Source organism: Camellia sinensis, chromosome 2 (assembly GCF_055761805.1).
Source record: "Camellia sinensis isolate YWXY chromosome 2, ASM5576180v1, whole genome shotgun sequence".
Lineage (NCBI taxonomy): Eukaryota > Viridiplantae > Streptophyta > Magnoliopsida > Ericales > Theaceae > Camellia > Camellia sinensis.
In genome coordinates this window covers 56487389-56559477 of record NC_138962.1, presented here as the reverse complement: position 1 = coordinate 56559477, position 72089 = coordinate 56487389, and the positions used below count along the sequence as shown (strand labels likewise).

The following is a 72089-nucleotide window of genomic DNA, read 5'->3' as shown; positions in this document are numbered from 1 at the left end:
ACAAACACACTCAAAGAAATTCTAAGAGGATTCTGATGTGTTCAGAGAAATTCCAAACATGAACACACAAACACACTCAGCGAAATTTATCTGATTTGAAATTTCCCTTGATCGAAATTTCTCTGGAAAAATGTTGAGAAACCCCAACCACTATGAAAATATAACGTCCTATATCCTATAAAATCTTAATATCAGAGACCTTAAAAAAAAATCTCCTATCTTTTTAATTTGGTTGTGTTGCATATATTTTTTTTTTAACAGCAAGAGAGATCTTTATTGATGAAAACATACATAGTATGAGGAAAACATCAATAAAGAGGAGCTTGGAGCTAGCACAAGCTCCAAGCTCCGGTTGGTGAGAAACCAACAAAACAAAATAAAGCAAAAAAGAAGAGAACATGCCCAGAAATGCAGCACCAAGACAGATCAGAACAGGCCCAGAATTACAACACCAAGACAGAGCAAAACAGATCAGAACAAAGCATAACAGATCAGATTAGAGCAAGACAGATCAGGCCTAAAAGAATAGCACCAAGAGCAGAGCTAATAGATCAGCACCAGTAGATCAGCATCAGAACAGGAAGCAAAGGAAGTTGCTGCTGATCAGAGGAACAAAATAACATTGACTGCAACTAGACTTCATAATGCAAGATGACTACTAGGAGCTAGCACCAAGGCAATATTTGATTTGTGGGAAGCTAGAAAGGAAGTCATTAATTGAAAATGGACATCTCTTGGATGCAGCTTTATACCAGAAGGCTAATCTGGTGATAATGAGTTCATGAAGATCCTGAAGCTGTAATTGTGAGCCTTGGAAGAGACACTCATTTCTCTGTTTCCACAATGACCAGAAAGTCATCAGAGGAATTGCACTCCAAATCCTTCTTTCTTCAAATGTACAGCTATACCTAGCCCACCACTAAAACAGTCCTTGAATAGACCCAGGGACCACCCAAACAACCCCCCACCATTACAGTAACTCAGACCAAACTCTCCATACCATGGGGCAAAAAATCAGCACATGTTCAATTGATTCTTGCTGGGACTTGCCGAAAGTACATAGGGTAGAAGAATCTCTGTCCAAATTTCCAAGCTGTTGTAGGAAAACTAATGTTTTAACCTTATTTCTCCATGCAAGCCAGCCAAAGAATTGTACTTTGGGAGAAAGATAATTAATCCACACCCATCTACTGAAGATGGCATTAGGCCCAAGAGCAAGGTTGGTATGGTTGTAGAAAATAGAAACAAGGGTTTGACCGGGTTTAGCAGCAGACCAAAGAGCCAAATCATTAACCTGAAGATTAAATGCAGGTGCTCCTCTTAAAACTCCTCTTAAAACTCCATTAATTCTAAGTAGCTCCTCTTTTTCCCATTCAAATAGATGTCTCTTGAAGGTGAGTGGCCAATTGTAAGAGCTGCCTCTGATCTCCACAAGGTCCCTAATAGATCCCTCCTTATCATTAGATAATTGAAATAACCTTGGGAATTCATCTTTAAAAGAGATATCTCTACCCCATTTATCATGCCAGAATTTTATTCTACAACCATTGCCCACTCTTAAATGTAAGTTGGAAACATAAAAAGTGAGTAAAGATACTTTTTGCTCAACTACTGATACAATACCACTCCATAGTCTAGATAGGATAATGCTTGAGTTAAGATGAGGCAACCAATTTCCTCCAAGGAACCTGTATTTACTGCAGAGGACCCTCTTTCATAATGAGTCATGTTCCGAAGCAAATCTCCACCACCATTTGAGATGCAAGCACACATTCACATCTTTAATTCTTCTTATGCCTAGCTCATCTTGCTTGATACTCTTAGATGCTTCCGACCATTTCACCAGATGGATTTTCCTCTTCAATTCTGAGCCCCCCCATAAGAATGAAGCTTGAATTTTGTCTAACTCCTTAGCTATACCTTCAGGTAGTTTGAATAAAGACATGAAATACACTGGTAGACTAGATAGCACTGCCTTCACCAATGTTAATCTTCCTGTAAAAGAGAGGAATCTCTTTTTCCACCCAGCAAGTCGCATTTTGAATTTGTCAATAATAGGTTTCCAAGTCTTCTTTCTCCTAGGGCTTGCACCCAACGGCAGGCCTAAGTAGTTTAATGGCAATCTCTGAGCCTTGCAATTAAGTAAGAGGGCAAACTCATGAAGATCTAGATCAGAGAGTCCAATCCCACAAAACACACTTTTATGATAGTTGATTTTAAGCCCTAAAGCTATTTCAAAACATCTAAGAATCCGCTTCAAACAGAGAACTTCGGACATCTCTGCTTCACAAAATAGTAAAGAGTCATCTGCGAATTGAAGGTGAGAGATCACTACCCGATTGGATCTGATGACAACCCCTTGTAACAGATTCAGATTTCTAGCTCTCTGCAGAAGTATATTAAGTGCTTCTGCGATCAATGTTGCATATTTATTTATGAAATATGATTTTAAATAATATCATGCATTCCACTTTTGTAAATTTGTGTTGGGTTTTGAAATAAAGGATTAATTTTGATTTTGAAATTGTAAAAAATTAAGCTTATTAGATAATCATTAATGTTCTTTTTATTTTGCATTTTTAAATCACTTAATCTGCTTAAATCATTGGTTTGAATCCATCAAAATATTTAACTAAATCATTTTGAGAATAAATTGAGATATACGAATTAAGGAATTCTCAATACACCAAGAATGAACAAATTGATCATTTTTCTTAAAAAAGCAACTCAAACCGAAATGCTCACATGCCTAATCTCTTCCTATCATTACCATTCTCACAGTGAGATTCTAAGAAGATTAGAAGTGAACACTTGAAAAAAAGAAAATGTTTGTGATTCTAAAATGTATCTTTAATTTGATTCGTAATGACATATTGTGCATTAATTTTATTTTTTATTTTTCATAAACTCAGGGTAAGTTTGACATACAGTTAAAAAAATCATATATATATATATATTTTTTAATCTTTAGTAATTTTTTAAAAAAAATTATGTCAATTTTTTTTACTTTTCAAGTTCATCTTGTGTAGATGAATTTAAAAAGAAAAAAAAAATCAATAAAGACGGATAAAGAAAGACTTTTTTTAAAATTCTTTAATTTATCTGATCAGTCTAATTGAGTAAAATTTAAAAGTTTAAAAAAAATTAAAATTTTTTTAATAAAAAATTCATCAAATACGAAAAATAAAATAAAAAGCTATTAAAATTCAACCCCAAAGACCTACTCAATCTTATTAGTAAAAAAATTTATTATTTTGACTTTTATAATTGGTTTTTTAACTCTTTCTAAATACAGGTTTTTTTTTTTTTTTTTTTTTTGGGAGGGGGACTACACTATAGGTCAGGATAAAAATTACACAAACATTGGATCCCAACACAAGATAAATTTAACTGTTTCTAACTCAAGATAAGTTGTATCTTCCAGATTTATGTAATTTTTTTGGATCTTACGATTTAGCAAGATGGCGATGGGAGGGGGGGACTACACAATAGGTTAGGATAAAAATTACACAAATATTAAACCCCAACACAAAATAAGTTGTATCTTCCAGATTTATGTAATTTTGTTGGATCTCACAGTTCATCAAGATGGCAACCCGGGGGAGGGGGACTACACAATAGGTCAGGACAAAAATTACACAAACATTTTTATGTAATTTTTTTGGATCTCACGGTTTAGCAAGATGGCAACGCGGGAGGGGGGACTATGTTGAACAATCTTTACTGTATTTAAGTAGATTAAATTATATTGTGTACTGAACAACAACTAGAATATAAATAAATAAAGGAAATGAGAGAATTTGTTTGATTACAAAAATCAAACTAGAAATAAAACAAAATAAATAAAAACAGATTTTATTTTGTTACAAAAACAAAATTAAAATCTGATTTAAATAAATAAATAAAACAGAATAATAAATTAAACAACTTACTTGATTAATTTCTTTGAATAATTATCTGATCAAGTCCAGTGTTTGACACTATGTGCTTAAGACAGATTCGTCCTCTCCACGGTACTTTCAGAATTTGGGCGTCTATCTCCTAGGATAAAATGACCTACTACAAACAATAGTAGCACTACAAATTGTTTGTCTAACGAACACACTAAGTGTTTATACTCTCTCACAGAAGAAAATAATGCAGCAATATGAAAAGAATATTTGCAGAATTATGAAGGATGAAATTATTAGAGTTACAAAATCCAAATGAGGACTGTCCTATTTATAGATGGAATTATGGCTGTTAGGTTTGAATTAAACAGGTGTGAACCTGTTGATTTTGAATTCAAACAAATTTGAATTTGTTGGGTTCATAATTTAAACAGATAAAAAACGGTTTGGATGTACAGTAAAACCAGACCAGTTTATTTTCAGGAAAGGCCTTGTTTGCATGTACTGGATTTTATTTTACCAAAAAAATAAAATAAAATTCAAATATTTTTTGCCCAAAAAGATTAGTATTGGGCTGAACAAGCCCAACCTCACACCATGCACGGTTAGGCAGGCGGGCGAACGCGTGTGGTGATTTTTGGGTCCAATGAGTCTAGCTCATTTTGCCCATAACCTCTCCCTCTAAAACACTTGGGTACCCCTTGAGGCACATCCCAAGTACCAAACTCATGCCTTATAAACCCATTCAAAACTTCCCACCAAATCAATGTGGGACAAGCCATTTTACAACCTTAAGGAATTTCCACCAAAACTTGGAGCACACTTTGGCTTCAATTTCCCATTCACTCGGTAATAGTTTTGAGCAACTAAATATACCACGTGAATCACAACGCGACATAGAACGCGTTGCCACTTTGACCCGTGAAAATCGACGCACGGGATCTACCTAAAAAATAGACCAAACTTAAAAAAAATTCTAATTTTACCCAAAATTTTATAACTATTTCCAACAGACTACACAATAGGTCAGGATAAAAATTACACAAATATTGGACCCCAACACAAGATAAGTTGTATCCTCTAGATTTATGTAATTTTTTTGGATCTCACAATTTAGCAAGATGGCAACCGGGAAGGGGGGGCTACACAATAGGCCAAGACAAAAATTGCACAAATATTGGACCTCAACACAAGATAAGTTGTATTCTCCAAATTTATATAATTTTTTTGGATCTTACAGTTCAGCAAGATGGCAACGGGTCAGATATTTTTGAATTTTGTGCGTGAATTCATAATTTTAAAATCAACTAATTTAGTGATATAATTTTATATTTTATCTTAACTATGATAGTTTTGGCCTACCTACCTGTATATTTGGTTTTATCCTTTTAATGCTTGGAAAATGTTAGAGATCCCAAATGAATTATCAAATTTTTTATCAAATCTCTTACATGTGTGTGAGACTCACACACATGTGATTTGTGTGGTCTCACATTTATGTGAGAGGTTTGGTAATTCATTTAAGGTCTCTAGCATAACTCTTAATGCTTTTTCAAATATATATATTTTTTTAATGATTGAGCTTCTCTCATATTTACATATGAGAGAATTTGAAAGGTCCGTGACTCCCCTTTTGATTATCCGAACTTTTCATTTTGTAAGACATTCAATATATATTATTTATGAAAAAAAATTATTCTATCCAATAATCGTAGTATTTTCATTTTATTATATTTGTCTCGGAAAAATGAATAACAAATATATTTTAAAAAAAAGATCATCAATGTTTTTAAAGACAAATACGATAAAATAAAAATGTTACGATTATTAAATCGAATTAATTTTTTTCATAAATGATATACATTAAAACCTTACAACATTAACGATTTAGATTATCAAAATAAGATTCATGGTGAGCCTTACAATCTCTTGGTGAGCCTTTCGAAAATTAATTCCACCCTTATATTTGAATGCTATGTTTGGTTTGAGTTTTTAAATTATGATTCCAAATCAATTTAAAAATATATTTTGAAAACATGTTTGGTGACGCAGACAAATTTTGAATTTTTGGTCTACCTGGTCATCCGCCCGGACATTCTCCCGGACGTTCGGCCGGTCGTTCGGGCGGTTGACGGGAACAGTACAATTTTTTTATTTTTTTGCAATTGCCAATTGCGACCTGTTATTTGAAAAAAAAAAATTATATTTGTTTTTGATATTTTTCAAATATACAAATTATTTTTTTGAATTGAATTTTGAAAAGAGTTTGGTTATAAATTTTGAATAAAATTTTCAATAGAGTTTTGAATTGTGTGTTTGGTTATGAGTTATAAGTTTTTGAATTAAGTTTTGAAAATTCTTTTCAAAACTTATAACCAAACAATTTTTCTCATTTCATATGCCATCTCAAAAATTTAAAACTCAATTCAAAACTTTTTTCAAAACTCATAACTAAACAAATTTTCTCTTTTCAAATTATAATTCTGAAACTCATAAATTTAAAATACAATTATATTCTCAAATCATAATTCTAAAACTCTACTAAACACTATCTTAATATTTCTTTTAAAATTTGATTGGAACAAATACGATCAAATCAGATAATATTATCATTCCTACTATTTTTTTGGATAAATTACAAACACATCCTCTAAAATTTACTTAAATTACAAATTACCAATGAGATTTTAGAAATTATATTATGCCCCCTAAGGTTTCTAATTTCATAACAAATAGATCTTTTTATTAATAAATCACAATTAATAGTTTTTAATAATGTTAAAATTTTATTTCAATTAATAATTCAGATAATTTTATTATTGTATAGATGAACAGTTAGAAATTTCACTTTTTCAATTAATTCTGTTAAATGAAAAATTGTAATGTAATTTTTCAAACCACAGAAATAATTTATATTTTAAATAAATCTCAAAAAGTACATTTATAATTTATCTTTTTATTTTATTTATTTATTTATTTTTTATTTTAGGACCCCACAAGCTGTCAACATTAAACGTTATCCCTGTTTGGCCATGGCTAAAATTATGCTTTTTAAGTTGAAATTCACAAAAAGACAAAATAAACTAAAATAATTAACAAGATAAAATATTATATCAAATCAATAATTATTTTATTTTGTTTCTTACAAATATCACATCTTATTATAAAAAAATTCAACCATTTTCTTAAATATAAAAATTTTAACTTATTAAAATAATCAAAAATTAAAATAACTTGCTAAAATAATTAACTTTCCAAACAAATCCATTGAGACGTTGTAGGGCCATGTTGATGGGCGCCGTAACCACGGACATGGTGGTATTATTTGGCGGTATTAGATACACATAGGGCTATTTTGAAAAGTTGACTTTTAGTTATTTTTTTTAGTTTATAACAAAAGTTAAAAGATGATTTTTTTGTCTTTTTTTTCATTTGAAAAGTTGGTTTTTAGCCAACGGTGAAATTATAATTTTACCCTCATTACATAGTTGAAGTTGTAAATATTTTAAATAAATGGGGTAGTTTTGTCATTTTATTATGATTTGACATCATAAACAAACATTAATAAAAAAAGTCAAAAGTCACTTTTTACCAACTTTTCAAATCATTTGTCTGAAAAAATCAAAAACTTAATTAAAAGTTAAAAAATTATTTTTTACCATCTTCTCAAAATAAGACAGGGTAGCATTGGAGAGTGGTTATTTGTCCTTTATCCTTTATTATTTTTTTAAAAAGATAAACAAAATAAAAAAAAATTCTATCATTTTCATCAATAATCAAATTAGAATATTATATAAATTTCTTTAGACCACCACCGAATAGTTTTCCAGGTTTGGGACATGTTGGCCACTCCTCTCGGACTTTACTTGGGAGAAAGATGTATTATCGATTTGATCCGTTAAGTTAAAAGTGAGTTTTTTAGTTTTTTTTTTTTTTCAAAAAATAAAGAGATGATATGACTTAAAATAATTAAGGATAAATTACAAAACACCTCTTGAAATTTATTTAAATTATAAATTATTCTCTGTGATTTTAAAAATTATATTATGCCTCATAAGATTTCTAATTTCATAGCAAGTAGGTCCTTTATTAATAAATCATTAAATTAATTAACAGTTTTCAATAATGTTAAAATTTGATTTCGATTAATAATTCAGATAATTTTTTTATTGTATAAGTAAACAGTTAGAAATTTTACTTTTTCAATTAATTCTGTTAAATAAAAAATTCTGACAAAGAGATATTTATAATTTTTCAAACCATAAAGAGGTATGTATTTGTAATTTATCCAAAAATTAAAAAATTTAAAAGCCATTTTGAGTGAGATGATATTTTTTGAAATTAGTTTTTTTAATTAATAGGAAATAAAATTTAAATAATATGAAAAAGAAGTCCAACGCCTACAAATATATACAAAAAAATTCAATATATATGGAAAAGACCAAAACAATTAAAAAAAAGAAGAAATAAAGGGAGATTCTTTGGTTTGAACATCTTAGGCCTCGTTCAAGAATAATTTATTTTAATAATTTTTTAATATTTTCTGAAAAGATATACAAAAAAATAGAGCGAGTAATATAATAACTTATAGTGATTTTTTAATTTTTTAATTAAAATATATAATTAACAAACGAAATCTAAGTCAATTTTTATCAAAAAAATATATAAGATTTCAACTCGAAGGCAAAAGCACAGAGCTGTTTGGTTTAACTCACTTTTTAGGAAATTGAGTTATTTTTATTTTGAGTGAATTTTTTAAAAAAAATTATTTTATTTTTTATTTTTTATTTTTTATATACTTAATTTAGATACATTTAAAAAGTATAATATTTATGATAAAAAATAAAAAATTACCAAATATAATAATACAAAAAAAAACTACCAAAATTCAACATATTTTCATATTTTGTTCTATTTAATGAATTTTTTTAAAGATTTTTATATAGATTTTATATTTTTTAGGTATATCATGATAAGTAAATTTCAAAAGTAAAATAATTGATTAAAATATTTTTTAAAAATTATTAAAAAATAAAAATACGTATTAAAATTTAAAAAATTATTTTTAAAAACTCCGAGCGAGAGAATTATTCTCATTACCTCATATCACAAAACCAACGACAAGCAGCACAATATATCTTTTGAAAATGCAACATTACTTAAGGAAATTGTATAAATTTTCCAATCAAATTGATATAAAAACCAAAATTAGTATTTGAAATGGAATCAATTAAAATAACATGACAAGTAGCACGTCAGTTAAAAAAAATTTATTTAGCTGTATATCACAATGAGGAAAAAAATAAGATTTTTTTGGGTGAATAAAAAAAAAATGAGATTAGTTAAATGAAAAATTGATAAACATATAGCAAATTAATAGAGCGCAAATAAGACATGTGTTTACATATCTGTATAGGGTTCAACTTCTCTCAAAGTCAAATATGAATTTGATCGTCGTGTTTAGGCATGCAGGGTTAATTATAGGTCTTATTTCAATAATTTGAATCATTTTTTTTTTTTGTAAGACTCTTCGTATATATCATTTATGAAAAAAATTAGGTTAATTTTTAAATCACTTAATCTGCTTAAATCATTGGTTTGAATCCATCAAAATATTTAACTAAATCATTTTGAGAATAAGTTAGAGATATACGAATTAGAGAATTCTCAATACACCAAGAATGAACTAATTGATAATTTTTCTTAAAAAAGCAACCCAAACCGAAATGCTCACAAGACTAATCCCTTCCTATCATTACCATTGTCACAGTGAGATTCTAAGGAGATTAGAAGCGAACACTTGAAAAAAAGAAAATGTTTGTGATTCTAAAATGTCTCTTTAATTTGATTCGTAATGACATATTATGCATTAATTTTTTTTATTTTTCATATACTCAGCGTAAGTTTACAGGTAAAAAAATCTTTTTTTTTTTATCTTTAGTATTTTTTTTTTAAATGTTAATTTTTTTTTTTTACTTTTCAAGTTCGTCTTGTGTAAATGAATCTAAAAAGGAAAAAAAAATTCAATAAAGACAGATAAAGAAAAAAAATTCTTTTTATTTTTGGACTTTTTTTTAAATTCTTTTATTTATCTTATCAGTCTAATTGAGTAAAATTTAAAAGTTGTAAAAAAAATTAAAAAATTTATAAAAAAAAACTCATCAAATACAAAAAAAAAAAAAAAAAAAAAAGGCTATTAAAAATTCAACCCCAAAGACCTACTCAAATCTTATTAGTAAAAAAATTATTATTTTGACTTTTTATAATTGGTTTTTTTAACTCTTTCTAAATAGAGTTTTTTTTTGGGCACTACACAGTAGGACAGGATAAATAATACACAAACATTGGATCCCAACATAGACTAAGGCCTAGTTTGGGAAGACTAAGGCCAAGTTTGGGGACTTTAAAAAAAGTTAAAAAGTCAAAAAGTTAACACTATTCACCAAAAGTCAACAATTACGGCTGCACAACTCCTAATTCAAATTTTTCCCTACAAATCAATTTTTACAATTTTTTATTACACATTTTTCAATAAAAAGTCAAAAAGTTAACCCAAACATCCATATTTTCAACCTCAATTTTTTAGTCCAAAAAGACAAAAAGTGCACTTTTTTAGTCTTCCCAAACTTGGCCTAAATAAGTGTACTTTTTGATTTTTTATGAAATATGGGTTAGGTTTGGGTTAGGTTTGAAGTGATGTGTTAGAGAAGTAATGTGACTTAAATAAGATGATGTGACTTAAATAGGATAGTGACTTTTTAACTTTTTATCTTTTTTCAATCATGTCAAACTTGACCTTATGTAAATTTTTTTTCGATCTCACGGTTTGGCAAGATGGCCACCGGTCAGGTATTTTTGAATTTCATGCGCGAATTCATAATTTCAAAGCCAACTAATTTAGCCTCCGTTTGGGAAAGTGAGTTAGTTTTTTGATTTTTTGATTTTTTTAGTTATTTTAGTTTGGGGCTAAAAAGTCTGGTTTGAAAAGAATTTTTTGATTTTTTTGACTTTCTGACTTTTTGGCGAGGTATCTTTATGATAAATTACCACACTATCATTGACACATGATTCTCATGGCAACTCACACTCAAATGGTCCTCCACGTCAGCGCCATGTACAGAACCGAAGTTGTTTTAATTTTTTTTTTTTTTCGGTTTGGATTTGGCGTATTTTCTTTTAATTTTTTTTTATTTTTTTTATTTTGGGTTTGAATTTGGCGTATTTTGCTTAATTTTTTTATTTATTTTGGGTTTCGATTTCGCGTATTTTACTTAAATTTTTTATTTTTTTTATTTTGGGTTTGGATTTGGCATATTTTTTATCTTTTCTATTTTTATTGGTATACAATAACTTTTTTTATTTTTCAAAAATGAGTTTTCATGTGTTTTATTTATTTTTAAATTACGTCGCGAATAGTAATTTATGTTTTATGTTTTTTTTAAATATTTTTTAAATGAGGCGTATTTTTCTCGTTATTTTTTTTAATTTACGTTTTTGTCATTTTTTAATTCGTACACATTAATTTGTTTTTATATTTCAAAAATGGGTTTTCATGTGTTTTATTTATTTGTAAATTACATGGCAAATGGTAATTTCTGTTTTTTTTTTTTTATCTTTCTGGATGAGGCGTATTTTTGTCGTTCTTTTTTTTTTGAATTTATGTTTTTTTAAATTTTTAAATATTTTAAAATATTTTTGAATGAGGCGTATTTTTTTTAAATAATTTATGTATTTTAATTTTATTTTTTTTTTGCAAATGGTTTTTTCATGTGTTTTTTATTTTTATTTTTATTTTTTTTCTTTTTCTGTGAAATGATAAAAAGTGAGTTTTATTTTATTGTCCTGTGTATTTTAAATAATTTAATTTTTATTTTTATTTTATTTTAATTTTTATTTTATTTTATTTTAAATATTTAAATAATCTAAATAATCTAAATAATTTAATAAGCAAAAATTTAAAATAAATATTCCAAAAATTTAAATCGTAAAAATTTAAATAATTTAAAATGTTAATATTTTAAATTTAAAAACAACTCTACACTCAAATCGTAACCAAACACATAAAATAAAACTCAATTAATTAATTATTTTTAAAACTCATAACCAAACACGTAACTCGAAACTCCATACTACTTTCACAACTCTACACTCAAATCATAATCAAATACATAACAAAAAAATTAAAATATTTTAAAAATATTTTTATAAAATAGAGTTTGAATTTATTTTTATAAAATATTTCAACAAAAAACAAAAAACAAAAAAAAATGTTTTTAATTTTTTTTTTCAACTTTCTTTCTTTTTTCTGAGAAAAGATGTTTTTTGGAAAAAGTTTTTTTTTTTTTACTTTGAATATTTCTGACGCTGAGGCTAAATTAGCCCCTCTTTCATGTGGGGGTAGTTTCGTAAATTTACTTGTGAAATGATTGTTGCGAAGCTCCTGCCATGCTTTTGTCTCCATGTGGCTGAATTAGCCACTTTTGTCTGTACGTGGCTAATTTAGCCACAAACTGCCTTCCCAAACACAAGTTTAGTGATATAATTTTAAATTTTATCTTTATAGTTTTGATCTACTTACCTGTAAACTCGGTTTTACCCTTTTCATACTTTTCCAAACCTTTTCTTTTAATGGTTGGATTTCTTTCATATTCACATATCAATGTAAGAGAATTTGAAAGGCCTATGAGTCTTGTTTAATTATCCAAATTTTTTATTTTGTAAGACATTCAATGTATATTGCTTATGAAAAAAATTATTCTATCTAAAAATCGTAATATTTTCATTTTATTATATTTGTCTGTGAAAAAATAAACGACAAATATATTTTTAAAAAAAGATCATTATTTTCTTTAAAGGCAAACACAATAAAATAAAAATATTGTGATTATTGAATCAAATTATTTTTTTTATAAATGATATACATTAGGACCTTATAACATTAGTGATTTAAATTATCACAATGAGATTATTGTGAACCCTGTGATCTCTTAACTTGTCCCATATGAGATATAAACACGAAAGAAATTCCTTTAAATCCGATTGGAACAATTACGATCAAATTAGGTAATTTTATCATTCCTACTGGAGTATTTCTTTTCTTTTTCAGGACCCACAACTTAGCTGTCAGCATTAAATATTGACACGTTGTGGGGCCATGTTGATGGACGCCTTAACCCAAAAAACAAAAACAAAAAAAAACAAAATTAAAAATTGTATCAAATGTTTCACATTGTGATTATAATAGAGCGCATATAAGACGTGTTTATATATTTGTATAGGGTTCAACCTCTTTCAAATTTAAATATGAAAACCCTCATGTTCAGGTATTTAAGGTTTATTATAGGTCTTATTTTAATAATTTGAATTTTTTTTTGTAAGATTTTTCGTATATATCATTTATGAAAAAAATTAAATCAATTCAATAATTATTTATTTATTTTTATTTTATTATATTTGTCTCAAAAAAATAGACAATTAGTGTGTTTTCAAAAATAAATTATTTTTTTTTTTAAAAAACAAACACCATAATATAAAAATATTATAATTATCAAATTAATTTAATTTTTTCATAGATCATATAGACAAATAACGCTACAAAATAAACGAATTAAATCATCAAAACGGAATTTATAATGGGACTTCAAAGGTCTAAATATGACGGAGAAATTAAAATCTATATATATGAAGAAATTATTTAATAGATCAGGCACATCACATGACCGTGCTTATGTGATATGTCCAACTAATGGCCAAGTTTTAAACAATATGATAATTAACAAATTGACAAAGTTTATAAAATCACTTCATATATTGTGAGTTTTTTACTTTATGTATTATTCCTATTGGTCAAGCGTCGACAAGACATGCAATTTCAAACTCATGAAATAACTTCAATTTTATATGAGAGAGAGAGAGAGAGAGAGAGAGAGAGAGCGAGAGAGAGAGAGAGGGAGGGGTATGAAACACATGTTTGGCATTGGAGAACATTCAAAATTAGTTGAGATATTAATTGTAGACTCAACAAACCCTCACCAAGACTATTATTTTATAAGAGTAATGTTATGGATCATGAAAAATATATCATAAAATACATTATGAAAATTTTTTATTCATTGATTAGTCTTGATTAGTGTGTGGTGTTTTATTGTATGAGTAATTCAAAGGTTGAGAATCTTTCATAATAATATTCATGATATATTTTTCATGATCCCTAACATTACTGATTTTATAAAAAGATTCTCATTAATGTACACGGGGGACTGGAGTGCTACAACTTATAAGCATACCACGAGGTGTGGGGTGCTACAGATTATAAGCATACCACCTTATAAGTTATGACACAACCGACCATTTCGGAGCCCATTAATCATGTCTCCAAGACAATGATTTTTGCATTCTCTCTTGATTCTACTCCATCCTTTTCTACTTTTTTTTTTTTTTTTTGCAGTCTCCAAGTTTTGAATTCGATTGATTTGTTTACCCAGTTTGAAATTCTAACTTGAGCTTAGCTTGTTAATATTAATCAATTATAATTTTTTTGCTATTATTTAATACATAAATAATATATTTAATCTATTATATTCATCCAAAAAAATATTTAATCTATTATTTAAATGGAGATCAACAAGTCAAGTTTATTCGAATTCAAGTTTTGCTTATTTATTAAACGAGCTTAAAAATTTAGTGGATGTTTGGCATTCCTAAAAAAATTAAAAAATTAAAAAGTCACTTAAAAAGTAAAAAGTTAACACTATTCACAGGTTTGGACGGGAACAAAATACTTAATAGACAGAGGACAAAATTACGAATTTGTCCTTTTGAATTCAACACTTTTGAGTGTATGTCAGTGCTGATAAATGTACTTATCTTTACAAATTTTACCAAAGGCACTGACGTGGCTAATTGTAAGTCACGAATTCCCAAAGTTAACAAAATTTTGATATGCACTGATGCGCTGATGTACCTATCAGTATGTGTCTAGAAGGGTACAAGTCAAAATTTTAATATTTGATATAATATTTTATTATACATTTTTTTCGTAAAAAGTCAAAAAATTATCTAAAATATATATATATATAGATATAGATATATATTTCTCTACTTTTTTAGTTAAAATGTCAAAAAATGTACTCATATAGATCATTTCAAACAACCCCTTAATTTAAACTCATTTATTAACTTAAAGCTGAATTTGCGAACAAATTAATTCTTGTCTGCTGCCCTAACCTCAGTGCCTTAACTCTTGCCCTTACTAAAGACCTAAAAAATAATAAGAGTTATGCTAGAAATCCTAAATAGATTATCAAATAAATTACCAAACCTCTCACATGGGCGTGAGATCCACACAAATCACATGTGTGTAAGTCCCACACCCATATGAGAGGTTTGGTAATTTATTTAGTAATTTACTTGGAATTCGTAGCATTTTCCAAATAATAATAATACAAATCTGGCTTTTTTAACTTTACAATCTACCACCCTCTCGAAAACATGTGGACCACCTCATGTTAGAGGGCAATAAATTTTTCTGTAGAAGAATCAAGAGGTTGAAACCTACCACATTTTTCTTTTTCAGTTTTTTTTTTTTTTTTTTTCAAAAATTCATTGTGAATTTGTGACAATTATTAGTTCTACAAATGAGTTGATCCAAGCAAAATCTTGTTTTCTTCAAACTTGGATTTAAAAATGATGAGCTAGTTTGAAAATGTGTTCTAATTTAAGTCTGCTTATCTTTTAAGTCAATTTTGAACAAATAATTAATCAAATCACAAGTTCTAAATAACAAGTCAATCTCAATCGTCATTGGGGGAAGCCAAACAAAAATTAACCTTGAATAAAACTCAACTTGTCTAGTCCTTTTAGTCAAAACAGGATGCCATAGATTTAACAATACTAAAGAAGAAAAAAGGAAGAAAGAAGCAGACAAGAAAGTAAAAGAGTAGCGAAGGAATAAATCATTTACCCTAGTTCTTGTTTTGCAACATCATTTCCCTTTTTTTTCAACTAGACTATTACGTCTACGTATCCAAAAAAATTACTTAACACCATAAATTGAAATATGCAGAGCAAATTTATTCTAAATGTGATCCCATAACAAAAAGTTCAAATCTACACTCTAAATTTCAAATTCTAGACACTTTCATAGGTACATAACATTTTTGTTTCTTTTCATTTTTTGGGAACCACCTTTCCGAAATTTGAGTACTTATATTTGTACGAGATAGTAAGCAAATAAGATCAACATCAATCCTTTCCTCTTCTTTCCCCCTCCTTTTCTAAGATCATCCAAACAAGACTCCAGTTGCATCCTGATTAAAGAAACAAATCTCAGTCAATTTGCACCTTAGCAATAGCACCTGTTATTTCCATTGATAATTGTAGAAGATGACTGCAGCTTCGGTCGACTTGTTTGAACAACCATTCCCTTCATGCCACCGGAACACCAGGTCACAGTGCCAATATCGATCTATTAACTGCTGGAATTGGACTATGAGACTGAAGTTTGGATTATAGGCCCTCGCTGATTTGATAAGGTCCAATGAGCTTCTGCAAATCTGATTCCAAAACCACCTTCAGTAAACCAAGTTCCCAGGATAACAACCTCTTGTTTTGCCATTCTTTGGAGGTTGCCACTTGATCAATGACCTCTTGTTTTGTTTTCCAGAGTGGCGTGTTGGTTGTTACCACTGCCCCTTCCATCACCCTTTCCAGAAACTCTTGGGAAGGCGGTGCAAAGTCAGGACAATAGATTTGTTCATTACACTAGTTCCCGCCACTTCCCATCTTTCCCGCTGCCATCTTTGTTGGAAGTAGGCGACGGAGCTGATAGCCCTTTCAGGGTCAATTCTTTGTGACAGCCCACCATTTACAACATCCCTTGCTTCTCGTTGTGAATGGCTTTTTGGCCATCTCCATACTCTACCCTTATGTAGAGGCATCTGTAGATCAGTACCAAATCAAAAGGGTCTAAATACAATAGGGTGGAGGAGGACGTTTCCCCTGGAACTGAGGGAGCAACACCCAGGGCTGTGAGAAACCTAGTATTTCACCCTAGGAGTCTGGTAATAGATAGTTCCGATAGCAGGGCTTAAAAGTGCCTCCAATTTATTGCTAACCTAATGTGGAATCTCAAGAACCACCCAATCTAACTAATACAATATTCATTACGTACTGTTCCAATTGGTCTTCCATGTTCAATAGACAGATTTACCTCCGCACTGCACTAATTTCAACGGGTGAAGTTGCAGCACTCAAAACGTGGAATGCTTCCTCTCAGTGTTGAGAGGCCTGGGTAGAGGGGCAGTTTCCAGAGATGCTGGCGGGTCCCCATCCCTTTCAGTGGCACCAACTAATCCTTTCAGAATGTTAGATGTGTGACATCATAATCTGCAAGACAAACAAAATGAGTTAGATATTTGAAAATAGTGATATTCAAACCTAAATTGATCCACTTTGATTGGTAAAGTTCAATGTATTTACACCACACAACATTGTTTAACTTCCAGGATAAAAAAAAAAAAAACACCTTATAGCCAATATTAAGAATGAATACTCTTGAAGTCCAAAATATATATTCAGATTTTACGAAAATATGCAATAAAATCTATACAACTCATTGATACCACTATATCACTAATAACAGGATACATTAAAATAAAATTACCCAGTTTTATTCTAATAGCATTACATGCACAAATTTAAATTTAGAACAAGATTATAACAAACCAAAAAAAAAAGATATGAATAATGATTTATTTAGGTGACATAAAGCAAGTTGGGAGAAACATCCCATGATACCATATTATCATTCATGCAATTCAGATACATTAAAGGCTTGGAACGAGTGCTCTTGAATCCATTCATTACAGAAAACAAACTAGGATGAAGAATATATCACATTATGCATTTTCATATTGTGTGGTCATTTTATCTAAAGGATGTAAAGGAGTCTTCTAGTTATTCTAATAAGCAAGCTTAATATACGACACCCATGTCAAAGTTCATCCTGGTAAATAATCAGATTCATCTCTTAAACATATGAACATACCATTTCCAAAAAATCAAAAGGATTTTCAGACAAACAACTCATGGTAAATATTAGGAATCCATATCCATCTAAACTTTGTCTTAAACCTCGGATATTTTAATATTTATCCAGTTTTTTTCTTGCCATAACAACAGTAATGGAATGGCTTATGCACAAATTAATATGTTAAAAGAACAAAAATTTCCAATTAACAAACAGAAACTAGATAGTTCATACTGCAATTGCAAAGCAATGTGATCTATATATCCAACTACAAAACTACAAAACTATTTTCAAAATATACAACCAAACAAATTTTTAAATTTTGAAGACACTTTTCAAAAACTTGTCTTTCAAAATTGATTTCAGAACCGAACCAAACGGGCCCTGAGATTTTTTTAGTGCAAAAAGACATCAATTTTAATGCTAAAGATATGCTGCAATAGACAATTTCACCAAATTAGTGATAAACTATGAGACTCACCACCAAACAGCATCATGGAGATTTAGCCAGCCACGCACTCAGCTCAAACAATGACCCAACTTATCACATATCATAGTCCATCTTGTTTCATAGAAAAAGTTGCATCTATCTTCTCCTTCAGACTTGTTGATCCATTTTCAAGGTACATTTCTCAAATTGAATGTCCTGATACAAAGACATTGATTGTTGTTCAAGTAATTCCATTTCTCCCCAAGTCCCTCGAGATGCACATCATCAACACTATCATCCACCCATCATTACCAGGCACCAGAACACTCTGGATTCACCACACCTTTCTTTAATTTCAAAATCTCAAGCAATTGTGTAACTGTGCTATCTTTTTTTCTTTTTCTTTTTATTAGAAAAAATACAGCAGAAATCCTGTTTTTTGTCCAAATGAGACATCTTCCAACTGAGAGATGTGCAACAATCCTAACTTGTGGTGTCTCTACATATTCATACTAGAGGCATGAGATCGACTCCTACCTTCATCGGGATTAAAAACAGTTATGGGTAGGAAAGGGCCACTGTCGGACGTAAAGCACATTGTCCCCCACTGCTAAAAAACATGAGCATCTTCCAGTTGAGCTTTTTCAGTCAAAATTTTCAATTCCTTCTCATCTCAAGGTCATATTTTCAAACTGCTCTGTTGCTTCCAATGACTTTCATATTCCCAACCACATTCACATCCTAATTCCCATTTGCTCTTAGTAATTTGATTCTACTTCTTCTTCCCTGCTTTTATCATTGCCTTTCGTTTCTCCTCTTTCCTTGGCAATCAAACAATCTGCCTTCTACGCCCATCATTTCCGACACGAATTGGTCTTCTCCGTCTCACCGTCTTGTTCATGAGGTAAATATACCTATGCCGCATACCCATCAATGGATGCTTCTCAACCAAGAAGTCTTTCCTATAGGCCTCCCTAAGAACCACAGTCTGAGTCCTAATCTTATTGGATATGTAAAATATCCCGGGATGGTGCACCAAAGCTTTCTTAAGCCTCCTCCCAAACCCCAAATAATCCCCCAACCGATACAAATTCTCCCTCTCCGTCTTCTTCGACACCATAAGATGAAGCAATTCATGAAGAACTGCCACCGTCCACTTCTCCGCCTGATCGCTATTTGGAGATAGATGAAATGCATCTTCATAGGGTGAAATGTAAGGCAAATTTTGCCAATCATCAACCCAATCTCTCACTTTCTTCTCTAAATCAAACCCTCTTGGCAATTCTAAGGGAAATGAAATTCTCATACCCCTCCTAAACCCATAATTCAAATTCATTGCCCTAGTCTCCAATTTTGAAACTGCAAGATCATCTCTCCAAGAAATCAACTCTATCCCAAGAATTTCACTACCATTTGAGTCTTTACAATCCATACTACATACCTGAAAGTAATCAGGAAATTCAGGAAGAAGGGTGAGAATATAATTATGAGGCAAACCCAAATCAAATTTGAATCCATCAACGACATTCAACGGAAGCTTTCTCGCTCCGGCGATCATCAGCAGCTTAGCGAGTCGCTCCGCCGAGTCTTTCCGGTGAGTCACCGAGTTGAGAACTCGGGCCTCCTCGTTGTGAAGAATTAGGGCTTGTGAAGTGAGCTTGACGTGAGGGAGAGCTAGGTGTTTGTCGGGTCGGAACTGTTTGAAAACCGAGGGGTATTTTTGGATGAACTTTGCGGCAGCGGTGGGGAGGTTGAGGCGGCGCTTTTGGGCGGAGGCGGTGGAGATGGGCAGGGTTTTGGAGGGTTGAGAGAGGATTAGGGTTTTGAGGGAGAGGATTGGGTTGAGATTTTTCTCTTTTTCGACTGAGGTGTCGAGGTAGGGGTCTCGGACCCATTTGATCTTGGCGGCGACGAAGGTGCGGATGGTGGTGATGCTGTGGCGGAGGTGGCGGAGGTTGGTGGCGGATTGGGTGAACGCCGCCATGGGCTATTGGTTTATGTTCAGAGGGTGAAGTTTGAGCTGGACAAATGCCACGGATGATCCGACCCGGAAATACTGCGGATATTGGGCAATCTGGATTTGCTTGTTTGGTTGAGAAAAAAGAAAAATAAATAAATAAATACATTGGGTGTAAAATATATATATATATATATATTTCACAAAATTTTACATATTTTTTTTTAAAAAAATCTTTCTAAATCTCTTAATCAAGCACCGTCTAAACGGCGGGAGTCATTCAACCCAATTTCCGTCCTATACACTCCATGCAATTTCAAATCTTAAAACGTATTTTTTCCTCCATTTTAAAAATTGTATTTGCAGTATTTTGTATAATATTCTTTTATTTGTAATTACTTTAAAAAAAATTAATTTGATTTGATTTAATTTGATTTTTATTTTATTTTTATGTTTGATAGTGGTAATGGTGGGACGAGGGTAGTGGTGAGAGTGACAATAATAATATGATAACATTAGTAAAATTTTAATTTAAAAATATTTTTTATCTGTTAAAAAATAAAAATATTTTCAACTTAAATTAATTTATTTTTATTATATAATAGAAATTAATTTTCATTTTTCGTTTTATCAAATACCAAAAAACTTTTATAAAAAATATTTTCGCCAAATAATCGGAGTCTAAGATGCTTGTAACATAGTTAGAGGATGACAATTTGAACCCGACCCACCGACCCTGATTAGAACGATTTTTTTTCTGAAAAATATCCCTGACGGGCTGGGAATAGTATTTGAAAATAAATCCTCGACAATTTTCGAGGCAGGGATGATGATACTTTTCCCAACCCCGGCCTTGGCCTGTCCCTGTGTTTTCCGAACTGATATTACTATAATCCCCCCTCTCTCTCTCTTTCTATATATATATATATATATATAAATCAAACCCTAACACAATCTCACACAAGCCTTAGACAATCTCATCTCTCTCTCGGTCTCTCTCTCTCTCTTCTCGTCCCTTTTATCTCTGTTCTCGCCGACCACCACTCTCACAGTCGCCCAATCGCCACAACTACCACATTCGTAGCCGCAACCTCCTCTTTGTTTTTGCAATCTCATCTTCTCCGTTTCGAACTGAACACGCACAGTCGAAGTCGAGGACGGTGATATTTTCCCCAGCCCCCGCCTTGGCCCTAGCCCATCCCCGTTTTTCGAACTAAAATTACTATAATACCCCTCTCTCTATATATATCTATATAAATCAAACCCTAACACAACCTCACACAAGCCTCAGACAATCTCATCTCTCTCTTGGTTTCTCTTTTTTTCTCTCTCTCTCTCTCTCTCTCTTCATCCATTTTATCTCTCTTCTCGCCGACCACCATTCTCACAATCGCCCAATCGCCACAACTACCACATTCGTAGCGACAATCTCCTTTTTGCTTCCGCAACCTCACCTTCTCCACTTCGAACCGAACATGTACAGTCGCTCTGCCTTATTTTCATTGAATCTAATGATCTCTCTCACCACCAACCAAACCTTCATTGCCGGAGTTGCTCAGCCATAAGATCCAGGTCCACTACTACCACCAGGCGTGAGATCTGAAAATTTTGAATATTCGATCTAAAATTTCAACGATGATCTCTCTCTCTCTGATCTGATCTGTGAGAACAACTCAATTTTTTAAAGGTCTACTCAATTTTTGTTGTTGTTAGGGTTTTCTTAGATCTGATAGATAATATACATATACATATATATATATGTGTGTGTGTATGTGTATAATGAACAAAATCTTTAGTTGTTAATGAACAGATTTACCACATATAAATATATATATATGTATGCATAACAATTTCAAATCTTTTTTTTTTTTTTAAAGTTGTTGATGATTGTTGATGATGATTGACATGGATAGGCCCACAAGGCACACGGCCCACGGTAAACCACCCCGAACCCAGTGCTTGGGGCCAATGGCACAACCCGGTTGCTTGGATGACAAGGCCCAGAACAGCTGGAGGCCACCTAGACATGAAGGGCCAACGGCATTTAGGCACACGGCAGGTGGGACACGGGCCACATCAGCAGACAAAGATCTGCAGAGTTATTATCACAACACATCACCATTAATGCAACCCATCACAGCATTTATTACAACAGCACTCCCCGCCGGAACAGAGCCTCCATCACCCTAAACAAGATGAGCTATGGCACAGGCTTTCGGCGGAAAAAGCACGTCACAAGAGACAGGAAAAATGATGACCAAAGGATATAAGCAAGGATAAGAGGAAGAAAAAGGAGGTGAGGTTGCTCTCTCTCTTGATCTCTCGATATACAGTCTTTTCATACTCTGCTCTTCTAATTCTTGCACCGGAGGGTTCACTGGGGGACGACCCCGTTCCCCCCCTGAACTTGCTTGCAGGTCATCTGACGGAGCCAGCCTTCCTGAGCCGGATTCTGGAGAACCTGGGCCGGTCCGACCCATCCACCCGGGAATCGATACATCATCAGTTGGCGCCGTCTGTGGGAAGTTACTGGTTTATTCGCGCGGTAGTTGTGTTCACTACCGCCGGAGCCCTCCCTTCTCACTATCACCTCTCCTTTTTGCCCATCTAGGTGCATGGTCACGACTAGGTCCATGGCTTCTCACCACAATGCCTCCGGCCACCAAACAGACCCCTCCCACCCAATCAATCCACCACAATACATCATCGAGCTCACCAACAGCATTAACCGCATGGCCGAGCAAAACCAGGCCCTGATCAATGCGTTACTCCAAAGAAACCCCCCCGTTCCACCTCCAAACGTTCCCCCCAACCAAGGAACAGCCCCAGACCATCCCGCTCCACAGCCCCCTCCACCTAACCCAGAAGGTTCGCAGCACCTTCCTCCCCAACATGAAAACATACCACCTCCACGCCCGCCGGTTGCAGTACTGACCCCTGAGGGGGAAGCTAGCAGCGTCCAGCCTCCATTGGCCGACCATGGCGACACCACCCCCCTCTGGGACGCTGAAATCCGAGCTATGAAACTCCAACTACAAGGGGTCATGCAGAACATCCAGCACAAGCCCTCGGCCACCGCCAACTCACCTTTTGTTGCCTCCATCCGCGACAAACCATTGCCTGCCAAATTCAAGATGCCTACCATTGACTCCTTCGATGGCACGACGGACCCAGTCGACCATCTGGAAACCTACCGCACCCTCATGGTCCTCCATGCCTTTCCTGATGAGATCATGTGCCGAGCTTTTCCAGTGACACTAAAGGGATCAGCTCGGCTGTGGTTTAGCCAGCTACCGGCGGAGTCCGTCTCCGCCTTTCAACACCTCAGTGACTCCTTCCTGAGCCATTTTATTGGAGCCCAGCGTCAGAGGCGCCCGGCCACCCAGCTCCTTAACATTCGTCAGACAGAGGGGGAGTCGCTCCGCAGCTTTGTCACCCGTTTCAATACCGAAGCCCTTCAAGTAGCAGAAAATGACGACAAGGTCATCCTCACCGCCTTTATGGCCGGCCTGCGGTCGTCTGACTTCCTCTTCTCCCTCTCCAAAAACCCCCCAACCACCATGGCAACCCTACTATCCAAAGCTCAGAAATACATGAATGCTGAAGACTCCCTGGCCGCTCGACAAGAGCCAACCCCTAAAAATCCGACTCCCAGAGAGAAGAGGAAAGACTCCGAGCCCAGAACCGCCCAGTATAATGACCACCCCCCCCGAACTGACCGATCGATTCCGACCCGACCGCCCGGTCGGTTCGAGCGGTACACCCCTCTCAACTCCCCTATGGATCACGTCCTAAACCAGATCCAGCGGGATTACCCCCTCAAATGGCCCCTACCGTCCCGAAGCCCTTCCACCCGGAAAGATCAGTCCAAATACTGCCGTTTCCACCAAGACCATGGCCATACCACCGACGAGTGCATTAACCTCAAAGACCAGATCGAGACCTTCATCCGCCAGGGCCGTCTCAGCCGATTCACAGACCCCCGACCCCCACAGCGACAAAGAACTGACCATCCCAGGAACAATCGCCGACGCACACCGCCCCGCAATCCAGACCCACCAAACGAAGGCCGCGATCGCCCCCCACCACGGCCTCGACCTCCGGGCAATCCCCCCCCACCAGTCGGCGAAATTAGAGTCATTTCAGGAGGCCTTGCTTGCGGGGGGCCATCCCGCTCCGCCCAGAAGGCAGAACTCAGAAAAATCAGACAAGGCTCAGACAAAGCAGTAATGACGGTGGACCGACCTCCCAAACAGTCAAAACAATGGATCGAACCCATCACCTTCACTGATACCGACTGTGCCGGAGTCCGTTACCCACACGATGACCCCCTTGTCATTTCCGCCATCCTCTCCAACTACAAAATCAGACGAGTCCTCATAGACAACGGCAGCTCTTCGGACATCATCTTCCTCAATTGCTTCCGCCAACTCAAGGTTGGGGAAGAGAGCCTGTCCCCTCTCCAAACCCCTCTGGTCGGCTTCACCGGAGACCGAGTGACCTCCATCGGCTCCATCGATCTGCCTATCACCATCGGTGAGCACCCGCGGCAGACCACTAAGCTGCTCACCTTCCTCGTGGTCGACTGCCCCTCCGCTTACAACATCATCCTTGGCCGCACAGCCCTAAATACCTTCCAAGCCATCACTTCCACATACCATCTGGCCATGAAATTTCCCACCGACCTCGGCGTCGGAACCGTCAAAGGCGAACAGACCACAGCCAGGGAGTGTTATGTCGCCTCACTCAAAGAAGTCAAGCTAAAAGAGGCCATGATCATCGAAGGGCTTGACGTCCGAGACGAGGACGAGCTGGTCAGAGGTGAACCTGTAGAGGAACTTGTTGAAGTCAACATTGATCCCACCAATTCAATCAGAACCGCCAAGATCGGCAGCCAATTACCCGCTCAAGCCAAGGCCGACCTTACTGCCCTCTTAACCGAGCACAGAGATGTATTCGCCTGGACTCATTCTGACATGCCAGGCATCGACCCCTCCTTCATAACCCATCGCCTTAGCATCGAACCCCATTTTCGACCCCACCGCCAGAAACAGCGCATCTTCCATCCGGAGCGCAACACCCTTATAGCCGCCGAAGTTAACAAGCTCCTCGAGGCCCAATTCATCAGAAATGTGGACTATCCTAGGTGGTTGTCCAATGTGGTCCTCGTCCGAAAACACAATGGCAAATGGCGGCTTTGTGTCGACTACTCGGACTTGAACCGAGCATGTCCTAAAGATAGTTACCCCCTCCCTCGCATAGATCTGTTGGTCGACGCCACCGCCGGTCATCAAATGCTCAGCTTCATGGATGCCTTCTCTGGGTACAACCAAATCCTAATGCACACATCCGACCAGGAGCACACATCATTTATTACCGACCGCGGTACTTACCATTATCGGGTAATGCCGTTCGGATTGAAGAATGCTGGGGCCACTTATCAGCGGCTGGTTAACACCATCTTCCATCACCAAATAGGCCGGAATATGGAAGTCTACGTCGACGACATGCTAGTCAAAAGCAAATACTCCTCCGACCACCTCACTGATTTACGAGAAACCTTTACCACCCTGCGTAAGTACCAGATGAAGCTCAACCCAGAGAAGTGCGCGTTCGGTGTAGGATCTGGCAAATTTTTGGGCTTTATGGTCAGCCAACGCGGCATCGAAGCTAACCCTGAGAAGATCAAAGCCTTGGTCGAGATGCAGTCACCTCGGACGGTCAAAGAAGTTCAGAGGCTCACCGGCCGAGTGGCAGCCCTTAACCGCTTCATATCCCGCGCGACAGATAAGTGCTTGCCCTTCTTCAAAGTCCTTCGGCAGACCTTTGAATGGACAACTGAGTCCGAAGAGGCCTTCCAACAGTTAAAGCAATGCATGGCTAACCCCCCCCTTCTCTCTCAAGCAATCACGGGAGAGCCTCTCTTTCTCTACCTAACAGTATCAGAAACCGCAGTCAGTGCGGCTCTCCTCCGAGAAGATGGCTCAGTCCAACGACCGGTCTATTACATTAGCCGAGCTCTCAGGGGCGCGGAACAGAACTACCCCTTGCTGGAAAAACTATCCCTGGCCTTGGTCATTGCCTCTAGACGACTCCGCCCATACTTCCAAGCCCACTCCATAGTGGTCCTCACCGACCAGCCCCTGAAGAAGGTCATGCAGCAACCGGAACTCTCAGGCAGATTGATGCAGTGGTCAGTAGAACTCAGCCAGTTTGACATCTCTTACCGACCTCGGACAGCAATCAAAGGGCAAGCTATAGCTGATTTCATCATGGAATTCACTAAACCGACCCCGACCACCACACCCCCGCCCTTACCAACTCTAACAGAGCCAGAAGACCCTCATTCCTGGACCCTCAATGTCGATGGGTCGTCCCGAAGAGAAGGAAGCGGTGCCGGCATCATCCTCACCTCTCCTGAAGGCGGTCACTTCAAATGTGCCCTCCGTTTCCTGTTTGAAGCAAGCAACAATGAAGCCGAATATGAGGCATTATTAGCAGGACTCCGCCTCGCCAAGGACATAGGGGTCAGCCACCTCCGAGTCTTCAGCGACTCCCAACTCGTCGTCGGTCAAATGACGGGGGATTTTGACGCCAAGGACGATACGATGCGAGCCTACAGAGACCTGGCACTCCCTCTTGCTCGCCTCTTCAATACCTTCCACATCAAACATATTCCTCGGGCAGACAACTCCAAAGCAGACGAAATGGCTCAGCTGGCTTCAGCTGACCATCCTACTCTCAGCCATGACGTCCGCATAGAATACCTACACCACCCGGCCGTTTCACCGAGTCTACAAGCTATACAACACATTCAAAATGAACCTATCCCATGGGCATCCGACATCCTCCTATTCCTGACCACAGGAGCACTCCCAGAGGACCAGCAGCAGGCTTCCAAAGTCCGATCCCGAGCGTCCAATTACGTCATCATCGACGACATATTGTACAAACGCGGTTTCTCCCGGCCATACCTACGCTGCCTCAATCCAGCGCAAGCAACTTACGTAATGCAGGAAATCCATGAGGGGATTTGTGGCAATCACTCAGGAGGCAGGTCCCTTGCCCAGAAGGTACTCCGTACTGGGTATTTTTGGCCAACGCTCAGTCAGGATACGACTGATTTCGTGCTCAAATGCGACAAATGCCAACGCTTCGCCAACATCCCTCATGCTCCTCCTACAGAGTTAATCACACTCTGCAGTCCTTACCCGTTTGCCAAATGGGGGATTGACCTGGTCGGTCCCTTTCCCACCGGTCGAGGTCAGACCAAATTCGCAATCGTTGCCATCGATTACTTCACCAAGTGGGTCGAAGCTGAACCCCTTGCCACAATCACCGAGCGGAACACAACCAGGTTTATCTGGCAATCGATCATTTGCCGATTTGGCATCCCTCAAGCCATCATCTCTGACAATGGCAAACAATTCGATAACGCGAAGTACAGAAAATTTTGTGCAGATCTCCAGATCCAACCGTGCTTCTCCTCCCCCGGTCACCCCCAGGCAAACGGCCAAGTTGAAGTCACCAACCGTTCCCTTCTCAAAATCATCAAAACCAAGCTCGAAGCTGCTAAAGGCCTTTGGGCCGAGGAACTGCCCAATGTACTCTGGGCTTACCGAACCACTGCTCGCACCCCCACCGGCGAAACCCCTTTTCGTTTAACATATGGCGCTGAGGCGGTTATCCCGGTAGAGGTCGGCCTCCCCACTCCTAGGGTTTTACACCCGGATCTGGCCTCAGCCGAAGAGCTCCATCGAACACACCTCGATCTAATCGAAGAACTCAGAGAAACCGCTGCTGTCAGATTGGCTTCTTACCAGCAGAAAATGAGAACACACTACAACCGCCGAGTCCGACCTCGGGAATTCTCCGTCGGGGATCTTGTCTTACGAGAAGTGACTCTCGCCACAAAGAATCCAGCCGAGGGCAAACTGGCAGCCAAATGGGAGGGCCCCTACATCGTCAAAGCCCGACCACGACCAGGCACTTACCGACTCCAAGACATGGAAGGCCGAGACCTGCCCCATCCCTGGAATGCAGAACATCTGAAGCGTTACTATCAATAAGTTCATATTTTTATATTACCAATATTGTTGTATTCCCCTTTTCTTTATATATAAAGCAAATTCCGATTGCAGATCTACACTGTCATAATTCAAATGTGGATCCGTGGAATACGGGCAAAACCGTAGGTTTTAGGTATAATGCGTTTTACCTACCGTGGGACAAGAACTCAAAATATCCAACTCTTGCACGGTGTGCGACATATCTGTGTAGCATTCTCTCAACTTTCTTGTGGTTGCGTCAGAAGTGTTTTGTGAGCAAGCCCTAGAAATGGCACAAGAAGGAGTAGTTAACGTGAGGGTAGACCCGTTGGGGGACGATGATGGGGAGGAGTTAGCAGCGCAGTACAGGGCAGAGGCATCGGACTTGATATTGGCCCCAAAGCCATTAAACCAGGTGGAGTCGGGGCAGTGGCACACTAAGGCGGACAGATCCACGCTCACGGTGGCGGATTTGGAGGCGATTAGGGGGCGATACCAGATTCCGGCGGAGGTAGATTTACGGTTGCCGACGTCAGAGGAAAGGCCGTCTATGGTGAAGCCAGGGGAGTTTTCCCTGTACGAGGAGGCGCTGAAAGGGGGGCTGAGGCTGCCATTGCCTCAAGTGGTGGTTGATGTGCTAAATCGCCTGGAGGTAGCGCCGGGGCAGTTGATGCCCAATGCGTGGAAGATTCTGATGGCTTGTGCGAGTGCGTGGCCTAAGGCGAATGGAGGAGAGGCCATGACGATCGACGAGTTCTTCTCATGTTACAAAGCGTCGGGGCAGCAAGAAACGTGGGTCACCCTACAAGCAGTGATGGGCAGGGGGTTGGTGGCGGGGCTGCCTACGTCGATCAAGGGGTGGCGGCCACGGTGGTTTTTCGTGTCAGTTAATGGGGGGATGGGGGTGCGCACCATGTGGAAGGTGCCAAATCGGTCGATGGAGTCTAGGCTAGGGGTGGTGGCGGAAGAGAGGGTGAAGAAAGTGAGGGAGTGGAGAGAGAGAGAGAAAGCCAGATGGGACGATCTTGTCCAGCCGTCAGCACTGTTTGAGGCGGGGTTGGGACCGCAGCCGAAAGGTGGAGACCTCGACCGGGGGGAGTTGGAAGAGAGGAGAAGAGCACAGGAGATGGAGGATCGAGCCATTATGGCCAAGGCCGCGAAGTTGATAGAGGCGCAGAGGGGCCGACCGGCTGAACCGCTCTCGCGGGAGAGGATCCGACCGCGCCCTAGGCCTTTGGGGGAAAAAGACTTGGGTAGCTTTGAGCCGCTTCCGCCGCCTGTAGACCCTATAAAGGAAAAGGCCAGAGGGGTTGTGACGGTCATGAAGAAAAAGAAGGAGAAGAAGAAGAGGGGGGCTCCAGAGGAGGCTGCAGAGGAGTCTGGGGCCAAGAGGGCGAAGGTGGCCCCAACGGATGCAGAGGAGTCTGCGGCAAAGGACGCCCCAGAGGAAGTGGAGATCATCCCAACGGTGGAGGTTGTGGAGGTGGGTCCACCAGTACAAGCGGAGGCTGGGGTGGGGGAGGCGGCGCCGAGCGGGAGGGAACAGGTTCAGGGGAGGCCCGACCCCCAGGAAGGGGGGGTTCGTGTGGCCACGGCTATTTATCATGCGCGCGCGGTAGCTGGGAGGATGGAGGGAGAAGAAGGCCCAGCCAGGGCGGGAGCCGACCGCCTGGTGAGGATTGTGGACGAAGGAGCTCTGCGCGCGGCATCTGGGTACAGTGAGGCCGACCTGCTGAGGGGGTTATGCTCCGCCCAAATGGAGGTGACTACCTTAGCGGGGGCTCTTCTCAGGAAAGCTGGGGCCGCCAAGTTGAAGGCTGAGGAGGTCAGGGTCCAGCTGGCCAAGTTGAGGGAGGATAGTGCCGACTGGGAGACTGCCTATGCCGACCTGCCAGCAGTCAAGTTGGAACTGGAGGACACACGCCGTAAGGTTGTGTCACTGGAGTTCCAACTGGCTGGTGAGCACAAAAAATTGGAAGAGTCCGAGAAGGCCTGCGCGGTGGCGGTCGAGAGGCATGAGGAGGCTATGGCCAGCAATGAAGAGCTGGTCAGGCAGAAGGATGAAGCGGACTCCAGAATTGGAGACCTGCTGAAGGAGCTGGTGGAGGAGCGCACCAGAGCAGAGGAGGACAAGGGGAGGCTTCTGAGGGAATGGGAGATGGAGAAGGTGAAGATGGCGGCGGAGCTAGAGGGTCTGAGGAAGGGGATGGAAGAGGAGAGGATGACGGCAGCCGCTGGAAGGGTGGCTCTGCAAAGGGAGCTGGACGAGGAGAGGGCGAAGGCGGCGTCTGAAAAGGCGGCCTACCCTGATCTATGCGTCGCAGCAGTGGAGCAGTATAAAGGGTCCTCCGAATTTCAAATGGAGGTGGATGCTGCTGTCGCCAGGAGTCTGGCTGGTCAAGAGCCTGGGGGGTTGGGCCTGTCAAGGAAGACTGCTGGAGGTAGGACAGAATCAGAGGTGATTGAAAGCTTCCAGCAGTCCGACTGCTATAAGCATGAAATGGCCGAGTACTGGGACAGTGGTTGGAAAATGTTCAAGCGTAGAGCTGAGGAGCTGTTTCCAGACTTGGACCTGAGTAGCGTGACAATCGGCGAAGATGATGTGGCCCAGACCCCCCTGGACGAAGGCGTTGAAGAAGAGGATTTAGCATCCAGCGAGGAAGAGTAGCCAAGAAGAAGAAGAGCTGGGCGTGTTCTGTGGGGTTTGGTTAAGTGTATACATTGTAATTTTTGTGCATTGTTTTTTTTTTTTTTTTTTTTTTTTTTTTTTTTTTTTTTTTTTTACATTGTAATTCTATGAGTGAATGAATAAATACGTGAAGAGTTTGTTTAAGATGAATTTGTGTACGAATGTTATTTTGTGTCTGTTGGCAGCTGACTATTTGTGCAGCAAAAGTGAATAAAAACCTTGTGCGGTAAAAATGAGTAAGAAATTTTGTGCAGTAAAAGTCCACAAATGAGGGTAAAGGGTAAGTTACAAGTAGTAGCTAGACAGTTAAGTGTAAATTTGAAAGTGAATGTGAAAAAGGTAAGTGTTATGAGGAGGTTTCAAAACGGACGAGTGAGAGTGTAAACATGAAGGTAAGAGTAAGTAAGTGTTGTGGGGAAGTTTAAAAATGTGACCAAGTGTGAAAAGATGTAGCCTTGTTTGGTTTTGGAGTGCTTGGTCGAGTGTTCAGTCTAGCTGGGGCTTTGAAGTGCTTGGTCTGGCCGAGGCTCTGACGTGCTCGGTCCGGCCGAGGCTTTGAGTGCTCGGTCTGGCCGAGGACCGAGGCTTTGAAGTGGTCGGACTGGCCGAGGCTTTGAAGTGCTCGGACTGGTCGAGGCTTTGAGGTGCTTGGACTGGCCGAGGCTTTGAAGTGCTCGGACTGGCCGAGGCTTTGAGTGCTCGGTCTGGCCGAGGCTTTGAGTGCTCGGTCTGGCCGAGGCTTTGAAGTGCTCGGTCTGGCCGAGGCTTTGAAGTGCTCGGACTGGTCGAGGCTTTGAAGTGGTCGGACTGGCCGAGGCTTTGAGGTGCTCGGACTGGCCGAGGCTTTGAAGTGCTTGGACTGGCCGAGGCTTTGAGGTGCTCGGACTGGCCGAGGCTTTGAAGTGCTTGGACTGGCCGAGGCTTTGAGTGCTCGGTCTGGCCGAGGCTTTGAGTGCTCGGTCTGGCCGAGGCTTTGAGTGCTCGGTCTGGCCGAGGCTTTGAAGTGCTGAGGTTGGCCGAGGTTGTGAAGTTTTGAGTTGCTGGGATCGTCATACAAACATTTGAATTATGACAGTGTAGATCTGCAATCGGAATTTGCTTTATATATAAAGAAAAGGGGAATACAACAATATTGGTAATATAAAAATATGAACTTATTGATAGTAACGCTTCAGATGTTCTGCATTCCAGGGATGGGGCAGGTCTCGGCCTTCCATGTCTTGGAGTCGGTAAGTGCCTGGTCGTGGTCGGGCTTTGACGATGTAGGGGCCCTCCCATTTGGCTGCCAGTTTGCCCTCGGCTGGATTCTTTGTGGCGAGAGTCACTTCTCGTAAGACAAGATCCCCGACGGAGAATTCCCGAGGTCGGACTCGGCGGTTGTAGTGTGTTCTCATTTTCTGCTGGTAAGAAGCCAATCTGACAGCAGCGGTTTCTCTGAGTTCTTCGATTAGATCGAGGTGTGTTCGATGGAGCTCTTCGGCTGAGGCCAGATCCGGGTGTAAAACCCTAGGAGTGGGGAGGCCGACCTCTACCGGGATAACCGCCTCAGCGCCATATGTTAAACGAAAAGGGGTTTCGCCGGTGGGGGTGCGAGCAGTGGTTCGGTAAGCCCAGAGTACATTGGGCAGTTCCTCGGCCCAAAGGCCTTTAGCAGCTTCGAGCTTGGTTTTGATGATTTTGAGAAGGGAACGGTTGGTGACTTCAACTTGGCCGTTTGCCTGGGGGTGACCGGGGGAGGAGAAGCACGGTTGGATCTGGAGATCTGCACAAAATTTTCTGTACTTCGCGTTATCGAATTGTTTGCCATTGTCAGAGATGATGGCTTGAGGGATGCCAAATCGGCAAATGATCGATTGCCAGATAAACCTGGTTGTGTTCCGCTCGGTGATTGTGGCAAGGGGTTCAGCTTCGACCCACTTGGTGAAGTAATCGATGGCAACGATTGCGAATTTGGTCTGACCTCGACCGGTGGGAAAGGGACCGACCAGGTCAATCCCCCATTTGGCAAACGGGTAAGGACTGCAGAGTGTGATTAACTCTGTAGGAGGAGCATGAGGGATGTTGGCGAAGCGTTGGCATTTGTCGCATTTGAGCACGAAATCAGTCGTATCCTGACTGAGCGTTGGCATTTTTCACCCGTTTCAAAACCTTTCAAATCAACCGCCAAAACCGCCTTTTTCAAAACCCCCCCTGACCTATCGCTTCATTTCCTGCCCCAACGCTTCATCTTCCCCCACGACACTGCCACGTGTATGGCCACGATGCACTGTCCCCTACCCTTACCCTGTCTTTTCCATTTTCACATCAGCACATTTTAGAACCCCACGCCCCCCTGGTCGGCACACCTCACGGTCGACCCCCGCCGCTCGGCCACCCTCGTGGTCGGCCCACCTCACGGCCGACCCCTCCCGCTCGGCTACCCTCATGATCGGCACGTCTCACGGTCGACCCCTGCCGCTCGGCCACCCTCGTGGTCGGCCCACCTCACGGCCGACCCCTCCCGCTCGGCTACCCTCATGATCGGCACGTCTCACGGTCGACCCCTGCCGCTCGGCCACCCTCGTGGTCGCCCCGCCTCACGGCCGACCTCTCCCGCTCGGCCACCTTCCAATCGGCCTCTCCACCCGTTTCACACTTCTCTCCCTTCTCACTATTCCCTTCGTTGGTCTAAAGCTGCACTCGGAAATGGGGGACTACTGACATGGATAGGCCCACAAGGCACACGGCCCACGGTAAACCACCCCGAACCCAGTGCTTGGGGCCAATGGCACAACCCGGTTGCTTGGATGACAAGGCCCAGAACAGCTGGAGGCCACCTAGACATGAAGGGCCAACGGCATTTAGGCACACGGCAGGTGGGACACGGGCCACATCAGCAGACAAAGATCTGCAGAGTTATTATCACAACACATCACCATTAATGCAACCCATCACAGCATTTATTACAACAGCACTCCCCGCCGGAACAGAGCCTCCATCACCCTAAACAAGATGAGCTATGGCACAGGCTTTCGGCGGAAAAAGCACGTCACAAGAGACAGGAAAAATGATGACCAAAGGATATAAGCAAGGATAAGAGGAAGAAAAAGGAGGTGAGGTTGCTCTCTCTCTTGATCTCTCGATATACAGTCTTTTCATACTCTGCTCTTCTAATTCTTGCACCGGAGGGTTCACTGGGGGACGACCCCGTTCCCCCCCTGAACTTGCTTGCAGGTCATCTGACGGAGCCAGCCTTCCTGAGCCGGATTCTGGAGAACCTGGGCCGGTCCGACCCATCCACCCGGGAATCGATACATCATCAATGATGATGAAACATACGAAAAACATATTAAATTTATTTGTTGTTCTTGTGTTGAACAAAATTCAAAAAAAAAAAATATCAGAGATTTTTCAGGGTCGGAAAAACCCGATCCCTATTAAGGGGTGGGAGAGGGGGCAGGGCTGGGGGTGGTGGGTTTCTACCTAGGGATCGAGGGTGGAGACGGAGATTTTTTAACCTTTGAGAATTGGGGATGAGGAGTGTAATTATCTGCCTTGACCCGATCTATTGCCATTCCTAACCACGGTGATTGTGGGACAGGGTAGTGATGATGAGAGGGGTAGTGTGATGATATTGATAAAGTTTTCATTTAATTTTTTTTTTTAATCTTTTATAAAAAGAAAAAAAAAAGAAAGAATACCAAATATTTTCGCCACGTGACACCCCAAACGTTGTTTTTTCACCGGTATAAAATTCGTCAGCTTGTTTCACCTCCACCGGCGTTTCTTGTCCTCTCCACATTTCTCTAGATTTTCCCAACGCTTCCATATTCAAACACAAACGGTTTTCAAATTCAAAACTCGTCGACTCCTCCATCCATGGATTCATCGACCTCAATCACAACTTCCGATTCGCCATACCGACTTCTCCTTACAGCTGCCTCTCTGATTCCCATTTCTCATTACTTGTTGGGTTTCCTATTCATTTGTTTGGTTTATTTGTACAATTTCCTCGAGATTCATTTTCTTGGAGACCTTTTCACCGGTTTCACTGGACAGCCCGTGTCGTTGATCTTCAATTCTTGCTCCGATGTCTACCAAGAAGTCGTCTCCAAGTGTCCAGTTCTTCATGGAAGGTAACAAAACTTCGTTAATATCAATGGCAATTAGGTTTCAATTTGATATATATATATATATATATTGTATTTGAATTCAATGGTTACATTGTGCTATTGTTAATTGTCTTTAAGAAAGTAGCATATACACTTCAATCGAATATGTATTTCCAAATTGTAGAATAGTAATTTGGATTTCAAGAATAAATTCCTTGCTGTTGCCATGTTTGAATAACAATGTGTGATCAGTTGTTTCAGTGGTGCTGTATTATTTTTTCTTTTCTTTTAGTTTTATTTTACTTTTAGATGTGGAAGATTACTCTGAAGTTTGAGGTTTTAGTTCTTGCTTTAGGCTTCAACTTTTACTCTGTGTTTGGATCTTGGATTTGTGGAGAGAGAAGAAAAATACGGAAAAAGATAAAAAGTTGTAGCTTCTACTTGATCTCACTTTTCTATGGCATTACTTTTTATTTTGGGTAAATTACACTCATGCTCACCTTAATTGGAGAAAATTTAATTACACTGCCTCTCCTCTCTCTTGAGGTTTTAATTCACATAAGGGTTAGATATTTTTTGTTAGTAATTCATTAGTCATATGAATGAAAAAAATGATGTTGTCATCTATTTTTTACTAAAGTGTATATCAATCTTTGTTTATGTCAATATCTATCTACCGTCTGCATTAATTTCGGTCACTTAATAGGGAGGTTAGTGTAATTATGTCAAAAGTGTGGAGCTGATTGTATGTTCCTTAAACCACAGGGGAGGTGAGTGTAATTTACCCTTTTATTTTTGATAATATTAAGACAATGATGGCACATATGATGGCTCTAGTTTTAGCATTGATATATAACGCTTTGTAGAAATTTAATGTATAAAGAGAAATAGAGAATTGTATTATTGATTGATATAATGTTATGTTTACATTGATTCATATATATAGAAGAGAAGAAGGTAGTAGGTGAAGGGGAGTAGGTGAAGTGTAGTAGGTGAGGAGTAGGTGAGGAGTAGGTGGTGGTAGGTGATGGTAAATTGGTGGTAGGTGATGGTAAATTTTAACAGCCCCCCGCAAACTCAAGGAGGATAGAAACTAACCAACTTGAGTTTGGAGAGAGTAACAAAACAAAAAAATACATAAAAAAATATGGTCGTGTCAGACCATTGGTGAAGACACTGTATGGTGGTGTCATAACGTTGTAGAGGACACTGTATGGGGGTGTCATAACTTTGTAGAGGACACTGTATGGGGGTGTCATAACGTTGTAGAGGACACTGTATGGTGGTGTCATAACGGTGTAGAAGACAGTTTATGGGGTCATGTCGGACCGTTGTAGCAGACAATGTTGTGACAGTTGTTGTGACAGTTTACAGAGTCTTGCTGGACCCTTGTAGAAACTAACCGGAATCAATGTCGGGACAGTTTACAGAGTCTTGTCGGACCCATAAAGGAGCTGACCGGAATCAATGTCGGGACAGTTTATAGAGTCTTGTCGGACCCATGAAGGAGTCGCACCCTCAAAAGGTGTGCCCAATCTTTCAAAAGGCGTGCCATCAAAAGGCGTGCCCAATCCATAAAAAGGCGTGCCATCAAAAGGCGTGCCCAATTCATAAAAAGGCATGCCATCAAAAGGTGCGCCAGACACGCGGCGATGCACGTGATCGACAGAACGCGTGTCGGCCTCTTTGTCATGGTCTTTATAAACCGAAGCGGAGGCTGAGGCTTGGAAGCAGAGACAAAAACCTGCTAGAAAAACTCTAAAAAACTCTTCGTTTTTCTGAGAGAGATTTCTGAGAGAGATACTCTGTAACACTCTGTTTTCTGAGAGAGATTTCTGAGAGAGATACTCTGTAACACTCTGTTGTCTCTGTTTTCTGAGAGAGATTTCTGAGAGAGATACTCTGTAACACTCTGTTTTCCAGAAAATGGCTTCGTCTTCCCGTGGTCTGCTCACCCTCTTTCCCGACCTCAACGAGTCAACAAGAGAGATAACTGGTGCGGTGGCACTGAAACCTCAACCAAGTGCCCCGGAGTTTGCTCCGTTGAACTTTCCGATGCGGTCTGTGGAGCAAAAAATGGCAGTGCAAACTGACATTGAAGCCAATCAGTATACTTTGAAGTCCTGTGTGGAGACGATGACGGCAGTCACAAACTTGTCGCACCGGCTGCAGAGTAGGACAAATGAGGTGCAGCATTTAAACGGCCAACTGGCTCTGCTCCAGCGCATGTATAAGGATGCGCGAGCAGAGATAAGTGTGCTGAAGGCGGAAAACAAGGAGCTGAAGCGGAAGGCTACCGTTATGGTCCGATTTGGAGGTCCGCCATATGCTGTAGTGGAGGAGCAGGGAGGAGGTAACTTGCTTGGTGGTCTAGGAAGCATGGAGGCTGGGCAGTCACGGGACAACCAAGAGAAAAGCAAGAAGAAGAGACCCGCAGCAGAGTAGAGAAGAAAAAATCCCACTGTGGGTGCGGTTGTTTGTTTTTTTTTTTTTGATGTAAAATGGTGATCGGGGTGAGCCCCGATATGAATAAAATGAGTTTGGTGTGCAGTCCGTCTGCGTCTGTTTTTTATTTTATTTATTTATTTTTTTTGGTAAAGAAAAAAAATAAAAATAAAAAAAATAAAATAAAATAAAGAAAGTGGGAATAGTGGGATCAGACCGATTGATTACACAATGTAGGAATGATGGGTTGTATGAAAAGATGGGAACAAGCCCATGTGGCTTAGGGAATGATAGGTTTAAAGAAAGTGGACAGAGATAGTGTTAAAGAAAGTGGGTTAGGGACTTGAGTAGAGATAGTGTTTTCAAACAGCCAAAAGGGAGAGAGAGAGATGTGTTTGGTGGGTCAAAAGTGGTAGTGAAAGCTGAAGACAAGGGCACGGGTAAATCTGAGAAGATGACCATCACGAACGACAAGGGCCGTTTGAGTCAAGAAGAGATTGATCGGATGGTTAGAGAGGCAGAAGAGTTCACAGAGGAAGATAAGAAGGTTGAAGGAGAAGATTGATGCCCGTAACAGCCTGGAGACTTATATCTATAACATGAAGAACCAGGTCAGTGACAAAGATAAGCTTGCAGACAAGCTTGAGTCAGATGAGAAGGAGAAGATTGAAACAGCTGTGAAGGAGGCCCTTGAGTGGCTCGATGACAACCAGAGTGCCGAGAAAGAGGACTATGATGAGAAGCTTAAAGAGGTTGAAGCTGTTTGTAACCCAATCATCACAGCCGTTTATCAAAGGTCAGGTGGTGCCCCAGGTGCCGGATCAGAAGAGGGATCGGAAGACGACGATGACTCTCATGATGAACTGTAGAAACCCCCAGGAATTTCATTGACCACTGAAGAGAGCAAAATTGACGATAGGGATATTAGGCAAGAATACTAGTGGCTGTAATTTTTGTGATGTTCTGAGGGAGACAGCTGCGATCTGAAGGAATGGAGCTCCGATGTGTTTGGGTCTGTGAGGAGCTGCTCGTTACACTGAAGAGAAGCACCGAAGGTGAGTGGCAGCTTGGGCCGCGACGCCTACGACTGTCGAAGCTGCAACAAGTTGATGGTTGGGTCTTCGGTGGCGTTGCTTGAAGCCGCGATGGAGGTCTGTGCAAACGGCAGTAGTGCTGGCTTGTTGAAGAAGAAGGATGGCCTCTCGATCTAGAGAGAGAGTAGGCTGAGAAATGGGTGACTGAGAGCGGTTCTGATGGTGGGTCCCCCTATTTCTGGTGCGTTCTGTTCAGCAGTGGCAAGCCCAACAGTAGCTTTGTTTTGGAGGGAGGTGTAGCAAAGGTATCTAGGCCTGGATGCTGTAGTGGTGCCAATGATATGGGTTTGTCCGGCGGGCGGTCAAGGCGAAGTTGCCGCCCGCCGGTGAAGCAAGATTATTAGGTTCTTAACCTTGCTCTGATACCATGTAGAAATTTAATGTATAAAGAGAAATAGAGAATTGTATTATTGATTGATATAATGTTATGTTTACATTGATTCATATATATAGAAGAGAAGAAGGTAGTAGGTGAAGGGGAGTAGGTGAAGTGTAGTAGGTGAGGAGTAGGTGGTGGTAGGTGATGGTAAATTGGTGGTAGGTGATGGTAAATTTTAACACGCTTGTATTTTATTTATCTTGTTTATTGGCTCTCCTAAATTTTTGTGACAGGTATTTGTCAACTCCATGGCTTTCTAGTCCTCATCTTCAGACATTTTTTTTGAGCTTCTTTGGTCAGCCTCCTACGTTCAACTACAGAAGGTGATAAATTGTTTTAGCGGTTTATGCACTCCTGTATGTGAAGATGATATAAGTAGCTAGGCTTTCTTGACAGAGGACTTATGAACCTTTGTTGTGACTTAGATGTGTTCATTAGCGTTGATCATTCTTTATGCAACATGGTAAAAGTAACATATAGTGGTTTTATTAAATCCCTTGTGTGAAGAATGGAGTTGAGAGGAGCATTGATACTGTAATGTATTTGAGATGCTGTATTCAGTTTTTTTTATCATCTTTTGTTCAAGGCGACTTTACCAAACATGATTGTACAAATTGCAAATGTTTGATAGACATGTACCAATTGGATGTGATCTTTTGTAGTAAATAATGTTATAACAAAGTGAGCCTTTATGTCTTTACTTGTATAGTTCATTTCTTATATTCTCCTTCTTTGAAAGCTCAATTCAGAATCTCATGGAAGTTTGCAATTTGCATCTCATTATATGGGTAAAAATAAACCAGGACACACTGGTCTCTGATTTTGAAGGTTACACAGTTGCACACCATAGACATTTTCTCACATTACTTTCTTATATTACAACAATTTATTTAGCTAGTACTAATGCATTACAGTGCACAGACAGCTATTTCATTTGTCTGATGGTGGAACAATGGCTTTGGATTGGCTGATGAATTCTAACGGTAAATTGACTTTTCTCCTTTTATGTTTTTCCCTGCTATGAACTAATTTCACATGAATTTGATGCAATGTAAAGTGTGCATTTTACTGGTAATATAACCTTGTTATAAATGGGATTGGTGGAAGAGTAGATTTTGCTTTTCTTTTTCTTTCTTTCTTCATCCCCCATATGGAAGGTCAAAGCATTAATAAACATGGATTTTTTAGGATGCAAACCCACGAATATCAGCTGCCAAAAGGGATCACAAATTGACACTCTGAAACCTCATAACGGCAAGCCTCAGCTTCATTTCATAGCATGGTTTACAAACCAGTCAGAGCCATTATTCACCGTGTGAGTCAGTTTCATTGTAATGAAACTCCAAAACAAAATGTTGGTCGCAATGGAATGTTTTTGATATTTATTGAGGTGATTCGTTACCTTTAACTTCATGGCCCAATGTATCGTCGCCCAACTACCAGGTTAGAACAGGGTAGGCACACGCACACCTTTCTTCGTTGTAACTGTGAGCATATTAAATTACTTGGTAGTATTCAATAATATTCTGTAGGGTGCACTGGATATTTGATACTCATCACGAGGTATGGTAGTATATTAAGATGATGTGATGACCTAGTAGAAGATCAAATAGGATTTAGGGTACTACAAAAAGTTTGATATTCTTTTCATTACCCACTGTTTGCCACTGTTCTTGAAAATGTAACTAAAAGCGATCGGCACAACTCCCGAGGAAAAGCCCTTGACACATACCAAAAGTAAAGCAATGGTGAGGACAAGGACTACGAAAAACAACCATCCTTATCAGGAAGCCTGGCTAAGACTTCACAGCCTTTCTCGCATTCAACCTAGATTTCTTTACACCATTTTCCTGTACAAAGTCTTTGTACAAGTGTATAAAACACTGACACTTCCAGTGCATCAAAATGTCTTCCATCAGCCGCTAGATCACTTTCACCTAGAAGATCAATTCCAACTAGTTGGGATATGAGAATTAGTGGTGATTAATCAGAGACATTTATACATAGCAAGTGGCCATGGGTGGCTTGATAAGAAACCTTGTTGTGGCAATTATTATACTGGCAGTAAAACACAAGGGCTCAATTGTTAGATTCTTTTGATTTCAACAAGCACCCAAAACAATTTCCCAGTCAGAGAACAAGATGTGTTTTACCTAACTTAAAATCAAGGCCCTAGGATCTGACCCCTACGAGTTGACTAAACTACAATTAGAATTATGCTTAATGGAGTCATCTTGATTCTTAAACAAATAACATTCAACTAGGACTGGTAGGAGGTCTACAAGTAAAGAGAAACTTTGGACAAAAAAGTAAATTCACAAAAAAGAGACAGAAAATCCCTTGTTCTTCCAGCTACAACTCTAAAAATAAAGACACCAAAATAGAATTCACCTTTTTACATTTGTTACAATAGTTTTCTTATTGCTGTAGGTGTAATAACACTGTCTCTATGACATCTTGTTCACAAACCTTCATCACATCAACCTTATAAGATGTAAATTGAGATTTTCTAGTGATCAATCATAGAAAGATTCTCTATGGCACGGGCGAGCTCATCAATTGCAGTGAGCATTTAATCACCCAAAGTTAAGATCTAAAACATTTATATCCAGTCTATTTGGAGGTTGAAACAACAAACATATTTCAAATCTGTATGTAGCCTTAGCTTCAAAGTATTTGTAAATTTTTTGATCAATGAGTTTTGTGCTCTCTTGTTGATTAGTATTCTATTGATTGTACCATGTTGTGACCTTTTAGCTCGAATAGCTGGTTCCATCTTGTCAGTCAAACATTATAGCATGACATATTTGTGTTGGACACAATTGGCTGTCAGCTTGTCCGAATGCAGCAACTACCAGATTCTCCCCATTTTTTTGTTTGTTTCGATTCTTATTGTAAATTTAAATATTTCAATCTCACTGGAAAACTCTTGATTGCTAGGTTTATTAAATCGTGGCTAAGCTAGAAACTTTTGTGATGGACCATTTGCTTTTGCAAGTATTCAAAGTTTTCATTTTCGTCAGGAGTGAGATAGTGTGTTTCCATTGATTTGGACTCGTTAAAAACATGGTTAGACATTGGCTGCTATTGAGACTATATGGCATACTTGAACACATAACAGCCTGATAGGTAATATGAGCTATATGCTGATTACTGCATCCTTTTGTCATGAAGAAAGTATTATATTAGCATTTGTTGTGGCATTTCTATGACATTCATCGGAGATTATGTTTTCTTTATATTCTTTGCATTTAATTTTCCAGTTTCAAAGGCTTCTTTCCAAGTGACAGATGCCATTACTAAAGATGATAGAACACCCATTGTGATAGTAATTCCTGGCTTAACAAGTGATTCTGCCTCGGCTGTAAGTTTTTGTTTATTTATTTATTTGTTTACTGTATTCTCCTACCCTTTTACTTCTGAGTAAATGCTGTAATTTTATATGAAATGTCTGGTGCTTCTTGGAATGTAGAGTTCAATTACAAGTCAACCTACATATGTAATCACGACATGTCTGAGCAGAGGTTTTCAAAGATCTAGAAGTTTAAGATGTGCTTTATATATGTGGGAGATCCAATGGTGAGTAGGTTAGTAAGTAGAGGTGAGCCTTTTGCAAAGAATGCGGGTTTTGGGCTAGTGTTGGACCAATGGTGGTGGGTGGGTGAGAGAGCTGAGGTGGCCTTCGATGGGGATGGAGAGAATGGCGACGAAGGAGATTTGGAGATGATTAGACATGAAGTTGGAGGATACATTATATGTAGAACGGTTAGCCTATGGAGGCTAGCTCACATTAGGGTGCAAACAACATGTGCCCGAGCGGGTACAAGGGATGAGTTGCTACCTTTTATTGGCTTGAGAGGGGTAGATTGGGTACAAATCTAACTGTTGACATTATTTGCACAAAATGGCTGACTCAGGTTTGACACCGAAACCCAAAATGAAGCCAAATAAAAACAAATCCCCTTAAAAGATGGAGACACCGAAACCAAAAATGAAGCCAAATAACAATATTTTGGGTTATTTGGTTGGAATGGGGTGCAAGAGTTTTTTAGAAGTTGTCTGAAGATATAGAGAGAGTATATGGAATGAACTTGGTCGTTTACACTTCTAGGGTTCTAACTTTTATCACCTAACTGTCTCAAGTAAAAAGACTTGATTGCATTTTCCTGTGCTTTCCTTTAAATTTTTGTTTATCCAAGTACCATATTGTAGTGTCCTTATCTATTTATTTGGAAATATGCGACACCCCTAAAACATCCCCCGTAAACAAGGTTTTAAAAAGCGGCCGCAACCGTTACGTAACTTACGTAACGGTTTTGGTGGTTACCGCCACCCGTTACGGCCGCTTTTGCAGTGTGATTGAGATTCACAGGTGTATCGGTCGTAGCGGCTGCCGTAGCAGTCGTAACAGTCTGTTATGCACTGTTACGTAGCGGTTCCAAATTGTTTCTTTCGAAAAAACAGACAAAAAAAGCTAAAAATGGAAGAAGAGGGATAGAGAGAAGAGGGAAGATAAAAAGAGAAAATAGAGGAGCAAGAGATAGAAAGAGAGAAGAGGGAAGATGAACATGTTATTGATTTGTTGAAGCTGTAAGACCTATGCTATTCTATTCAGCTACTATTACTCAACTATTTTGTTTGTGTGTGTCTATCCATATATTGTTTGAAAATAATAATAATAATAATCACTTTGCTTGGTTTTCATTTTTTAAAAACAGTTTTCAGAAAATTTTACACTCTTATTTTCCGTGTTTTTTTGTTTTTACTGAATTTTTTAAATATTTTATGCAATTTTTTTACTTTTTAGACACACCTAACATAAATACACCTAAAAAGTAAAAAAATTGTAAAAAAAATCTTTTAAAAATTCACTAAATACCAAAAATACAAAAAAAATACAAGAATTTAGTACATTTTTTGTATTTTTATATATTTCTTAATTTTTTAAAATATTTTTTCACAATTTTTTTACTTTTTAGACACATCTAAGTAAGGTGCATCTAAAAAAGTAAAAAAAATGTTTAAAATTTTAAAAATATTCACTAAAAACAAAAAAACACGAAAATCAAAAAACGCAGTTTTCAAAAAACTTAATCTAGAAAATTCAAACCAAACACAGTGAATAGGTGTGGTCATTATCTATTTAGCTTAGTTAAAATATGTATATATATATATTTAGGCTCTTATTTATTCTCTTACTTTTGTCGTTGTTTATCTTATATATAATAGTTAGTGATTGATTTTTTGTATAATATAAAGTCATTAATTATTAAAATAAAATGTAAAAAATTCAGTTTATAGTGATTTAAAAATATGAAATATATTAGATTATATTTAAAAATTTACAAAAATTGATCAATATTTATTTTAAGCTCAATATATATGATCATGGGAAAAAAATATGCGTATCAGTAAATTTTTTTCAAATTGTGCGAAAAATAAAAAAATTTATGGTTCTGGTTACCGCAACCGTTATGCTACAGCCTTTACACCCCGCAACCGCAACCGCGCCACCGCCACCGTTACGGCGACCGCAACCGCTTTTCAGAACCTTGCCCGTAAACTTACCCCTTTTGACATGGACTATTGCACGTTAGTTGTTGATTTGTTTATGAATCAACCTAGACCCAACCCCCTGCTACGTCGTTGTGTGTAAATTTAGGGGTGATGTTTTAGGGTTCTGTAGCATTACTCATTCTTGATGATTCAGAAGTAGTAGATTTTTTCCCCTGTTTTATTCTGTTGGCTTTTCTTGACTAGAATCCTGTATTAGCGAACCAATTCCTTGTTCTACCATCTTTTCTTTTGCTCAAAGTTTGCAAATGTGTTACAGTATATAAAACATTTTGCATTCAAGATGGCAAATTGTGGTTGGAATGTTGTTGTCAGCAATCATCGGGGGCTAGGCGGAATATCAATTACTGTAAGTATTCCCTTGATGACCTTAAATAGTCTCTGTTTTAAAAATCCAGCAAGCTGCCCTACATCAGATTCTTTTCTCCCTCTTTTCGATAGCTAAGACAAATACACATATCTTCACCTGCATCCATTTGGGAGATGAACCCTGCATCTCCATGTTTAGGGTGGTAGGAACATAACGCTGATCTGGATATTACAAGCAGCTTGTCATGTATACACTTAATTAAGGTGTTTTTGGTGTTATTACATTCTGGCAGTCTGATTGCTTCTATAATGCTGGGTGGACAGAGGATATACGTAAAGTCATTGATCATCTCCACTGTAAATACTCAGAAGCTCCTCTTTTTGTTGTTGGAACTAGCATTGGTGCCAATATTCTGGTAATTAATTTCTGTGGACTTTGTCTGACTTTTTTGGTTTATAAATAAACTTTTTTGATTTGAGCCTTTATATAAAAATTTGACTAAGAATTCTTGAATTTACTATTGAATATAACTATTTATTTAAAGCCCAGCCTATCAACCTTGAGGTTGTGGGTTCAAACGTGAAGGAGGCTTGATCTGGACCTTTCCCATGTATAACTGGGTTCGTTTGAACCTCCCTAAATTTGGTAGTTTGATCAAACACTTAACTGGAGCATTATGGGCAGTTTACCTGTTGGTTTGTATGCCTTACATTATCTTGGCTCCACTCAAATTGGAAATAATTCTCTTTGTTCATTTTTGTGATCTTACCACAAGTTTGAAAATATTATTTTTGGGCTTTACTGATGGAGTGTAAAAATATTTGACAATTTTCTGTAAATTGTCTTTGAATTCATCTTGGCAAGTCAAATTGGTGTACCAATAGTCTAATTTTCGTATTGTGCTATTTTTTATTGGTTGATAAGGATTAATCCTTTCAGGTAAAATATCTGGGCGAGGATGATGTTAAAACCCCTATTGCTGGTGCTGCAGCTGTCTGTTCTCCCTGGGACCTTCTGGTTGGTACTTCAGTTATATGTTGTGACTGATAGTGATTACATGAGAAAATTTCTTTCTCACGTAGTTCTTGTAAATTTCCTGTATGCTACTTATTTATACTCACTAATGTTAGAGCAGTCCAGCTAACCATTTATTGGTTTTGCTCCACCGTAGCCATCAATTTTAGAACCTCTCAACTTGTTTATCAATTTCATTTTAGGGGTGACCATTGGTTCAATGGTAACATATTGGCCTAATAATGTTGAGGTTATGGGTTCAAGTATCGGGGCAAACACTTTTAGAACCTCTCAACTTGTTTATCAATTTCATTTTAGGGGTGACCATTTGTTCAATGGTAAAATCTTGACTTAATAATGTTGAGGTTATGGGTTCAAGTTCCGGGGCAACCACTTTGTACATTATGTCAAAGGTTAGGTGTGTACCTAATTTTTTCTTTCCCAAACACACATTAATGTGTACTAATTGGACGTTGTTTTTTTTTTTTTTTTTTGTTGATGTGTCTGAGAGTTCAGTTTGTGTGAATTTATTCTCAGGTTCCTATCATATGAAGAGGGTAATATTTCAGCATTCTTTGTGTTTAGCTCTCTGACATCATAAGGACAGTTTTTTTTTAATGCCTTCTAGCATTCGCTTGTATGAAACCTAGTTTTCTTCTTCTTTCTGCTCCTTTATTCATAAGCAAAGAACTTACATGATATCAACTAAATCAAATTATACAAATTGACTTGAAAGTTTTAGATATGTTGAGTTTTAATAACTATCCTTTCTTGATGGTAACCGAAGTTTATTTATTATTTACTTTATTATTAGAACTATACTAACCTTGGAAAGCAGGAAAAATATGATAGTGTCTGACAGCTGCTAATCCTGCTGTTGATGACTTCATTAGGAGTCCCACTCTTTCATTCTAAGTTGCATTCTCTTTTTATTATTATTATTTTTTTTTCTTTTCGCAGATATGTGACAGGTTTATTAACCGTAGGATGGCGCAGAAGTTCTATGACAAAGCTCTAACGATTGGCCTAAAAGGTTATGCTCAGTTGTAAGTCTGCATTACCCTATCATCAAGTCCTATTTTTTTTTTATTTTTTATTTTTTTATAATTACCATAAAAAAAAGGAGGGCTGACCATTGGTTCAATGGTAAAAAACCTTGGCCTAATAACCTTGAGGTTATGGGTTTAAGTCTTGGGGCAACCACTTTGTGCACTATCCCAAAAGTTAGGTGTGTACCCAATCTTTTTCCTCCCAAACACATTAATGTGTACTAAATGGGCGTTGTTTTTTTACCAAAAAAAAGGTGGTCTTATCACATTGAATTTTCATATTTGTGTGTGTTTCTCAATGCAATTATCTTATGTATTGCTTCTCTATATCTCTCTTTGTCCTTTTTTGTATTGTCATCTCTTAAGATTTTAGACTGTGTTTCTTATGTTACCAAATCTGAATTTCATTGTAGGCACCAGACCGTCATATCCCGTCTTGCAGATTGGGAAGGCATTGAAAAGGTCACATGTGTTCACTTCTTAATCTGTTGCTATAGCTTCGTCTCGTCTCCTTAAGAAAACAGTAATTCTAAAATAAAATTAAAGAAGCAAAAATCTTGAGGTTACAAAGTTGTTATCGGGTCTTTCCTGAGGATAGTGTAGTTATCTCATGAATAAATATGAATTAGTGTTGGTATGGAGTCTCCCTACACACCTATTAGGAGATATATTATCCTTCCGAGTTTTCTGTTGTAGAAATTGTATGCAATAAATGAAGTCCTGCATTGAGGAAGTATCTAAACAAGTTGTGAGTTAAATTTTGGTTGATAATCTATGAATTGTTTGGGTGGTGGTCCATTATTAGAACTTAGAAACCTCCCATTTCTACTAATATGAACTCATGGTTCATTTTTGTTTGTGTTAACAGTCACGTTCTGTTCGAGACTTCGACAATTATGCAACTCGAGTCCTTGGAAAATATGAGGTATAATCTTTTGACTTATTGTCACATGCTCGAATGGTTTACTGAGGATATTCACTTGTTTCCCAGACGGTGGATACATATTACAGGCACAACAGTAGCACTAATTTTGTGGGTAATGTAATGGTGCCACTTCTCTGCATCAGCACTCTAGATGATCCAGTCTGCACAAGAGAAGCCATCCCTTGGGATGAATGCAGGTATGGAGTCTACTGATTTTCTTGTTTTAAACTATAGATTATCTTGAAATCCTTTGTTTTACTGTTTCAAATTCTAATAATTTGGGAAGTTCACCTAAAATATTAAAGTAAAATTCAAATAATCTATTTTAATTTCATGAGAATTATGCACCGTTTCATAGTACATGATCTTAGTGAAGTTGCACAAAACTCCCGTGTTTTAGCTGTCTGGCCCAAATGGGCAGAATTGAAAATCTTCATGCTTTTGGTATCATTCATGTACACATATGCATCCACATGGATTTTGGGTACTTCCTTGTCAGCCGCTTCACTAATTTTTGAAAGTAAGTAACCCTCAAATTAGAATTAATGGGTCCACAGAACATTGCAAGAAGCTGTTGCATGTCTCCATAAAAAGAGGACTTGACAGACCTCCAACTCAGCCTCTTGACTGAAGTTAGATTGTCTGTATCAGATAGTTGGGCATCAATGGTCCTCATCACTTTTGGCCATGTTACTTTCAAAGTGTAAAACTATTCTTTTCTTTTCTTATTATATATATATATATATATATATATAATGCTTAATAAAAAGATGATTTAAGACCCCCCCAAACCCAAAAAGAAAAAGAAAAAGAAAAAGAAAAAAGAAAAAGGAAAAAGAAGCAGGAGCAGACAATCTTGTTGCTCTGCTGTGCTTGTAAATGAAGGATTTTTGCAAAGAGCAGGTTCTCCAATCCAAAAGAGAAACACATCAGAATAAATTCCCATGCCCTACCTTGTTTTTGTTCATTGCATGGTCTCCTGATGGAAATCAAAAGCTTTCATAGCAGTGCCTTGAGCTTATCTTTGAACAATTGGAAGGCTGTTACCTGTAGTTAATGATTTCTACATTAGCCACTTCCCTTCACAGGAAGGGAAAATTAACTTTCATGGACGCTTTCTTGGTGAGCCAAGCACAAGAAATAATGGGAGTTTTCAGAGATTGTATTCGTTGTTTATCAAAATTGGCACATTTAGTGTTTGGTGCAGAGGCTAAAATGGTCATGTTGTTTCCTGCTTGAGAGATACTGATAGTCCACATTAACCACAGAGCTGCTCATTCAATCTATATGTTGAATATATTGCAGTACTTTAATTTCTTCGGAACATTATGATATATCACAGTACATATCATTATAACACCTTACAGTAAGTTATGGGTATGCTCGTCATTGGTATTTTATGATCAGCTGACCTGATATGTTATCCATCTATAGGGCAAATAAAAACATTGTTCTAGCTACTACGCATCATGGAGGACACCTAGCATTTTACGAAGGGATAGCTGCGAAGAGCCTCTGGTAAGTTTAAAGTTCTCATTTTTATATTGCATTTGTTGTTTTTACTGATTTGAATATTACAGTAACCCTACATTTACTTGGATGTTAACTATAGAATCCCCATCTCATAATTGGGGTAGGTGCTTGTTCCAGCCTCAATTGTTTTGCTGCCAAGTAAAGCTCATTAAGTGGCAAGCATTCATGTGTCAAGAAATTGAATACTTTTTGTTTTCTGAGATATATAGTCACTTTATGAACATTCCAAAGTAAAAATTTCTTGAAGGTAGTAAGTTGCAGGAAAGAAACTCTACAATTCTCTATTTCTTTATACATCAATTTTTAACATGGTATCAGAGCAAGGTTAACAACCTAGTCATTCTGCTTCACCGGCGGGCGGCAGCTTCGCCTTGGCCGCCCGCCGGACCTCTACACATACCTTCCACGGCTTCACCTGCGAGTCGAGCTGGCTCATTCAGCTCACCTCTGTCCTCTTCGCCAAGTCCAGCTTCGCCACTTGCGCCATCTTCTTCTTCCATGCACACAGTATGTTTGCCTGCCCTTTTGTTGATGTACTCGACCAGCTTATTCGGTTCAAACATTCCCTTCACAGTCACTTGGGAGTTATTCATATCTGTATCCACAGTCATCACACCCTGCATCTTGTGGATGCGGTACTTGATATCCTCTGAACAACCTTCACAGTGCATGTAAATCTTCAACACGACTTCAACTACCTTTGGCTGCACCTCTTGGCTGCACCTCCGGAGAGGATTACTTTCACCTTTCCAGTAATCAACTCGTCTAGCACTCTCGCTGCTAATCTGCGCACATCGGTCACGCGCCTCCCCTCCATCCACCGATCGTCGTCGTGCATTCCGGCGAGATCTCAACCATTCATCCCTAAACCTCTCGCTTGTTCGCTAATCAGACCGAGAAAAGTCTCAGGAATTGGAGCGAATCCGAAGAAATTCGATTGCAGAGCGAACTTTTCAATGGCTGAGAAACGCCAAGGGAAAGTAGATGTGTTCGATTCGGAGGAATCTCTGTCGGTTTCTCTGGCCAAATACACCGCTGATCTATCGGAAAAGTTTGCGAAGGAGAGAGGTGCTTTCACCGTTGTTTTGTCTGGAGGTTCTCTGATCAAGTCGCTCAGGAAATTAGTCGAAGCTCCATATATTGATTAAGTGGATTGGTCGAAGTGGCACATCTTTTGGGTGGATGAGAGAGTGGTTCCTAAGGATCATGAAGATAGCAATTATAAGCTTGCCTACGATGGTTTTCTATCTAAGGTACCAATTACCACCTGTAATGTCTACGCCATCAATGATGCACTGTCAGCAGAGGCTGCAGCTGACGACTATGAGACCTGTCTCAAACATTTGGTTAAGATAAAGATGGTGGATTTATCCGAGGCTAGTGGGTTTCCAAAATTTGATCTCATGCTACTGGGTATGGGCCCAGATGGACACGTGGCTTCTCTATTCCCCGGACATCCTCTTGTCCATGAGAGCAAGCAGTGGGTGACCTCCATCAAAGACTCACCCATGTGACCCACGATGTTCAGATTCTCCGACCTATACTTTTTCTTTTCATTACACTCTTGTTCCCCACTTTCTTTATTATATATATATATATATATATCTCTTTTTATTATATTATATTCTAAAAAAAAAAAAAAAAAATCATCATCTCTCCTCCGTTTGATTTCCAACTCCATTATTTTTATTTATTTTCTCCAAACCACTTTCCTTATTTCCCCCATCTTTCATTTTTGATTTCAAATATATTTTTATTATTTTTTCTTTATTTTTCTTTCACATTATTTTTAATCTTTTTCCAATTCCATTCATACCATATAGCTTTGCACACCAAAACAAATTTTATTCATCTAAGGGATCCACCCCGATCACAATTTTACACACACAAAAAAAAAAAAAAAAAAAAAAACAGCTTTGTTTTCTTTTCTGTAGCCGGCCACCAACCGACCTCACTTCTTCGCCTATTCCGCCGGTCTTTTCTTCTTGCCTCCGTCCTGGGCGGCCCTTGACGGTGTTGCCTCCATGTTTCCCACTCCACTGGGCACGATCACTCCACCCTGCTCCTCCACTACAGCATATGGCGGACCTCCAAATCGGAACATCACGGTGGCCTTCCGCTTCAGCTCCTTATTTTCCGCCTTCAGCACACTTATCTCTGCTCGCGCATCCTTATACATGCGTTGGAGCAGAGCCAGTTGGGCGTTTAACTGATGCACCTCATTTGTCCTACTCTGCAGCCGGTGCGACAAGTTTGTGACCGCAGTCATGGTTTCAACACATGACTTCAATGTATACTGATTCGCCTCAATATCTGATTGCACTGCCATTCTTTGCTCCACAGAGCGCATAGGGAAGTTCAACGGAGCAAACTCAGGGGCGCTTGGTTGAGGTTCACGGGCAACCGCACCGGTTATCTCTCTTGTGGACTCGTTGAGGTCGGGAAAGAGAGTGAGCAGAGGGCGGGAAGAAGAAGCCATTTTCTGGGCAACAGAGTGTTACAGAGTTTCTCTCTCAGACACCGCAGAGTTTTTCAGAGGTTTTTCGCAGGTTTCTGCCTCAGTTTCAGCCTCCGTCTTGGTTAAATAGCTAAGGCAGACACGCGCATCGCGCGCCACTTGACGCCAGACGACAAAACGGGCGCGCAAGCCCAGGTAGTCACGCGCCTCGCCATCATGTTCGGCACACCTTTTTATGGCTTGGGCACGCCTTTTGATGGCACGCCTTTTGACAGATTGGGCACGCCTTTTGACAGATTGGGCACACCTTTTGAGGGTGCGACTTTTTAGGGGTCCGACAAGACTCTGTAAACTGTCCCGACATTGATTCCGGTTAGCTCCTTCATGGGTCCGACAAGACTCTGTAAACTGTCCCGACATTGATTCCGGTTAGTTTCTACAAGGGTCCAGCAAGACTCCGTAAATTGTCACAACAACTGTCACAACATTGTCTGCTACAACGGTCCGACATGACCCCATAAACTGTCTTCTACATCGGTCCGACACGAGCCAGTGTCTTCTACATCGGTCTGCCATAACCATACAGTCTTCTACAACGGTCTGACACGACCATACAGTGTCTCCTATCCATTTTTTATTTTTCAGATTATTTTCTTGTTTTGTTACTCTCTCCAAATTCAAGTTGGTTAGTTCCTATCCCCCTTGAGTTTGCGGGGGGCTGTTAAAACCTACCATCACCTACTCCACCTACCACCACCTACTACCACCTACTACACACCTACCACTACCACCTACTACCACCTACTCCACTACATCTCCTATATAAGGAGCCCCTCACCATTTGTAATAAATAACATACATCAATCAATAATACAATTCTCTATTTCTTTATACATCAATTTTTAACACTTAGTGATTCAAGTTTTGGGACATTTTCTAAAATGTAAGTTATAGAGTTTCAAAGCACACTTAATGTGTACATACATGGACTAGTGCATCAAATCACACAAGCACACTTCGCTTCAGAGTTTTGATGTCAGATCTTCTCGAGCATCTATATCTACTCGTCAGACACTAATTGGCATTTTAAGTCGGCCTTGTATTGCTTGTTAATGTGACGTCCTGTTGCTCATCTTTTTTTTTTGGTCTCCCATGCAGGTGGGTTAGGGCTGTTCATGAATTCTTCAGTATTCTGCACTCGAGTTCATTAATTCACAGGAAAAAGGAGGCAGAGGTACAGAAACATTCACTATTAGTCAGCTTCTGAATCAAACAAAAGAAATAGGAAAAAAACAAAAGGAAAATAAGTTTTCACAAAAGATTAAGGAAACAATAAAGTGTTTGCATGTGTTTGGAAAGAAAGAGAGCTTATAATAATGTGCCACTGTCGGCAGTTTTCCTGTTAGTTATGCATGGCTTGTTATTTGTCTTGCAGATGCAAATTCCTCCTCAAGAATCTTCGATTGACCAAGGTCCATATGTAAATATTACGGAAGATGGGATGGTGACTGCATTGGGCAATGAGCAAACAAGTGTTGAAGATGTACACGATGAGCCTACAATTCAGAGTGAGAAGGTCAAAGATGCAACTCCAAAAAGAACATGTTTGGCAGACGCCCCTCCACAGCCCCCAGGACAAGATATCAACGATGTAGTTATTCCTGTAAGAAGATACATGGATCAGCTTTCACGACACAGCAGGAAATCAATTTGGCTGCTAGCCTACATTGCCATCATAACAACGTGGCCACTCGTGGGCTCGGCGCTTACACTCTTCTTGAGGAAAAAGTTCGCTAATCTCTTACCAGCAGTCTTGCGGAGGAGATAGAATTTTAATTCTCTTCTTGCTGAATAGAATAAGACACTGAGATCAAAGGACACTAAGAAATCAATAAGTGACACCAATTTAGGTGGGCATGAAATTCTTTCACAGTATATTGGAACAAGAGACCTATATTCACTAGTATGTTTTCGATGATAAGTGCAATATGGATATACAATATCAGATGGAAAACATGTTAAAAGAACAGATATTCTTCTTGTAAGCTGTTCGTGTTTTCTTCTAAAATGATCTTTTCATCTTTTTGTTTTGATAGCAGTTACATGTGGACGATTCTCAGACAATATCTTGTAGTGATTTTTTAGGTTCTCAGGAACCCTACATGTATACTACACTATCAATTTTCCAGGACATGCCCACTGTGTAGTTGATTTCAACTCATGGTTACTGTATTGAATATGATTCTATTTCATTCAAGAAATTATTGCTGGTGCAGTATATGTGCATACTGCCAACCAAACCAATCCCATCAAAAGTTATTCAATGTCACTTGCTGAGTTCTGCGAGACACAAGTGGTCCTATGTGAGTCGCAAAAATCGAGGACAAAAATGTGTTTCTTTTTATCACGTTCGTTTGGCATTGAATAACTCTCAGACTCAGAGCCGGCACTGAATAACTATTTGAATAATATTTCAATCCCAGACCCAGAGCAGACAGTTACGACAACATTCGTAAGAATTTTGGTTGACCATTCCCAAATGTTGATGTTATTGCATGAGTTTGCAACTACTAAAAAATTCAACCTGAATTGGCTACCTCTGAATGAACTCAACTTCTGAGTAATTTATTCGGTATGTTGGGAGCACCAACTCTACACACTGACACTAACACGATGCTCGCAGACCAACAAAAGTAAGTTCAATCAGCATTGAATTGGACTATCATTAAAAAACCACAACAATGTGGTGTAATGTTGAACACTAACTACTGCGAACAACAAACAAAGGCACACAGCCGTGAAAGAAAGGGGAGCCAATTAACCCAACTGCAAATTTAAGAAAATGACGATATGACTAAGAACCGACTTATAAAAGGAGCAAAACAGAACACTACAGTTCTAGTGACCACGGGTCATCTTCACTTTTGGCATTGATTTCTTCATTTGGCGAGCACGCTCTTTAGCTTCTTTCTTGCGAAGTGCCTCTGCACTGAGCTTTGCCTCGGCCTCCTCCATCAACTTTCTCTGGTCTCCCTTCTTTTTTTGCAATGCTTCTTGTCTAGTGTTTTGTTATTCTTTGTATGCCTCTTGGGCAGCCTTCTGTCGGGCTGCTTCTGTCTTGCTGCGAGCCTGTATTGAACAGATCACATTTTAAAATGTCAGGACAAATTGATGATGCCCAAGTTCTATTGGGAAAAAATATAATTATCTTCTGACCCACCTGTGAACTGAGCTTGTAACGGCCTATTAAATCAATGTAGTGGGGAACAAGAGCGACCAATCGAGTCATGTCAGCCATGTGATTTGCATCAGGGAGAGCGAACTTGAACACCAGCTTCTTCTTGTGTGCACCCACGTATTGATCAGAAAAATGCATTGAGATGAAACCCTTCCCATATTTCTCAAAAGCTTTGTCACCAAAGACCTGCAGATAAACAAATGTAAACCATATTATGCAAGGAGTATTGCTGAGGAGCTAGGTTATGTGGCTGTTCAAAGAAATAAATTTCCAAAACATCAGTAAAATCAGACACACAACACAAAATACATTTTACGCAAACAACCAATAGTAAGTGCACAAATGAGAAATAACCAAGCCCACAGAAAGAAATAAATTTTGGGCAAACAACCAATGAGAAATAACCAAGCCCAAAAATGAGCTTGTTGGGAGATTCTAAATGCAGCTACTTAATTTCTTACTACACCCACTTCATGCATTATAAACCTTGTACCTTATCGAAATGTACATGTGGGTGCAAATAGACATTTTGAGGATGTATTTACAAGCTCCCAAGCTTGTTAGAGGCTGAATCAACCATGCAGTTAACTTCTCTTCCAATGGGTTGGCATGGAGTAACAAAGAAACACTTGCCTGCTGCCAACGAGAGATGCTGCAAATCTGTGTCTTTGCCATGATTGTCTCAACCATCTCAATTTTTTTCTTTTTTTTGTTGTCAATCGATAAGAGAGTAATTACAATTATGAGAAATATTACATCATCAAACAAACCACTAGCCCACAATAGCTAGAAAGTCAACAAGGCTTACTTAACAACCAAGACCACTAAAGCCAAGCCCAACCACTATTAGCTACATACAAACCTCATAATGGGTAGAAACAAACCACCACAAAAGGTATCAAATTCCTCTTCATAGGACTTGAACCCACAAGTTCACACCACAAAGGGTGTTACACAACCATCAAGCCAAATGCCCTGGTTCAACCATCTCAATTGACCCTTGCTGAATTAGCTGTTAGGTACTTAGGTGAGTCACAAATACAACCAATTTCAGATATAATCTTTTTCTTAGTAAGTGTAACCAGTAGTCATCATTCATTCTTTCAAACCCCCCAAATCATACTTTGATAAAGCCCAATCCTTCAATTTGTATAATCTTCTCTGACCATTAAAAAGAAAAAATAACAACAATTGAAATGTATCATTACCTAAATATTCTTAAGTTTTTGTTTCCAAGGAAATAGGAACTGAAATTCCTGAATCTCATAATTAGAAAGTTCAAATAACTTGATTGTTCTAGGAAGTGTATTGAATCAGTGTGTCTGTTTTTGCTTCTTTCCTTTCCTTGTACGAGACTAAATTGTTTATACCTCGTTTCCTCTGTCCACAATAACTTTTGTTTACAAGGAAAAAAAATCTAGAAATGTGGTTTGTGTCCTATTTAAACATTCCACTTGATGTGAACAGCTCTACAATCTAATCAAACTCCTATCGATAAAGCCCACTTTGGAGGACATGCTGTAGTCCAGCTAATCACCAAAAGAACTCATAGATACAACTCATTCCTATTCTCTGACTAAGAATGGATAACTGATTATACCTCCGACGAGGACCTTTCAGACAAAGATCCTCCGTTAGCTTATGGTGTTACCTCTCGGTCCTCTCCCCAAGGAGTCCTCCCGAACCAAACTATAGATAAAAATCAAACCAAGCCTTATTTCTCTCTCATGAAATGCTGCATGCCAAACCTCTTCGTCCATTTGCAGAGGATGGTTTCTGTTAAAGCATCCCACTCAAAACTAATTGGAAATGAGTGGAGTAGCCTCTAGAGTATATGGACCAAGCTTGGGTGGCTTGGGTGGTTTCAAAAGTTCATACTATTTGTAAATTAGCTTGTATATATGTTCATGAAGCTTTCATAAATTGATTCCCCATCAAAAACAAGAAAATGGCATGTTGGAGTTTTGAAACTGTTGGATTTGTCAGACCTCGCCCTCATAAGCCACAGGTTTGGTCCATATACTCTAGTGGATACTCTACTCATTGCCAATTGGTTTTTGGTTGTATGCTTTAACATGGTATTAGAATTGGGTTTTCCGTGGTCTCTAGTATGTCAAGTCTCTGCCCAAGTCTATTCTCTCGCTTCTCATCTCTTTGTCAACTTCACATATGCTGAACTAGAAATAGATCTAATGAGTAAAAGCTAACGAATACTAAAATAGCATGCCAATGAAAGCGCTTTAAATACGAGTTTCACAAGCCCAGAATTGGAAAAGGTCTTCCCAAATTGATATTGCAACAATCTTATTTACACTTCAGAATCTTTCACAAGCTTCACAGTATTTGTGTAACAGCCCCATTATCTAAAAAATGTGACTAAACAAGTCATAGTATTCAAGTGTACATTCTATAATTGGGTTTCCAATTTGTATCATATCGTACGGAAAAAGATACATATCACAAACTCATTCAAAATTGTATTGCGATTCAACATGCATCTCGTGATTAATTAATCTTTATCTTCTCCTTCACCAATGACCCTGTTCACAGCTCCTTCACAGTCAAATTGCCGTGGCCGACACTTCATTGACATTGACAAGTCATGAACCATATTCTCAAAAGACTCCATACATAGGACACCAAAATCCAGGTAACAAGGCAAGCGAAAAAAGATTTCCATAATCACTTTGTCACAAGAAATTGAACTCCTCTCAGATCTAATTTAGGTAAAAGAAACAAAGGGTGTGTTCACTTGTACGTTTTCGATGATAAGTGTAATATGGATATACAATATCAGATGGAAAACATGTTAAAAGAACAGATATTCTTCTTGTAAGCTGGTTTTGTTAATCTTCTAAAATGATCTTTTCATCTTTTTGTTTTGATAGCGGTTACATGTGGACGATTCTCGGACAATATTTTGTAGTGATTTTTTTGGTTCTCAGGAACCCTACATGGATACGACATTCAATTTTCCAGGACATGCCCACTGTGCAGTTGATTTCAACTCATGGTTACTGTATTGAATATGATTCCCATTTCATTCAAGAAATTATTGCTGGTGCAGTATGTGTGCATACTGCCAACCAAACCAATCCAAACAAAATTTATTCAATGTCGCTTGCTGCAATTCCACAAACACATCCTAACAACTCTCAAGTTCTGCGAGACACAAGTGGGTCCTGTGAGTCACAAAAATCGAGGACAAAAATGTGTTTCTTTTTTCACGTTGGTTTGGCATTGCATAACTCCCATCCCAGACCCAGAGCTGGCACTGAATAACTATTTGAATAATATTTCGATCCCAGGCCCAGAGCAGACAGCTACAACTTTCGTAAGAATTTTGGTAGACCATTCCCAAAGTTGATGTTATTGAAGGAGTTAGCAACTACTACAGAATTCAAATTGAATTGGCTACCTCTGAATGAACTCAACTTCTGAGTAATTTATTCAGTATATTGGGAGGACCAACTCTGCACACTGACACTGACACTGACACCATGCTCCCAGACCAATACAAACAAGTAAGTTTCATCAGCATTGAATTGGACTATCATTAAAAAACCACAACAATGTGGTGTAATGTTGAACACTAACTAAATGCAAACAACAAAGAAAGGTACACAGCCGTGAAAGAAAGGGGAACCAATTAACCCAACTGGAAATTTAAGAAAATGATGATATGACTAAGAACCGACTTATAAAAGGAGCAAAACAGAACACTACAGTTCTAGTGACCACGGGTCATCTTCACTTTTGGCATTGATTTCTTCATTTGGCGAGCACGTTCTTTAGCTTCTTTCTTGCGAAGTGCCTCTGCACTGAGCTTTGCCTCGGCCTCCTCCATCAACTTTCTCTGGTCTGCCTTCTTTTTCTGCAATGCTTCTTGTCTAGCGTTTTGATATTCTTTGTATGCCTCTTGGGCAGCCTTCTGTCGGGCTGCTTCTGTCTTGCTGCGAGCCTGTATTGAACAGATACCGATTTAAAATGTCAGGACAAATTGATGATGCCTAAGTTCTATTGAAAAAAAATATAATTATCTTCTGACCCACCTGTGAACTGAGCTTGTGACGGCCTATTAAATCAATGTAGTGGGGAACAAGAGCGACCAATCGAGTCATGTCAGCCATGTGATTTGCATCAGGGAGAGCGAACTTGAAAACCAGCTTCTTCTTGTGTGCACCCACGTATTGATCAGAAAAATGCATTGAGATGAAACCCTTCCCGTATTTCTCAAAAGCTTTGTCACCAAAGACCTGCAGATAAACAAATGTAAACCATATTATGCAAAGAGTATTGCTGAGGAGCTTGGTTATGTGGCTGTTCAAAGAAATAAATTTCCAAAACATCAGTAAAATCAGATACACAATACAAAATACATTTTAGGCAAACAACCAATATTAAGGGCACAAAACCGAGCCCACAGAAAGATAAATTTTGAGCAAACAACCAATGAGAAATAACCGAGCCCAAAAATGAGCTTGTTGGGAGCTTCTAAATACAGCTACTTAATTTCTTACTACACCCACTTCATGCATTATAAACCTTGTACCTTATCAAAATGTACATGTGGGTGTAAATAGACATGTTGAGGATGTATTTACAAGCTCCCAAGCTTGTTAGAGGCTGAATGAACCATGCAGTTAACTTCTCTTCCAATGGGTTGGCATGGAGTAACAAGGAAACACTTGCCTGCTACCAATGGGAAAGTAATTACAATTACGAGAAATATTACAGCATCAAACAAATCACTAGTCCACAATAGCTAGAAAGTCAACAAGGCTTACTTAATAACCAAGACCACTAAAGCCCCGCCCAACAACCCCTACTAGCTACATAAAAACCTCATAATGGGTAGAAACAAACCACCACAAAAGGTATCAAACTCCTCTTCATAGGACTCGAACCCACAAACTTACACCACAAAGGGTGTTACACAACCATCAAGCCAAATGCCCTGGTTCAACCATCTCAATTGACCATTGCTGAATTAGATATTAGGTACTTAGGTGAGTCACAAATACAACCAATTTCAGGTATTATCTTTTTCTCAGTAAGTGTAACCAGTACTCATCATTCATTCGGTTACACTCATCATTCATTCTTTCAAACCCCCAAAATCATACTTTGATAAAGCCCAATCCTTCACTTTGTATAACCTTCTCTGACCGTTAAAAAGAAAAAACAACAACAATTGAAACATATCATTAACTAAATATTCTTAAGTTCATGTTTCCAAGGAAATAGGAACTGAAATTTCCGAATCTCATAATTAGAAAAGTTCAAATAACTTGATTGTTCGTGGAAGTGTATTGAATCCATGTGTCTGTTTTTTCTTCTTTCCTTTCCTTGTACAAGACTAAATTGTTTATACATCTTTTCCTCTTTCCACAATAACTTTTGTTTACAAGGTAAAAAATCTAAAAATGTGGTTTGTGTCCTATTCACACATTCCACTTGATGTGAACAGCTCTATAATCTAATCAAACTCCTATCGATAAAGCCCACTTTGGAGGTCATGCTGTAGTCCAACTAATCACCAAAAGAACACAGAGATACAACTCATTCCTATTCTCTGACTAAGAATGGATAACTGATTATACCTCCTAGGAGGACCTTTCAGACAAAGATCCTCTGATAGCTTATGGTATTACCTCTCTGTCCTCTCCCCAGTCAACAAAATTTGTGTCTATTCACAAGGAGTCCTCCCAAATCAAACCATAGATAAAAATCAAACCAAGCCTTATTTCTCTCTCATGAAATGCTGCATGCCAAACCTCTTCGTCCATTTGCAGAGGATGGTTTCTGTTAAAGCATCCAACTCAAAACTAATTGGAAATGAGTGGAGTAGCCTCTAGAGTATATGGACCAAGCTTGGGTGGCTTGGGTGGCTTCAAAAGTTCATACTATTTGTAAATTAGCTTATATATATGTTCATGAAGCTTTCGTAAATTGATTCCCCATTAAAAATAAGAAAATGGCATGTTGGAGTTTTGAAACTGTTGGACTTGTCACCTCGCCCTCATAAGCCACGCAGGTTTGGTCCATATACTCCAGTGGATACTCTACTCATTGCCAATTGGTTTTTAGTTGGATGCTTTAACATGATATCAGAATTGGGTTTTCCGCGGTCTCTAGTAGGTCAGGTCTCCGCTGAAGTCTATCCTCTCGCTTCTCATCTCTTTGTCAACTTCACATATGCTGAACTAGAAATAGATCTAATGAGTAAAAGCTAACAAATGCTAAAATAGCATGCCAATGAAAGCGCTTTAAATACGAGTTTCACAAGCCCATAATTGGAAACGGTCTTCCCAAATTGATATTGCAACAATCTTATTTACACTTCAGAATCTTTCACAAGCTTCACAGTATTTGTGTAACAGCCCCATTATCTAAAAAATGTAACTAAACAAGTCATAGTATATTTTATAATTGGGTTTACAATTTGTACCATATCGTACGGAAAAAGATACGGATCACAAACTCATTCAAAATTGTATTGTGATTCAACATGCATCTCATGATTAATTAATCTTTATCTTCTCCTTCACCAATGACCCTGTTCACAGCTCCTTCACAGTCAAATCGCCATGGCCTACACTTCATTGAGTAGTCATGAACTATATTCACAAAAGACTCCATACATAGGACACCAAAATTCAGGTAACAAGGCAAGCGAAAAAAGATTTCCATAATCCCTTTGTCACAAGAAATTGAACTCCTCTCAGATCTAATTTAGGTAAAAGAAACAAAGAGTTCACACACGCAACTGTTGGATTTGGATTTAGACCTGAGATTTGTTTAGACCATAATCATAAACCATAACAAGTATGTTGGGGACTACAAGATCTAAACAAGTCCGAAAGAATCTCTTTGTTAGTTAATCAAGAATCACATGGACCCCAAATCAAATCAGTCGACTCGATTGGAAAAAAATCTTTCCCTTGTTTGGTCTGACTTTTCTTTTGATGGGTGAGTATGTAAAATACCCCCTCACTTATTTGCAACATGAAATCGATTGCTCAACAGAGACCTTGTTCTATAAAACTCGGGTCACTTGACTCTTCGCCAAGTTAGCAATCAATCATGTAACAGTCATCTTATCCCTAAAATATGATCAGTTTCTAAATTACATTACAGATTCTTGGAGGAAGTAAAAGGAATGGCACAAAACATAAACTTGCGGGGTTAAAAAAAGAAAAGAAAAGAAAAGAAAAAAATGAGAACTTGTTTCCAGTACTGTTTGAATATCTACCTGCTCAAGCACAACCTCCGTGATCAAATCTCCAGCCACCTCCTTTGACTCTGAAATAACAGCCAAATCATCCACAACCCACTTCCTATTACTCGGCGGAGATACTAAACTCGCAAACCTCTGAAGATCCCTCACCTCCTTCTGCATAGTTTTCGCCGCCTTCTTCTTCGCCAATGCAAAAACCACCTGATCCATTGCATCATCGTTCATGAAAACCTCAAATGTAATCTCATCCTTACACGGCACAACCATATTGAACAATCTCGATATCAAATCGTGCCGGCTCTGAAGCTCCATCGTCGCCAACAACCCCTGACAAAATCGCCTCCCACTCGCATAAAACTTGAACACGTTCTGTCCTTCCTTCAACAACAAAGGCGAATCCTCATCCTTACTATCACCAACACCCAACAAACTAAAATTCTTCTCAAAAATCGAGTCTTTGACTGCGAATTTCGTGACCCAAGCCAACGCAATGTTCTCGTTCTCTCTCTTCCCGGTAAAAAAATTGATTCCAAACATAATCAAAAACGAACCACACACAATCTCAACCACAAACGATTGTTTAGCTTTAACAGGCTTCTGATCCAATTTCGATTCCGAATCCGAATCGGAACCAACGGGAGTGACATTTTCGGTAGATTTTGGTGTTTCTAGGGTTTGTTCGACGGGGAGGCCTTCGAATTCGTCTTCGTCCCAGTACTCGAACGAGGTTTTGGAGGGTTTGGGAGGTAGATCGGAATCAAGGGAAGATTGGATCGGGATTGGATGGGAGTCGGGGTCAGGTTCGGGGTCGGAGTGAGAGAGAGTGGGAGGAGGAGAGCGGCGAGGGAGATGGGGGAGTTGGAGAGAGTCGTCTTCTAGGGTTTCGTCGGAGTCGTCAAGGTCGAAGCCTTCGAAGTGAGAGTCGGCGAGAGAGAGGTGGTGGACGAGGAGAGAGAAGATGGAGAGGAGAGCGACGAGGTAGATGAGGGAGTCGCCTCTGGGGAGGAAGAAGACGGAGCAGAGAGAAGAAGAGAAGGAGAGAGAGGAGTGTCTGTTCGCTGCCATGATTGTTGCAGTGGATCTCAGTCTCTGTTCTGTTAATTTAATTGGAAAAATATATAGAGAAATAGAGAGAGTTTGTAATAAAATTGAAAATTAAAATTTAACTTTGATAATGTTTGGTATTAGTTTTTTTGTTTTGTTTATAATAATGTCAAATATTTTTATATTTATTTTTGATGTAAAAAAAATATGTGATACATATTTTTGAAAAGGAAAATATTTGATACATTCATAAATTTTTCACAATTCCAAGTCAAAATGATGTAATCGGATAACTGTTATTTTTTTTTTTATTCAATTACACACTTGATGTAAGACTCACTACTCTTATCATATCATTGTGAATATATTTATGAATACAAAAATAAGTCTCTAATATTATTGGTTAGAAAATATTGTTTAAAAATAAATTAGATGGGATGGTTAGGGTTACTTATCAACTCTAAAAGTGGTCGTATGAGTAGATATCGATCCGTTGACTCGTCCTAGTCCATTCTCTAAGGTTTGAGAAGGTTGCTTTAATCCATAAAATTGGTATGCCAACATTTTCATTCCAAAATATTAATAGGCTAGGTTTGAGATTTATATTTTTAATCCAACCCAGCACACTATTAAATTATTTATTTATTTATTTATAATACATTAAAATATTTTTTTTGTTGAGATTTATATTTTATTTTTATTGATTTTATTAAGGCCTAGTTTGGAATACATGAAAAATGTCAAAAAGTTAAAAAATTACTTAAAAAATTAAAAAGTTATCACTGTTTATCCAAAAAAATATAAAAAAAATAATCTTACATTTAATTATTACAATTGGTGCCTGTCTATCCACAAACTTTGCTGACTTTTTTGAAAAAGTTGCACAGGCGGGGTGCACAAATAATATGGTATTGTTCGGCCCATGGGGGCCCATCACAGGTTCCATTTTGATAATCTGAACCGTTCAATATGTAGAACTCATCGAGTACTATATAAACATAAAAATTCACATCGATCAGATATCGCTAACTATATGATCACATTAGTTTTGTATAAAAAATGGATGGTGTTATAGTTAACGGTTGACAAAAAACTAATATGATCAGATAGCTATCGATATCCGATCAACGTGACTTTTTACAAACATATAGTACTCGACGAGTTCTACACATTAAACGGTTTCGATTAGCAAAACGAGACCTGTGATGGACTCCCACGGGTCAAACAGTATCGTCCAATTCAAGCCCGAAAAGAAAGCAACCATTTCCTATCTCCTGCTTAGCCACTACTATGCCCAGACTGTATTGGCCATATTGTCTACTTCACTAAAATTTCTCTTATACACTTATTTATACAAGTTTTTAATACACATTTTTTCGTAAAAAGTTAAAAAGTTAACCCAAATATTCATATTTTTATTTTCAATTTTTTAGTCAAAAAAGACAAAAAATACACTTATTTAGGACATCCCAAATAACCCCTAAAACTAACATTTGAGATAATGTGTGATTGAATTTATTTAAAAAATCTTTTAATTTATATACAAAATCTTTTAATTTTATAATGATATCAATGCATTTATTTAACAAATATAATGTGCGATTGAATTTAATTATAAAATATTTTAATTTTTTTAACATATAAGTTTAAAATTTAAAATTATTTTTTAGATTATACTTAAAAATATAAAGACTCGATATTAGATCTAAACCGGACATGAATAACTATAAAGTCTCTTTTCATGTAATACCAACCCCATCCACGTAATACCAACCCCATCAAAGGTGGAGGTGGTCCATAGTGGTAATGAGCGGCGGGCAGGTAGTTGGAGAGAATTAGCCTCCGTTTGGGAAGTGGGTTGGCTTTTTGGCTTTTTTAGTTATTTTAGCCTGGGTTAAAAAGTTTGGTTTGGGAAAGACTTTTTGGCTTTTTGGCTTTTTTGATTTTTTTTGTGAGAGAAGAGTGTAATGATTATGGGTTGGATGTGATGTTTTGTTTGTTGTGGCTAAAATAGCCTGTTTTGTCTTTTGTGGCTATTTTAGCCCCAACCCAACTTGCCAAACACCACCTTAGACAAGAAAAAATAAATGAAAATTACTTTTTTAACGCGTAAAACTAGTAATATTTTCAATTACATGAATTTAGTAAAATTTGTAAACAGATTATATTTTTTTGAAAATAAAAATTAACACGAAACAGGTTTTTGTTTACAATTTTTAGAATATAAAGGGGATTTTTTTTAAGGTCCATGGTATTAAGATTTTATAGCGCATAAAAGACAGTAAATATTTTTATAATGTCTAAGGTCCCTTAACATTGATTCAGAAAAAATTCAATTCAGAGAATTTCTCTGGATTCTCTGTGTTTTAACCAATTTTCTTTGAACTTCAGAATTTCTCTAGATTCTCTGTGTTTTGACTAATTTTCTCTAGAATTCGAAAGAGAAATTTGGAATTTCTATGGATTCTGTGTCTTGACCAATTTTATCTGGTTTACTTATAATTTTTTCTGTGTTTTTTATCACACCAGAGAAAATTAAACAAGCACCATTTTCATTTTAACGATTTTTTTCTGGACTGTAAGACATTCAGAAAACAAACAAACCAAATAAAATTGAATAATCACCATTTTTATTTTTACCAATTTTCTCTGGACGACAATACTTTCAAACAACAGCAAACCAGAGAAAATTAAAATTCAATTTTCTTTGGATTGTAAGACATTGAAACAACAGCAAACTAGAAAAAATTAAAATGTCTCTAGGCTGTAAGACATTTAGACAACAGTAACCTAGAGAAAATTAAATAACAACCATTTTTATTTTGACCCATTTTCTTTGGATTGTAAGACATTCAAACAGCAACAATCCAGAGAAAATTGCACCAATGAGGTCACTGTACCGACCGAACCATCTAGATGGATCAACTTCAACAAATGGTTCTTTGTCTTGATCGGATGAATCAGGACTTTTAGATGGCATCTCAAAATAATGTCAAATACAATTTCAAATGATTGGCTACAACCTTGAATTAGTTCACCACAAAAAAGGAAAAAAAAGAAAAAAAGAAAAAAGTAGGGCCAAGTTGAGTCTGCAATCACAAAATATGAAACAAGGGTTTGAACTAGCAATTATCAAAAAAATTACAACATGCAAATTTAACAAAGATTTTTTTTTTATGCTGATACAACATATTCAACTGATCAAAATTAAGATGAACAATAAAGAAACACAACTCAAAAACAACTGAATAACATCAATTGATGATCTAACGGAACAATAAAACAATCAGCTATCAAAAATACAAAAAGTGAAGTAAAAATGGTAGAAGATAAACAACACAACTAGGCATTTTACAACAAGTGTAAATTATTGAACTGTAAGACAACAAACAAACCAGAGAAAATTGAACAACCACCATTTTCATTTTGATCAATTTTCTCTAGACTGCAAGACATTACAACAGCAACTCAGAGAAAATTGAACAATCCCTAAAAGCACAAACAACAACTGAAGTCCTAACCCATCCAAGAGACCCATAGTTGTGCATTTTCACACCCATCCCTGGACAAAAGCTAAAGGTACCAAATTACGCAGACATAGCAGGATTCATTCCACCAAAAAAATTCCTAAATATCTCCTCAGCATCAATGTGAGCCTATAAAGCCCATGAAACCCTTGTCCTTGACACCTCCTTGCATACACAGCTTCTTCTGATCCGACAAAATCATACCTTTTCCTACTCTCCCCATCACTCAAACATTGAAATGCCTTCGAAACAGACTTGAAGGCTTTCTCGGCCTCGGAGCAGTGTTCTTATTGGGATGAACCGTCAATGAAAGTTTTTGATAGGCCTTGCGAACATCATCAATAGAACAACCCTTCTCTAACTCCAAAATCTCTGGAGATGAAGAAGTTTAGAGTGTGAGAGAGAGAAAAAAAAAAAATGAGATTTGATTCGAGAGAGTCAAATTTCTCTGTAATATATGGATGTAGGAGTTAAGGGACCTTAGACATTATAAAATAATATTGTAGATCTCTTCTATTACTAAACATGGGAGAAGGACCTTAGACTAATTTTTTCTAATATAATATAAATAGAAGGTAAACATAAATATAAAATTATTATGGATAAGTTACACTATCTCTTGTATAGTTTAAGAAAAATACAATTAGTTTTATATTTTGATATAATTACACTAACATCCTTTTTAATTAGAATAATATTATGAATCCACCCTTATCAATTCATAAATTATTCAGAATTTTCATCTTGTGGATCAAATTTGTTCTATACACAGATCCCACACCACACAAATTTAATCACAACCACACAATCTCATTCGGGATAAATTCGAGAAAGTTAAGGGTGGGTACCTAGAATTATTCTTTTAATTAAGTTAAAGTGACAAAAATTAATACGCATGGTGGGTAAACAATAAAATAAATAAAAATAAATGTATATTTTAATAAAAAAAGAAATGACAATATCATTTTAATACTCATATAACTAACAAATTACTAATAAAAAAATTTAATTATTATATAAATTAAAACCTTAAAAAAATCAATTTAATTATATTAAAAATATGAGACTAGCCATATTTTCTCTAAACTTTAGAAAAGATAAATGTAATTTATCCAATTATTATTTTTGAATTCTCTTTCAATTTGTAAACTACTCCATCTTCTATATTTAAGGCCGTTGTCCCTATCAAGGTTCGCATCATCTAAAAATGAATCTTATTGACTAGGTTATATCTATGATAATAAATTCATGAGCTTGATCTTACTACACATCAAGAAACGAAAGAAAAGCTTCATTTTCAAGTTTTCCAGGCCGTTGTCCCTATTACACATCAAGAAATGAAAGAAAAGCTTAATTTCCAAGTTTTCCGGGTTTGAATTTTTTTAAGTTAGGTATTTTTGAACTTGAGATAGCGCTTGAAATTAGCGGATCCATTTCGAGACTAAACTAATGATCCACACTATTCATTTTTTAAGAATTTTTAAGTAAAATATTCATTAAAAAAAAATAAAAATGATTAAATATCAATAACGTTTGAATTACATTTATATTACAAAAAAATGAATAATTATTTTTAAAATTATATTTGGGTCCATTTAAAAAAAAAATAAATGTGAATTAAATATATAACTATTGATGTTCAATCATTTTTATTTTTTTATATGAACATTTCAATCAACGAGTCTTAAAAAATAAACAGTTTAAATTGTCGATATCAACTCCAAAATAAGTCCATCAATTCTAATACCTTTCAGGTTGGATGACCAACTTAAGATAATCCAAACTGTAAACTCATAGTACCTTTCTTTTAGGATGTAAAGCGGCGTCAAATGACTCAATTTTTTAAAAGAAAATCTGCCTCCGCTAAGATAAGGCAATGCTTAAAAGTGATCTATACTGTTTAGCTTAACAACAATCAACAACATTTCTTTCTATGCATTTTAGTTTTGCTTCTCTTATGCTTGCTCAGTTTTCTTCTCATCCTCCTCCGTCTCTTTCTTCTCTGGGCAATGCATAGTTGCCCCGAGATCAAGTAGAGGATATATACATGTAGAAAATTACACAGAACTCGTATGATGTAACTGTATTAAGTCTTATTATTTTAAGACAAAATGTTATTTTAACGACATTTAATTACAAAAATACCATTATTATATCATTTTGGTGAAGCATTATTTTATATAAATAGCAATTTTCAAGTCTTTATTGATCCATTGACAGCCCTTGGACAGAGAATGAGAGGCCCATTAAACCAAAGCATTTGTAACACATTACAAGGTATTTAAAAAAAATTGTTGCCATGGAACTGTCAAAAGTACGTAACAAAATTGAAGAGGAAAAAGAAAAAGAGAAGTATTATCCTCCTAATCGATTGCAGCTATTGTTACACACAATAGCTTTGACCAGTAAATCCCATTTTGTGGACTCCTAATCCATAAGGTCCTAAATACTTTTTTTGATGACTAAGTGGTCCCTTAAATTATTTGTTGATGTAATACAAAAACACAAAAACATACAGCGGATAAAATAATCAAATCATACCTTTTGATTGATCTAAAATCTCGTGGATAAATCACGTGCTTCCAGAAAACCGATAAACCAACCCAGCAGTGGGGTGATATCACAGATTGAATATCACCCACACAAATCACAGTGCAAATGACTTGATCGTTGTTTCTTGGGAGAGAGTCAGTTTATGGGTAGAAACAGATCATACGTCTTTTCTCTCTTGGTTACACATAACCATATATCAGATATATAATATATTATTATTATTTATCCATATCAGTTAAAACTGATAATATCTATATCCTGAGTGGTTATCCTAAATAGGTTTGAATTCAATTCAAAACCTATTTGGATAATATCCAAATTCAAATTTAATGGTCATGCCACATGGGCGCCCATTACTAACATCTCCCACTCGCACATGAGTTGGCATGACAGTGCCACATCTCTATCTCAATCTCCCCAAAAAAACGAACAATCTCATACTAGCCAATGCACCGTGCGACCGCTGAGAACACCTGCAAGTGGGAGCTCTATACTAGAAACTCAATATGAGTCAGCACAGAGACATCAACCCAAAAAAGAAAAGAAATAGTGTCTCATATACCCCAGACCCATCTAATTACACCGGTCCAAAAAACATCTCTAATCCCTCAAAAAAGCATGTTTGACCCTCTCAATTCTTGCAATATATTCACACTCAATTCGCCTCTCATACAGAGCGATGTGAGTTGCCGGCAGTGAATATACAACAGTGGTGTAATACTAGATGATCTTCCCTTTGCACTCATGCCATTTAGTTTAGGATTGACCGCTTTCCCAGTAATGTCCCTTAAGGCCGAATCATGCATGACCGCAGGCAACATACCAAAGTAGCAGAACATCAACCCCTTACCTTATGACATAGTCAAAAGTCACAAAAGGGTACATAAATGAAAGTCATATCAATAATGACACGTAAGACTCACACGGTGAGGAAGCAGGGATCCATTCTCTCACCTCATTACTCGGTCGCCAAGCACACATAGTATGAATACATGCTACGGTGGAGTAACTCTTCCATAAAGAGTGACGTCATACTCGATACACCGTACAGATATTAGTCTAGTCGCTTTCTAGCGCCTAACCCGAATTCTCTATTTGCTCGCCTTCTAGGCGCCAAATGAGATCTCGCATCTGGCTAATCATAACAGGCATAACATGGAAAGTGGGTACTAACATCCATGTTTGGTCCTTAACACGACCTCATCTTGGTTATAACCAAGGCGACATACATAGTGGATGATTTAAGCCTCTCTTGGCTCCAAAAAAAATAAACCACCAGTCTCATCCTTGCTCGCTCCCAAGCGCCAAGGGCGATTGCTCGTGTGAGTGAGCCAATCTTGCCTGCTGACATCATCATCTGCTAATCATTATGACACAAACCATAATAGTGTCAACATCCCATCATCTCAAAATAAGTGATCGATTTAAAAAAAATTGACCACAGCTTGCGCAATTATAGATTCCAAACATAAGCCTTATCAGCACCTCTTGCGATAAGTATATACAACGGAATCCACCATGTGCGCCTCACATGAAATGATTTAAGATCACTACCTCTTGCGCAATAACCTCTCTAAAGATATTTTTTGGTGACCAATTTGCGTTCATTCTTAATGCGCCCAACTAGCGCAGATGCGCCCAACTACTGCATTGAATTTTTCAGATTCACTCAATAGCTAAGGCTCTGACTTTTACCGATAGGTAAGTCAATGGGTTTGCAATTTTGCATCTAGAATCGTTCTAGGATATTCCTTATGTAAGTCATCGAAGACAAACCGAGAATTTTCCTAAAACAATCCCTAAGGATCGTACATCCGAGCATATGAATTACATCACCCATGTCCATCATATCTAAAATGGATGACTGCCCACCCTAGGTGGCGACAACCTTATAAATTCCTGGCTCATAATGACTAAGTAAGGAAAAACTTTTTTTGGACCATTGATCATGCCTCAGTGGTCTTCATCGATCATCGTTGCCCTATCATGGCTTGACGAAATCTAAGAACCACTGTTTGGATAACTGCTTTAGGCTGTAAAAGATTTATTGGAACTAGCAACCTTTTTGCGCTCCTAACTTTTCACCATAAAAGCAGAAGGTAAATCCCTACGGATCTACTTATCCAATTCTCTAATGAGAAATCGGGTCACAATGTCCACAAATCAATGTTCCGAACTTATGTCAATTATAGCCTAAGTCAAAATAACCTCACTCCCTAGGAGGAAGTCTTCTCATGGTCTACACTTTCCTCAATGGTGCGACTTTTCGGTATCTAGCGAGCCTTATGCCTCAACAATGACTATCCAAATTACGCATAACTTTATAACAGTTTTGCGTCATAATGGAAAGTCAACCAAATTATAAAAAATGGTTAATCCTCAAAGACTTTGTCTTAAACTGCGCAACATTGATCCACTTTCTAAAAACAGGGGATTAGAGCCTTTGGCATTATCCTAGGCTCTTTATCATCTTGCGGAGCAATCATGAATGTTTCCCTCTCAATCACCCAGTGATGACGTGGAAAATTTTCACATTTGCTATCACGCAACTAAGAATGTAGAGTATTCTTCT

General features: G+C 38.1%; 4 protein-coding genes and 2 pseudogenes across 10 annotated transcripts; 3 read left to right on the top strand and 3 right to left on the bottom strand.

Annotated features, from left to right (window-relative positions):
• Positions 1-491: 491 nt before the first annotated feature.
• On the bottom strand, positions 492-2278 carry LOC114311137 (uncharacterized). Its single transcript, XM_082909736.1, has 4 exons — positions 1770-2278; positions 1001-1538; positions 753-832; positions 492-543 (listed from the first exon to the last, which is right to left on the bottom strand). The coding sequence occupies exons 1-4, from the start codon at positions 2276-2278 to the stop codon at positions 492-494; spliced, it is 1179 nt and encodes a 392-aa protein (XP_082765862.1).
• A 13663-nt stretch (positions 2279-15941) lies between these two features.
• Positions 15942-20491, bottom strand: LOC114311193 (Ubiquitin carboxyl-terminal hydrolase family protein). The gene is made up of 2 exons (XM_082914478.1): positions 18401-20491; positions 15942-17276 (listed from the first exon to the last, which is right to left on the bottom strand). The coding sequence occupies exon 1, from the start codon at positions 20331-20333 to the stop codon at positions 19179-19181; it is 1155 nt and encodes a 384-aa protein (XP_082770604.1). The 5' UTR covers positions 20334-20491; the 3' UTR covers positions 15942-17276; positions 18401-19178.
• Positions 20492-34739: 14248 nt separating this feature from the next.
• LOC114311136 (alpha/beta-Hydrolases superfamily protein) lies at positions 34740-54176 on the top strand. 6 transcript variants are annotated; one of them, XM_082914475.1, is made up of 16 exons: positions 34800-35158; positions 35841-35904; positions 39286-39375; positions 39762-39840; positions 39978-40035; positions 42316-42416; positions 44886-44975; positions 45229-45351; positions 45876-45953; positions 46911-46996; positions 47413-47461; positions 47868-47924; positions 47991-48121; positions 49359-49442; positions 53074-53149; positions 53351-54176. In XM_082914475.1, exons 2-16 carry the CDS (start codon positions 35882-35884, stop codon positions 53741-53743), a joined length of 1518 nt encoding a protein of 505 aa, XP_082770601.1. In that variant the 5' UTR covers positions 34800-35158; positions 35841-35881; the 3' UTR covers positions 53744-54176. The 6 variants fall into 6 exon arrangements, with proteins under 6 accessions (XP_082770602.1, XP_082770598.1, XP_082770599.1 ...); XM_082914476.1 differs by lacking the exon at positions 39762-39840 and having other exon boundaries at positions 34740-35158; positions 39974-40035; XM_082914471.1 differs by lacking the exon at positions 35841-35904 and having other exon boundaries at positions 34762-35158.
• On the top strand, positions 37945-38586 carry LOC145820050 (luminal-binding protein 3 pseudogene; annotated as a pseudogene).
• Positions 50124-51095, top strand: LOC145820051 (putative 6-phosphogluconolactonase 4, chloroplastic pseudogene; annotated as a pseudogene).
• Positions 54177-54612: 436 nt separating the features above from the next.
• On the bottom strand, positions 54613-63862 carry LOC114311192 (uncharacterized protein At5g49945). Of its 2 annotated transcripts, none has more exons than XM_082914477.1 (3): positions 62409-63564; positions 55136-55339; positions 54613-55044 (listed from the first exon to the last, which is right to left on the bottom strand). In XM_082914477.1, the coding sequence occupies exons 1-3, from the start codon at positions 63456-63458 to the stop codon at positions 54985-54987; spliced, it is 1314 nt and encodes a 437-aa protein (XP_082770603.1). In that variant the 5' UTR covers positions 63459-63564; the 3' UTR covers positions 54613-54984. The 2 variants fall into 2 exon arrangements, with proteins under 2 accessions (XP_082770603.1, XP_028113074.2); XM_028257273.2 differs by lacking the exons at positions 54613-55044; positions 55136-55339 and adding exons at positions 58575-59114; positions 59206-59409 and having other exon boundaries at positions 62409-63862.
• Positions 63863-72089: the final 8227 nt, after the last annotated feature.

Excerpts from the sequence above, each read along its gene's own strand:
- LOC114311137 (XM_082909736.1), bottom strand. The coding sequence starts at position 2,278 with ATGTCCGAAGTTCTCTGTTTGAAGCGGATTCTTAGATGTTTTGAAATA. Across the intron at positions 1,539-1,769 it reads AGAATTAAAGATGTGAATGT|AATAAAATTCTGGCATGATA; the intron begins GTGCTTGCATCT and ends CAATGGTTGTAG. Across the intron at positions 544-752 it reads ATCACCAGATTAGCCTTCTG|CTCTGCTCTTGGTGCTATTC; the intron begins GTATAAAGCTGC and ends CTGATCTATTAG.
- LOC114311193 (XM_082914478.1), bottom strand. The coding sequence starts at position 20,333 with ATGGCGGCGTTCACCCAATCCGCCACCAACCTCCGCCACCTCCGCCAC.
- LOC114311136 (XM_082914471.1), top strand. The coding sequence starts at position 34,902 with ATGGATTCATCGACCTCAATCACAACTTCCGATTCGCCATACCGACTT. Across the intron at positions 42,417-44,885 it reads CAAGTGATTCTGCCTCGGCT|TATATAAAACATTTTGCATT; the intron begins GTAAGTTTTTGT and ends AATGTGTTACAG. Across the intron at positions 47,462-47,867 it reads ATTGGGAAGGCATTGAAAAG|TCACGTTCTGTTCGAGACTT; the intron begins GTCACATGTGTT and ends TTGTGTTAACAG.
- LOC114311192 (XM_028257273.2), bottom strand. The coding sequence starts at position 63,458 with ATGGCAGCGAACAGACACTCCTCTCTCTCCTTCTCTTCTTCTCTCTGC. Across the intron at positions 59,410-62,408 it reads CGGAGGTTGTGCTTGAGCAG|GTCTTTGGTGACAAAGCTTT; the intron begins GTAGATATTCAA and ends GTTTATCTGCAG. Across the intron at positions 59,115-59,205 it reads GTCACAAGCTCAGTTCACAG|GCTCGCAGCAAGACAGAAGC; the intron begins GTGGGTCAGAAG and ends TGTTCAATACAG.